This window comes from Chiloscyllium plagiosum, chromosome 31 (assembly GCF_004010195.1).
Source record: "Chiloscyllium plagiosum isolate BGI_BamShark_2017 chromosome 31, ASM401019v2, whole genome shotgun sequence".
Lineage (NCBI taxonomy): Eukaryota > Metazoa > Chordata > Chondrichthyes > Orectolobiformes > Hemiscylliidae > Chiloscyllium > Chiloscyllium plagiosum.
Genome location: NC_057740.1, coordinates 20,279,638 through 20,343,635, shown reverse-complemented (window position 1 = coordinate 20,343,635; position 63,998 = coordinate 20,279,638). Strand labels below are relative to the sequence as shown.

General features: G+C 41.7%; 1 protein-coding gene across 1 annotated transcript; it reads right to left on the bottom strand.

Annotated features, from left to right (window-relative positions):
- Positions 1 to 12,997: 12,997 nt before the first annotated feature.
- org (oogenesis-related gene) lies at positions 12,998 to 35,937 on the bottom strand. The gene is made up of 7 exons (XM_043720730.1): positions 35,777 to 35,937; positions 35,615 to 35,695; positions 24,523 to 24,745; positions 20,758 to 20,903; positions 18,314 to 18,448; positions 16,803 to 16,857; positions 12,998 to 13,071 (listed from the first exon to the last, which is right to left on the bottom strand). Exons 1-6 carry the CDS (start codon positions 35,828 to 35,830, stop codon positions 16,804 to 16,806), a joined length of 693 nt encoding a protein of 230 aa, XP_043576665.1. The 5' UTR covers positions 35,831 to 35,937; the 3' UTR covers positions 12,998 to 13,071; position 16,803.
- Between the last annotated feature and the right edge of the window lie 28,061 nt (positions 35,938 to 63,998).

Here is a 63,998-nt window from a genome sequence, read left to right as displayed (position 1 = left end):
CCCCCACCCCCGTCTGACCTATCACCCTCACCTTGACCTCTTTCCACCTATCACATTTCCGACGCCCCTCCCCCAAGTCCCTCCTCCCTACCTTTTATCTTAGCCTGCTGGACAAACTTTCCTCATTCCTGAAGAAGGACTTATGCCCGAAACGTCGATTCTCCTGTTCCCTGGATGCTGCCTGACCTGCTGCACTTTTCCAGCAACACATTTTCAGCGCTAATAATACCACTAGGTCATCAACTCCCCAACTTACATTGTGACTTACTTTTAAAAGTAGTCTGCATCTGAGTGCATCCCAAGCTTTCCAAACTTCACCTTGAATAGATGTTTCACCCATTTTATACCATTTACCAATTTTATAACCAAAAAAAAGCAAATACACCCCTCACCCCATCTCCCAACTATTTCTCCTCAGTTCTCAGTTTCAGTATGAAGTATGGACAGATACAGTAAATAGTATAAGTATCTTGAAGCAATTATTCAAACATTCCTATATTGCAAATATTACACACTTGTAATTAGACTTCAAAGTCAAATTGCTGATCTTTAGGTTTTGGTGGTCAAATTAAGCGCACCGGAAATCTTTTTGAAAATCACCATTGGTAAAATGGACATGGCAATTGCAGTAAATCACCATGTAACCTTGACCACGGTGCCAAGGAAATTTCAACCCAACACTTCCATCATATGTAGGTCTTGAACAACTAGATTTTAAATCTCTATTCACGCTTGCTAATAAATAAGTTTAGTGATTTGTAACTCACTACTAAAGTTGGAAAGGGACATAATGCCACAAAACCCAATTTGTAAAACACATTCCTGGAGACAAAAATGTACCAGAAGTGGGTAGCTTTGGAATGTCGATCATGAGCAACTGCACTGTGCCATATGGCTACAATGGGCAAGCAGGTAGAGGGATTGGTCAGGCAGCTCAGACCAATTTTGTTCAGTCCGCCTTTCTCAGAAAAAGTTAAAAATCACACAACACCAGGTTATAGTCCAACCTCTCGTAATATAACCTGGTATCATGTGAATTTTAAACTTTGTCCACACCAGTCCAACACCGGTACCTCCACATCATTTCTCAGAATAGACACAAACAGGCTTGAAGGTGACTAAATTAGGGAGAGAAATTGAATAACAGGCTCGTTCAGGTGGGGCTTCTCTCTTTCCCAAGAAATCAACTATAGCGAGCAGAAGAGTTAGACACTTAACAGCGGAAGCAAAGCAGCTGAGAAGCAACATGCCATGTGCTGGCATGCTGGGAGAGACTGTGGGAGGCCACAGCACAGAACAATGAATCACCAAAGCTCTGTAAACACAAGAGCATCTTCAATAGGGACGAGAGAAGTACGTTTGCTGCAAATCGCTCACGCAGTCTATTTCAAATCATTTTCACAGTTAACCGGTGAACTGACAGCTCAAGTCAGTATACATTATGGCACCAGTTCCCAGATTTACTAGTTTCTTTTTTTAATTTCAAAAATATACTTTATTCATAAAATATTTTGATGGTCTGTACAGTTGGTCATGCCATACATACGTAAACATTCCATTTCTTTGCATACAGAGATCAGAATTTATAATTTGTATGTGAGGTCTGTAAATTTATCAATCATATATCCACATATTTAGCTGAGGTGTCAGCAGAGCCCAAATGACTGCGTGGGCCCCCTGTTCTTCTTAGGCAGGCAGATGTTACATGGTGCTCCTTCTCCACCGCGCCTTGGCGGCAGCTGCCCCAAGCTTCAGCGCGTCCCTCAACACGTAGTCCTGGACCTTGGAATGTGCCGATCTGCAAAACTCAGTCGGGGTCAACTCCTTCAGCTGGAAGATCAACAGGTTTCGGACCACCCAGAGTGTGTCCTTCACTGGGTTGATGATCCTCCAGGCACAGTTGATGTTCGTCTCGGTGTGCATCCCGGGGAACAGGCCATAGAGCACGGAGTCCCGCATCACAGCGCTGCTCAGGACGAACCTCGACAAACACCATTGCGTTCCTCTCCAGACTTCTTCTGCATAGGCACATTCCAGAAGGAGGTGTGTGACAGTCTCATACCCCCCGCAGCTGCTTAGAGGGCAGCGTGTGGTGCAGCAGAGTCCGGGCGTGCATAAAGAATCTCACAGGCAGAACTCTTCTCACCACCAGCCAAGCCATGTCTTGGTGCTTGTTGGAAAGTTCTGGCGATGACACATTCTGCAAAATGACTTTGACAGTCTGCTCAGGGAACCGCTCGATAGGATCCGCCCTCTTCTTTTCCCAAAGGGTCTCAAGGACACTACGTGCTGACCACTTCCTGATGGACTTGTGGTCAAAGGTGTTTTTCTTCATAAACTTCTCCACGAAGGACAGGTGATACGGAACGGTCCAACTACTCGGAGCGTTCCGCGGCAGCGAGGCCAGGCCCATCCTTCGCAACACCGGGGACAGGTAGAACCTCAGTACGTAGTGACACTTGGTGTTTGCGTACCGGGGATCCACGCACAGCTTGATGCAGCCACACACAAAGGTGGCCATCAGGGTGAGGGTGGCATTGGGTGTACTTTTTCCCCTGTTGCCCAGATCTTTGTACAATGAGTCCCTTCGGACCTGGTCCATCTTTGATCTCCATATAAATTGGAAATGGCCCAGGTGACTGCAGCGGCACAGGTTCTGGGAATAGGCCAGACCTGTGCCACGTATAACAGTAATGACAGTGCCTCACACCTGATGACCAGGTTTTTACCCATGATGGAGAGCGACCGTAGCTTCCATCTGCCCAGTTTCTGCCTCACTTTGCCGATACGCTCCTCCCAAGATTTGGTGCACGCCCCAGCCCTCCCGAACCAAATACCCAGCACCTTCAGGTGGTCGGTCCTGACGGTGAAAGAGATTGAGGATTGGTCGGCCCAGCTCCCGAAGGGCACAGCCTCGCTCTTGCCTCGGTTTACCTTGGCCCCCGAAACCCACTCGAACTGGTCACAGATGCACATGAGTCTGTGCACGGACAGCGGATCTGAGCAGAAATCGAACTGGTCACAGATGCACATGAGTCTGTGCACGGACAGCGGATCTGAGCAGAAAACGGCAACATCATCCATGTACAGGGAGCCCTTAACCTGCAGGCCCCCGCTGCCAGGAATAGTCACCCCTCTCAGGCTCGCATCCTTCCTGATGGACTCAGCAAATGGCTCTATGCAGCATAGAAACAAGGCAGGAGAGAGAGGGCAGCCCTGCCTGACTCCAGATCTGACTGGGAAGCTATCTGACTCCCATCCATTGATTGAGACTGCACTGACAATGTTGCGTAGAGCAGTCTGATCTAATTGCAGATTTCCCCCCCCACAAAGCCCATTTTGGAGAGAACATCTCTCATATACGTATGTGATATCCTGTCAAAGGCTTTCTCCTGGTCCAGGCTGATGAGGCAGGTGTCCAACCCTCTGTCCTGCACGTAGGCGATCGTATCCCTGAGGAGTGCGAGACTCTCAGCGATCTTCCTGCCCAGTATAGCACAGGTTTGGTCAGGGTGAATCACCGACCCTAGAGCAGACCTGACCCAGTTGGCGATAACCTTTGACAAAATTTCATAATCTGCATTCAATAGTGAGATTGGTCTCCAATTTCTGAGTTACTCCCTCTCCACTTTCCGTTTGTCGATGAGGGTGATGACGCTTTTCCTCATGGACACACTCATGGTACCTGCCCGAAGCATACTGACATACACCTTCAGCAGGTCTTGGCCAATCAAGTCCCACAGAGCAAAATAGAGCTCGACCGGTAAGCCATCGCTTCCGGTAGTTTTATTCTTTTTGAAGGACTCGAGGGCCTTGGTCAGCTCATCCAGAGATAGCGGCTGGTCCAGCCTCTCCAGTGTTCTGTCGTCTAAGACCTCTGTGATAGAGGACAGGAACATCTGGCAGGCCGCGCTGTTGGTTGGCTTCGCGTCATACAGACTGGCATTGAAGGATTTGCTGATCCTCATGATGTCAGCCTGAGATGACGTTATCGAGCCATCTTCTTCCTTCAGGCTGCTGAACACAGAGCTCTCTTTGTGCACCTTCTGGAAGAAGGAACGTGAGCATGTCTCGTCCTGCTCCACTGAGCGGACCCTGGACTAGAAGATTACTTTGGAGGCATCCGAGGCAAAGAGCGAGGCTTGCTGGCCCTTCACCTCCTTGAGGTCCTCCGTGACATTGACCCCCATCGTCTGCAGCAGGAGCAGGTTCTGCATACTTTCCTGGAGCTTGGACAGTTCTCCCTGCCTCTCTCTCGCCTTCTGAACACCTTTGAGGATAAAGAACCTCATGATGTTCCCTTTTATTGCTTCCCACCAGTCCGCTGGGGACTCAAAGAGGGGCTTCATGGTTCTCCAACCTGCCTAGTCCCTCTTGAGCTCCTCAATATTTCACGTGGTCAACAGCTTTGTGTTTAGCTTCCACGTTCCCTTACCAGCCCGCTGCTCGTCCTGTAGGTGACAGTCAGCCAGCAGGAGGCAGTGGTCAGAGAAGAACACCGGCTTGACATCGGGGATCTGACCGAGAGCGTTCGGGATACAAACAGGTAATCTATCCTCGAGCGGATAGACCCGTCTGCCCGTAACCAGGTGTATCTACGCTGCGCTCCATCTGCAGGGGTGCTGAAGACGTTGTGCAGCTTGGCATCTTTTACCGTTTCCGTCAGGGCTTTGGACGTGGCGTCCAGTTTACAGTCCGCCCTGCCGGATCGTCCATCTGCAATGATACAGTTGAAGTCTCCGGCCAGAATGACCGGCCTGGACGTAGCCAGCAACAGTGGAAGCTGCTGCAGGACGGCCAACCGTTCACTCTTACCCACTAGGGAATACACATCAATCAGTCTCAGGGGACCATTCCTGTACATGACGTCGGTGACGAGGAGGCGCCCGTCCACCACCTCCTTAACCTCGGAGATGGTGAAGTTGCCTCCTCGTAACAGGATACGCAGGCCAGACGCGTGGCTATCGTTGCCCCCCGACCAAACTAACGGCCCATGGGCCCACAAGCTCGATCATCTCCTGTAGCTGCTGGGGTGCGGTATCCCACACTTCTGCAGAAACAGGACGGCTTTAAAGTTGGACAGGAAGGCCATCGTAGAAACACATCACGTAGCCGATTTGATGCTACGCACATTGATGCTGGCAATTCTTATCCCCATTTTAACAGTTTACAAGGTTACCAGTGTCCATTTGCTGCTGGTCTTGCCTCTCTGGGGTAGCTGTGTGCATGCTGTGGTGACGGCAAACTGCTGGACCCTCCTAGGGCTGAGGTAGCTGTCCGGCTCCACGCTGGAGCCATTTCCCCGCTCTGGTGTCTTCGGGTCGGGCCCAGGGCCCTCACAGTCCAGTTCTCTGTCTGACAGCGAGGCTGTCACAGGACCGCTGCTCCCAGTTACCTGGAGCTGTGTCGTCTTTTCCTGTTTGGGTGGTGCTGCCCTCCTTTTTCCCCGCGGCGCTCTGTCTCATCCTCTGGTGACGACCCTCCTTGTGCCCCTCCTCACCATCGGAAGAGCTGCCTGTATCCTCGTTGTGTAGGTGTTGCTTCCCCCTTTGCTGGGTGGCTTTGGGGGCCTGGTGAGGTTTCCTCTTCCTGCTTTTGACAGTAATTCAATCCTCTGCCTCCTTCGTTCCTTCCTCTTCCATTTCCTCTGTCTGTCTTGAAGGAGCTTGGATTGGCTGCTGCATCTCCCAGCTGTCTGCCGTCTGCTCCGTTACAGCCTGCTCTTCCTTCTGGGTGCAACCAGACACCGTTCCCGTGATGTTTTGTGGTACCTTGCTGGTCTTATGCAGTCCACAGCTCGTGTTGCCACCTCCGGCCATCTGTGCATAGGTGGCGGCCCCTCAACTTGGGAAGGCCTTGTACATGTGGCCCGCCTCTCCACACAGATTACAGTTCTTGGCCTCTTTACATTCCTTGGTCGGGTGGCCTTCCTGCTTGCAGCTTCGGCAGATGGTCACCTTACAATCCGCCGCCATGTGGCCTGACCTCCCGCAGGTTCGGCACACTTTCGGCTGCCCTGCGTATGTCAGGTAACCTCTGCTTCCTCTGATGGCAAAGCTGGAGGGTGAGTGGAGGATGTTCCCACTGGCATCGACCCTCAGGGTTACCCTGACCTGCCGCTTGCTGGTCCAGATACCAAAAGGATCGACCACATCGGTGTTTTCTCCCTCGACCTGGACGTATCTTCTCAGGAAGGTCAGGACATCCGCTGCTGGGACGTGGGGGTTGTACATATGGATTGTAACAACCCGACTCCTCTGCACAGGAAGCACATACAACGGGACCTCCGACAAAATGGAGAACAGAGGTTCCCCTTCCTTCTCCTTGAAGACCTTCAGGAGCTGCTCACAATAGTTTCACCCAGGTCAATCATGGTGCAGAACCAGAGAGTAAGGGGTACATGGACAGGAGTCCATCCAATATCAGAACCCACAGACCAATTCACACAGTACAAACCAAGTGATGGGGATCACCATTGTTAGAATGGGCACTCAGCAAACATCCTTTCAGGGACAGGGAATAGAAACTTATAAAAGGATCTGAGTGATGTGGACTATGGCGGGATTTATACAGAATTGGGGGAAGCAGTCCAGTGACTTCCATGTCAATGTTGGCAGCGATTCACAGCATCTTTCATGCACTGACCAATCAGCAAGGTGAGTTTCTCACTAGGCAGTAGCTTGTTAAACATCACAACTTAACTCAATGTTCAGCTTCCCAAATACAATAAACAATTCGGACGTAAAGAATTTCCAAAACAGAAGGCCAAGCAGGTACCCAGCAACTTTGGCTTGCCGCTGGCTGAGAGGAGCCTCAGCACCAACCAGCATGTCAAGCCCCGATTGATGGGCACTAGCCGCATGCACCCTCATCCATGGACTTTGCCACTCAACATTTGCTGATCTCTCATGACCATCATAGGAGAACCACTCCAATCCATTGGCAAGCTGCTGAGGAAACACAGTTTGACATTGCAGGGGACATCAGCAGCCAGCACTGAAAGGCTCCTGCAAAAACACACTGAACAGGGACTGGCACCCTACTCATGAACTGAACCAGGTTTCACCTCAGGGCTACTCTGTTTTTTCCTTAATGCTCGGTCACATAGATGCCCACAGTATCCTTGTCTTGCCTGTTAGCACAGTCCCATGGCTGGGCAGCTTGCCTTATCGGCAAAGTCTTCTTTCAGTGGAAGAACATCTTACTTGACTGCAGTGTGCTATGTCAATCTCATAACTGAACCCTGTACCAGGAGCCGACATGTCAAACACACTGCAGGTACAGCAAACAAGCAGCCATGTCTCCAAAACTGAGGGGAATAGCCCTCATTGAAGCATTCGTCAGACAACGGCTCCTGGCACAGCAAGTCAAGGGCAGCCTTAGATATCAGTCTAGGTGTTGTCCATGGTCAGGCATTTGATTGGGGTGATCTCCATCTGGGGATCAGGTCATGGTTAATCCTCTGGTTCCACTGTGGTCAGCTGGTGATGGGGTGGGGGTAGGGGGAAAGAGGGCACTAACATGGTCAGAGAGATGCACAGGCATCAGTCAGGTGCATAGACAATGCTCATCTAGGGTCACTGGTTATGTCACTCAAAGAGGGCGAGGCACACTCAAGCAACCAAGTCCATCAACAGAAGCCAAGGGGAATAAGAAGATGGGGAATGGGATTTGCTGCCACAAGGTAGAGATTCTGGTAACTATTCTTTGTGTGTGGGAGTTTCAGGGTGAGGTGGGACAATTCTGAAAGGGCTAACAGTATTTTTGAGAAGGTGATACAGTGAGGCATGGATGGGAATGGATTTGTCTCTTCAAGGGCACCCTGGCTTCAAGTTCTAGACCTTCAGAGGCTTACTGACAAGTCGAAGTAGAGACTGAAAGCCACTGCTCAAACAGTATTCACTGTCTTTCCATGGTGCCGTAAATCAAAAGCAATGGGAAAGGAAATAACAAATTCTGAGTAGGCAGGGCAAGTGCCTGACATGAGGGAAGGAGTTGCAGGACTCACCATTGAGAGGCCCTTTTTATAAAGGATAACCACCTTTTGCACAGGCCCATGCACTATACACAACACCTGGCCAGGTTAATGCATTGGCTCCCCGTGCCCCCTTCCCCAGACATCATTAACCACCTTATTCACACCTACACTCTTGGACTCAGGTAAAGTTTAAAAGAAAAGGATATTTTGGGATGAGGGACAATGGCACCTTGTTCATACATGCTGCACAGCCTCTCAACAGAGAAGCTGTAACATGTCCAAACAGGCATGTGGCATGATTTGGGAGAGTTACATTTGGACTAATTCACGACTCAAACGAGTGGGGTGCAGGAGCAGATATAAGATGTGGGACACTCCCCTGGTGGAGTGGAGAAGGTCAGTAACCTTTGTTCGACAATTGGCCATTCCTCCACAACAGTGAGACAGCACCAACTTGGGTAGCAATGTGGGAAGAGGCGAGGCGAGGTGATGCCAATAGCATGGCCTCCTCTGCTAGTCCTCCAGGAAGTGACGTTCTTTGCACCAATTCCTCCTACTGGAGATCCTAAAGGTCCCTGCTGGAGAATTCAGGAACCATCAGCCCCTTCTCTAACAATCACCTTTCCAAAAAATGGGGGCAGGGGAGAGCTTTGGAACGTCAGTGTTCATCTGGGTGCAGATAGACCTTTTAAATATAATACAAGTGCCAGGGATGGTAATCTTTCAGGATATCCAGTGAGAGGTGATTTGCTCCTGGCATGGTGTGTGGTACATTGGGACTACAGTCTGATTTGAGGGATGTCAATAGCGGCAGGTTAGATAGTTAATGAGGAGAGAGTTTGACAAAGTCATGGCAAGAAATATCCATGGACCTTGAAGAGAAACTCTCCAAAAATAAAAGTGACAACTTGCACTTAGCCAGTATTTTTAAAAGAGGACAATTTTGTTGGAAAGGTTTATGACTGTTAATTTGTAAAATATTAATTTGATTAGGAAAGTTTATTTTTGGGACAAATAATGGGGTGTTGAAAACTAACACCTTAAGAGTTTGATAGTTTTTTTTTCCATAATTTACCTGGTGTTGCAGGTACTTCTGGGCTTTTGATGGATTAGAAATAAACAAGTGGTGATCCATCAGGTTCTTTTGTTTAGCAAATAATGGTTAGTGATATGGCACCTTTGCAATCAAAGGGACTATTGTTGTTGAATGTTTATTTTGCGTTCTGTCTGGACATTTTATTTTACGGTACAGATTTTTGATGAGCCCAAGATTAATATAGATAAATGATGTTGTGGGGAGAGTATTTTCTGTGTAAAAAAAAAAATTACCTTTTGCACATTTCTTTTGCTTTCAAGTCAATACTTCGGTTTCAGAATCATTTAACACTACGCTTATTTTATTTTCGTGTTACCTAATTTCAATCATTCATTAATTTAATTTCAACATGCAAAAGGTTGCTGTATATTTCCTTACATTAACAATATCGACAATTCATTGATTTGTTTGCAAAATAATGACTTAAAAAGCTGAAATTATTCATTTGGCAATACAAAATAAGGCAAAGCCATACTAATTTTTAAAACAAAATCTAAAAAGTTAACATTAATAAAAATCTAATGCAATTGCAGTGGGGGTACAAGATTATAAATGAGTGATTTTCTACTGCTCCCTTGTGACCTGTGCAGGCATTGCAGTCAGTTAAAACTCAGTTTTTAAAGTAACATAGAATGTACAACCAAAATAGCTCCATAGTTGCATTGTTACTAATGACTCATATACAATGTTGTGCTTAAGAGACTTCGGGTGGGAGTACAATCCAATTTAAATCAATTGATTTCTCAGAAATCACAATCCCATAATGCATGCAGAAGAGGCAAAAGATGCCAAAACAGCATGATAGCAAGAACACGACCCTGCTTTATTTCAGGAACGAATCAGATTTCTGCCACGAATCAGATTTCAGCCATTAATAGTTCTTCCATTCATTTCACCCTGAAAATACTTCATGATCGGAAGTGACTTTATTTTAAACAGACCAATCCAAATACAAATGGCTTTGATCAGGTCCACGTAAGCAACAGGTAGTTCTGTTGTAATTGTATGGATTCTAGGCCAATTGGCAATATACCTTTAAGACAGTGATGGGACTTTATGACTGTGACATTCCAGAATAAAGGAATCCACCTTAATTTCAGTCATGGTGTCAGTTCAGTGGAGTCAGAATCCAGACTAAATATTTGCCTGTGATGCTCCAGTGCTCTAATGTTGCAAATAAACTAAATACTGGTCTCAACAAGATCCTGATCTTTGAGGTACGTTACATGAAGTAACATATACGCTCGCAGTCAGACCACATCGTACTGGGAGTGGCATTGACCAGAATGCAATTCAAAAAGGCCAACTATAAACTGACCCTTTTAAGAAATCAAAATCCTGTGCCCATGACATTAGATTCTCTGACATACCCATCCACATCAACCCCTCTAAACCCATTTTACCCTCATTCACTTGGTATGACCTGCCACACTAACCCTTCGACCCAGTCAGCCTTTAGGAACCACACCCCCAACGCCATCCTGGTCACTCACTTTCCAAAACAAAAACACCTGACCACACCTCCCAATCTGACCCGACACCTAGTTGGCTTGACCACTTCAGAGTTACTAGTCACCCTATCCTGACCCACTTAACTGCCATCCTACTCTTACATGTCCAAACCTAGCCACTTACCACCCTAGCCTGTCACTCACTTACACGTGAAATACTTAACCTCTCTCCTTATCAGAGGGACATTGGATCTATAAAGCCTAGAAAACAGCACTGACTGCTGTAAAATGTAGGCACACAGTTTCACTGCCAGTATTAATCCAGTGCTGTCCTGGAACATTTCCAGAACAAGTTTGAATCGGAGTGGTCAGAAACATGGAGCTCCAGGGCACAGTAATTAAAGAGAAATGGAACAGCAATCAGACTGATCGCTATTCTTCCAAAAGATTCAGCCCATAGTTTACAGAACAGTTATGCTTTTCCTAAATGAACAGCTGATGCCCTCTTCACCTTCCTCTAATGACATCTCAAATCCCAGCAGGATTGTAGATCAGTAGCTGCACCATTTCTAACATTTTCTTCATTGCATGGAATGGGACTAAGACATTAGCATCCAGGCTTTCTAACCAGAACTTGCCGGCAAGGAGCGCCTGTAAAAAAAGACCTTTTTGGTGCGAAAGACCAATTACTTACAAAACTTAAGATACACTTTTTTAAAAATAAATTTGTTCCATTTGAGAGTCTCCAGAACAAAACAAAATGCGAACATTGCTTCAGTATATTAAGCTAACCTTCGGATGTTAGATATTCATGATTGAATAAGGACACGGCTGAATGTCATTCATGAACATTGCAAATAATATAGTGCCCTGTGTGACTGATACCTCATGCTGGTGAGTAACAATAGTTTTTTTTTGACAAGCAGGAAAGCAAGGGCGAAAAGAATTCTCCAATTCTAGTTACAATTCCTGCTCTGCTAAAGCACTGCTTGACGCGCAGCTTATTCATGTACAGTGTAATGGTTTCCAAGCTTGACAACTGCAGTGAGAATTTCAATGCAAGTTTGTTTATGCCCCACTGGTTTCAGTCTGAAAGCATCAATTCCAGATGATTTTGTTTACTCCACACTGGAAGCTGAGCTAAACATCAGAGAGCCATTCAGGTGATCTTTACAACCATTTAAGTTGTCTTTTTCAAAACCATTTTAGTCCCAGGTAATAAAATCAGGTAACAAGTCAAAAATGGATCATAGTAGTAACTCAGTGTATGATTTTAGGTATGGTAATACAATTGAATGTCAAGGGGAGACAATTGGGTGCACTTATTTAAAATGATAACCCAGCACCTCAGACATGGACAAATAGTTTATACATGACTGAGGGCAATGTGTCATTACATTGCACACAATAGGTACAACAGGGAGTTTAAGGTAATAACCCTTCCAAAAAGTCAATAAAGATGTGAACTAGAATTTTTTTTTAATACTCATTAAGTATTGTTATTTGTAATGTTGCAGCTAAGTGTTTTGCCAGATATTTGTGAATCACAGCAATTAGCCATTAAAAGGAAACTGCAAGTGATACAAAGTAGTGTAATATTTTAAAACTCCCATGCCCAAGTGCAAATTGAAATTTAAAGACTAAATTAACACATAAGCAGCATTCACATGTGCAATTGTTTGGCAAGTTAGCACATCAGCAGAAATGTCTGCTATCTTCACAGTCAAACGTAACTGTTAAACATTATGTTAAAAGCTGGATCTCGCAGTGCAACAGAGAACCACGTTTACATCGATTTAGACCGCTCATTGTTAATCCTACACTAACCATCTATAATCAATTATTTCACAATCAAAACAATAGCTTATTTATAATGGTACTTTGTGCAAAAAGTGATCAAAAAATCCTCAAAGTGCTGGAGAAAAATTAAAACTTGATGTCAGGCCTATTAAAAAAGTGGTCGCCAAAAGCTCAGCAGGAAAGGTAGGTTTTAAAAAGCATCTTTAAAACAAAAAAAAGTCAGTGGAGAACTGAAAAAAATTCTAAAGGGGGATAGTCCAGAGCCTCTGACCCAAGAGCAAGGAGGCATAGCCAATAGCGAAGGAATAGAAGTTGCAGTTGCACAATAGACAGATGTACAGGCTTGTAGGGCAGAAAATGGTTAAGAGCTGGGAGGGGTTGAGGCCACGGATTTTAGAACAATTCATTTGTATTGAAACAGTTACCATCAAGTTGTTGCTGGACTAGATTTGAAGTAAGGCAACAAGCACAGAGATAACTTGAATAGAGCTGGCTGTGAGAACATCACTTTGGATGAACTGAGGTTTATGAAGGGTGCAAGGGTCGCAAAAGTGGCAAATAGGCTCTTATTCCCATAAGAATGAGTCCTATTGAAAGTAAAAAAATGGACTAAATGTATATTGAACTGAATGATTTTTATTAAATCTCAATACACAAAATTGAATGTACAAAAAGTACAGTTGATTCAAATTACAAAAGTTCACAAATATTTATGGAGAAAATTCAGTCATACTCAGCTTCTCAATCTGCAAACAAAAAAAAAACAAAATTTACCATAGGCAAAATGTTTTACAATACATTTGAGCCAGGCCTAAGACTATACTAAACTACATTAAAAGATCAGTACAAAGTTAAAAAGCACAACACCAGGTTATAGTCCAACAGGTTTAATTGGAAGTACTCTCTTTCGGAACGCAACTCTTTCATCAGGTGGTCGTGGAGTATACAATTGTAAGACACAGAATTTATAGCAAAAAAGTTTACAGTGTGATGTAACTGAAAATTATACACTGAAAGATACCTTGACTGTTTGTTATATCTCTCATCTGTTCGAATGACTGATAGTTTCACTTCTTTCATATGTAGATCACAAAACTTTTTTTTTTTAAAAAAAAGTTACATTCTCAGGTTGACTTTAAAAATTTTGGGATCTACATATGAAAGAAGTGAAACTATCAGTCATTCAAACAGATGAGACAAACAGTCAAGGTATTTCTCAACATATAATTTCAGATACATCACACTGTAAACTTTTGCTATAAATTCTGTGTCTTACAATTGTATACTCCACGACCACCTGATGAAGGAGCATCACTCTGAAAGCTAGTGTGCTTCCAATTAAACCTGTTGGACTATAACCTGGTGTTGTGATTTTTAATTTTGCCCACCCAGTCCAACACAGACATCTCCAAATCATAAAAGATCTGTGGCAGTGATAGTGTCCCTACCTCAAGACCTGTAGGCCCACCTGCTCCAGACATGTGTAATAACATTTCTGAACGTGTTGATTAAAAAGATTTTTTCAAGATAATTGTAAAACATTTGCACCAAATGACATAGGTCACTGGACTTGAAACATTAATTCTGTTGCTCCCTATACAGGTGCTGCCAGACCAGATTCAAAGGGCTCAGTTAATTCTGACTCTTCTTAGTGTTCCATGGGAAACATCTTTACATCTATCAAATAATTTCAGACAGTTCAATACTGAAGAAACAAAGTGTGCTTGTGCATACAAAGATGTCATCTTTTAAATACAAATTTAGTGGAGGCTTGGTCCACTATGCAGTTGGGTGAAAAAGCACAAGAGTTACCTTCAGTTTTGTTTACCCCTCAAATCAGCAAGATGATCTGGCAGTTATTGTACTGCAATTTCAGCAAGTGCACCATGTGCAATTTGATTGCACGTCACACAATGCAATAGTGAATACGCTTCACTTTGTACATGTCCTGAGGGTCATAGAGGGTGCCATTTGAACAAAAAAAAATGTAAGTCTCAATTACAAAAGATTCTCAGAGGATTTGATGGGGTAGATGTGAAGAAGTTCTGTCCCTTTGTGGGAGAGTTCAGGATGAGACAGCATAGTCAAAGAGTACATTTAAGACACGGGGGAGAAGTTGAGAGTAGTGAATCTGAAATTCTTTACTGGAAAGGGCTGATAATGCTGGATCATTAAAGTATATTTGAGACAGATGGATAGATTTTGAAATCAGGAAGTGAAGAGAATCAAGGATTAGGGAAATAAAAGGCAGAAAAGGGGAGTTAGGGGTTATCAGATCAACCATGATCTCATTGAACAGCAGAGGGTATAAAGGCCTACTTCGGCCCCTACATCTCAGGACCACCTCTATCAAGCTTAGATAAACTTGCAATTATAAAAAAGTTTCATGCAGAATAATTTTTCTTTCCCTCCAATAATACTGTGGAAACGAACAAACGCCAGTTAAACCCTTCATTCAATCTGATACTTAAAAGGAAATTGGAAAAAAAAATAGCATTCAAGCTCACAAAACAAAGTTGCAATTAGCCTGGTCTGTTGAAGAAATAATACAACTAGCACACAGTGGAATTGAAAATACTTTTGAAGGACAAAAAGTGTTTAACAGAACAGAAAGGAGAACATATAAAAATCTGGAGAAGTGGAAATACAGAGAAGAAAAAAAGTACCCATTTTAATATAAGGAGAACCTCAAATGTTCTATGAAGTACAGGTGTAGGTGTATTGTAAAGAAAATAGCTTAGAGCTTCCATAAAAAGTAGCACAAATCACAGGAAACGGACAATCTCATGAATATTTTGATGTGCCACTAGCGAGTAATGAAGGATATGAAAACCAGAGACCGATAGCATTAGGTTACTAGGATCAAATCAGGCTTTGAAAACAATAGTTAGACTCAAGATACAAAAGAAGGTTAAGCAGAATTTCTAGATGTTGAGCTAATAGGAAAAGAAAAACCATTTTAGCAGGTGCAAAGACAAAGGAGGTACTAAAAATTATTCAGTGATTTGTTATCATTTTAATGTTATCACTCGAGGGAGGGGTTGAAATCGATGAGGGGAAATTTTAAGAGGAAAGCAGTATACACACCATCTCATGTTTAAGAATATACAGCATTGTTAAAAATATTTAATATTTAAAAATAAATTCAGGACTGTGGTGAGAGAATAGGGAAAATAAAAACAGAGGGTAATAGGTGAAGTATTGGTTAGATAGAGAAAAAGCCATCCAATATATTTGCTGAATTGAATAAAATTCAGGCTTTAAAACGGGTTTATAACAAAATAAAAACTGCTAATCATGAAACCTTAAATACCTGATATAACAAGATCTTCTTGGAAACAATATAAAAATGGAATATGAAATGAACATTGTCGCAAGAAATGTAAAACGTGCATGCTAATCTTGTGATCCACTTATCAGGATGAAAATATTCCCAGTCTCAGCTTTCAAAAAAAAAAATTTGCTTTTTTTATTTTTCCATTAAAGTGCAGAACATTATATTCTATCAAACACATTCTTCCATACAGACCCAACTGGTCAATATATTTTTCTGCAGTTCAGCCTTCAGAGATTACTTGCCATTCTAAACTTATACTTCCAGCAAGCTTAGAAAAATTACCTCAACCCCATCTTCAATATTGATTGTACATAGCTGACGCCAAAAGTATGATCCTTGCTATATGCTGCTAGTTACAAGTTGACAATCTGTAAATATCCTGTTTGCTAACCATTAATCCATGCCATTAAAATGCCCAATTGTGTAACAGCCTGTTCTTAGTTGTTGAAAATCCAAATTATGCTACATCACTAGTACCCCATTTTCCATCCTCAAGATTTTCCCAATCATTTCCCAAATATAAAATCGACATTAACACAACTTAATCATACCAAACAGGAAATATCCTTAAGCAACTATGGTATCTAGCCTCTTATGCACCCCCTTTTCCTGGAGTGGTTCTGATCATCACTTTTAAGGATTGGAAAAATACCTGAGAACTGAAGGAATTCTGAAAGATCAAAAGCAGTGCATCTGATCGCGAGATACCACTTAGATTTGTTGCTACCCAGACAATTTATCTAGTTTTAGGACTCTGAAGCAAAATTTAGATGTAAAAATAAACAGCCAGCTAGGTACAAGAATGACATGGCTATAGGTATTGAAAGGGATTGACGGTTATAAAGGAGGATAGGATTAATGTGTGAAGCAGTGAGTTCTTTAACCCTATAAAAATGCTTGCAGTGAACAAAAAGCTGTTTAAAACCATAAGGGGACCTGATGACAAACTCCAGGTTGCAGGCATTAATTTAAATAAAAGAAAATCACTTAGCTCTTCATTTTCTATCTTAAAACAGACAGACAATCATAATTAATTAAAAGTATCAACTCTTAACACGAGAGATTATTACTTTTGACTTTTTAGGGTAAAAGATTACATGCTATTGGCAACTTATTGATGTCTAGAAGCTAAAATCTTACCTTAAGAATTGATATGCTTGTCAGAATCAATGCAAGGTGCATCATTTTCACTCCGCTATAAAATGTGGAAATAAAGTTTAAATTTAGAATACACAATGTAAGAACTTGAAATTCAGGAGCAATGATAGCTTCCCACCCCCTCCTCCCCTAACCGGTCAGTCACCATAAAATCCAAAATCAGCCCAGATTAAACTTAGATTCTTTATACTCCTAGCTAGGGCTAATGTAGTAAAACATGGCTCTTTGGTCTGAGGTATCACAATGCCACAACCACTCCCAAACCCATCTTCAACATAGTAGAACGAAGGTTTTATAAAGCTTCCAGTCTTGGATCAGTTAGGGGAAAATTTAGCTTTTGAGACAAAAATTAAACTGAAATGCAGGGCTCACTTGAAGTCACTTTTAACAATTCTGCTCTAGCAAGTATGTTTGACATTTCAACAAGGCATAGTGAAATGCTGCAGGTCAAAACTTTCTGGACAAAAAAAAACAGCCAGTATTTAAAGTCTGTACATTTTCATCAAATCTAATTGAAGGCTCCACTGCATGCTTCTCAGGCTACTGAATATCCAAACTTTATACTATGCTTAAAATTAAGTTGCAAAAACAGAACAATGGAATTTCAAAACAAAAAGTACATCGTCAAAGATCAGGTAAATGGGAAAAAAGGCATTCACCAGTCCTCAAGGAGGAAGTTGTAAGAAAATTCAGGTATTCAGCGGAGAAAATTTCACAGCATTTTTCTCAATTTTTTTTTTAGAGACAGTGAGAGAAATACAAGTCAGTATTTAAAACAAGCTCTTTGGTTTCAAAAAACCAAACAAAAAAAAAGACTAGGAAAACGAATTCTACTATAAAATCAGTAATGCTACATCACTGTTGTAATCTTTATTTCAAGATGGTGCTGGAGAGTGGTGACATGTAACACTTCACTGTACTTCCTACAAATACATGTTAAAAAGTACACACAATAAATCAAATCGACAGGTAGAAGTAGTACGTTTCAAATCCGGCAGCAAAAATATTATGCAAGTGGCTGAAGTAACACTTAAAAAGTTAGAATAAACAATTGAATTGCCATAATATTCAATGCAGTATATATTTTTAATAAATGAAACATTATTGGAATATTAAATATGTAGCCACATAAAACTTTTACTCAAACAAGTGAGAGAACATCAAAGCATTTGTACACCACTTAAGAATGTGGTGTTGTATCATAATTGACAGTTTAGGTCCCAGATTATGTATGAACATTCTGTTGAAGACAGCAGTTTCAGATAATTTTAGAAAATTTAGGATTGAGAGACAGATCAGCAGGGCTTTGGACAAGTATCAAAACAAATGGACTTCAATATTTGGAAAATGCACAGGAGTCTCAAACGTCAAAGAATGAAATGTTCAAGATTATTCAGGAAAAACTACAATTACTCCATGACATGCAAAATAAAACCACATTTCTCAACGTGGGTTATTACCAATAAACATTGTATAAAACACCCAGTTCTTACCTCGCAAAGTGGAGTCTCTTTCAGTCTCAAAAAGCCAGAGTCTCCAGTCTCCTCTACCTCCAAGTCAGTCTCTGTATCATTACATTCCCTGTGCTCCTCACTGACTTCCTCAGAGTCAGTACAGCATTTGCTGGGCTAAATGGAGTTGCAAATGTTGAATGTCAATTTGAAAATAAAATCCATTAAATGGTAGAAGACTGCAGTCTTAACTAAGGAAGACAAAATGGCATAATCATTACAATTCTAAAAGTCTTCATTAAGTAATTAAAATGGCCTTTTAAAATTTAGAAAACAACTTTACATTTAAAAAAATGCTAAAGCAGATATGCCCCATAGAAACCTACTTTGCTGTTTCCCAAACCGTGTCCCAAACTGAATTCTATAGGCTTCCTACCTGCAGTTGGCAGCTAAGTATTTCTATCCAAATAGAGAGCATATTTATTGTAGTTGACGTAGGGGTTGAGCTAAAACAGTCTGCAAAATTCCAGATTAACCCAAAACATATCTTCATTTTTATTTCTAGTAATTTTTAGTCTTTGTTTCAAATCAGACAGAAGGGTGTTTGAAGAAAGGAAGATAAAAAAAAGTATTTTTTTCTTTTAAAATGATGGTTAAAAACGTTTTCCAGCTTTTTGTTTAAAGGCAAGGTTAGTGTTGGGAAAAGGGCTTCAGGACCCTGTATCAATTTTGCGTGGACGTCACAGTTATTCCTCACTAGGCATAAATTGCAGCATGGGTGGTGTTACAAAGTGAGAATATGCAGTCATCAGAAATACATGTGAAAAAGAACGTGCAATAAACTAATAGCATTAGGCAGTGGAGTTCATTGACTAGGCTTTCAATAACACAAGATCAAGATTAGTGTCTGCATAGTTCACTGTATTTTGAGGAGGCATTCATGTAGCATGGTAAATGTCACTAAACTGGGACTAATAATCCTGAGATCCAGACTAATGTGTTCAAATCTCCATGACGGTTGGTGAAATTTGAATCAATAAATGTTAGTAAAAGCTAGGCTAATGACAACCATTGTTGATTGTTATAAATGCTCATCGGGTTCATTAACATGCCCGGCAGGAAAGGAAAGTTATCATATTTACTTCGTCTGGCCTACTACATTCACAGCAATGTGGTTTACTCTGAACTGGCCTCTGGTTCTCAGGCAATTCAAGTAGTTCCATTGCAACTAGAGATAGACAAAACAAAAAAATGCCAGTGATACCCAAATCCCAGGAGAATAACAAACCAAAAAAAAAGTTTTTACACGTAATTCAGAGTTACGAAGAAGCCCCAGCCTTCGTGAATACAAACCCTTGCTGTGCGCATAAAACCAGGGACCAAAAAAAACTCCCGACTTGTAAAATATGCATTTTCACTTGTCAGAGACAGTTACTAGTCAGCCACAGAAGTCAAATTGGTCTTTTGACAGATCAATATCCCAATGATTAGACTCTTGTATGCAGAAACACCAAATTCTGATCTTAAGAATGTGGGTTGATACTAAAAAAAAACTTGTTTAAAACAGTGGAACACAAAAACCAGATAAAATCATGAAATAATGGACCAAAATTGAAAAGGTACTGAAGCCAGATGTGCTTTTTTTAACATGATGCTAATTCCCCCTTTGAGATTCTCAAAGATCTTCATAGTCGATTTCCACATTGGTCCAAGTTAAAGTAGCTTAACTCAACAGCAATGAGAACAGAAGTACTACTAATTCAGTGTTCCTTATGGTGAGAAATGCTAACTTGCCTTTACTTTAGTAGATGGTAAGAGAGACTTCTGCAAATGCTTCTGTATGGCATTGCTATAGAGGCCGAGAACTCCAGTTACTAAGATGCCCTGGGTGTCCTAAAAGTCGTGAAGCAGTGTAACAAGCTGCACATCCTCAATCGTTGTCTCTCCACTAACTACAGAGATCAGGCAGGAATTGACCGCTCTCAAAAAGTAGGACATTTGCATCGTGGAGCCCAGCATGTAAAGAAAGCTGACAGGAGCCATATGGAGATTGAAAAAAAAGGTTTCAGATGCTCCTGAGTGTTCATTGCAGTTCACAATGTCTTTAGAAAGAAGCCCACTTACAATATTTGCTCGGTGCAGTTGAGAAAAATTGGAGCAAAATTTTCCTTTATAGCTCAAAGCTCAGCTGCTACCTCTAACAAAAAAAAATGAACTTGTTCCAGTTGATTGCTTACAAATGCCTGTCTCTGGAATCCTGGGAACAAAAGTCAGGAGCATAATGAACTAGGAGGGTGAGAGTAGTCAGAGACATGCAATTCCCAATTTGCATTTTGACTTGTGCAGGTTCCATGGAATTATACTTAAAAAGAAAACCAAAGTAAAGAGCCACACTCAGGAGAAACCAAACACAAGCAACTTGGTGACTCTTGCAGTAAATGGATAAAAATTCTACAACATTAGTTGTGACAATTCTAAATCAACACCTCATAAGTAGGATCCTCCACTGAATCATCATCTTCTGGCAGATCACAGGACAAAGATTCAAACCAGCAGAGTTCTTCATCAGCTAGATCATCTTGCTTCCTTTTGCTTCCTTTGCCATATGGTTTATTAGGCGATGATCGTAGTTCTGAAATGTGAAATCAGTATTAGTGAAAATTAGTGAAATTCAGACAAATATACTCTGCAGCTGACAGTCATTTCATAGGCAAGTCAGAGTCACAGATGTACAGTACAGAAATAGACCCTTCAGTCCAACTCATCCATGCAGACTCTAATCCCATTCGGCAGCACTTTGCCCATATTCCTCCAAACCCTTCTTATTCATGTACCCGTCCAGATGCCTTTTAAATGCTGTAACTGTCCTAGCTGCACCCACTTCCTCTGGTAGCCCATTCCACACACACCACCCTCTACGTGAAAAAGCTGCGCTAAAAGTCTCTTTTATACCTTTCTCCTCTCACTTTAAACCTACAACCTCTAGTTCTGAACTCCCCCACCCCATGGAAAAGACTGTCTATTTACCCTATGCATGCCCCTCATGATTTTATAAACCTCTATACTGTCACCCCTCAGCACCCAACGCTCCAGGGAAAACAGCCCCAGCCTATTCAGCCTCCTCCTATAGCGCAAACCTTTTCAAATTTCACAACATCCTTCAAAAGGAAGCAAAAAACTCAAATTATGCAAAATTTGGACTTAGAAGGAACACAATTTATAAATTTTTTTCTACAAAGGACCTATATAACGTAATCAGATTTCCATTTTCATGTCTTCAAATCAAGATTTGTGTTGTTACACTGAAGTAACAAAACATTTCTACAATTATGAAATGAAATCACTCAAAGCACTTTTTCAACATTTGCTTGTGCCATGGGGAAAATAAATATAGCATTTATGAAGACAGCCAAGTTGATACCTTCAGAAATAAACTGCACTAATTTTGCTAGGTGAGGCAACATTTGTAAAAGCACCTAAATGGTATTTGGGAATAGAGGATAAAAGGGAGTATGCTCAAGCTTAAAACACTATATTCCATGTAACAAGCATCTTACTGTCAAGCAGATATCTGTACTACCAAACCTGCATTCCAGGATGAAACGTAAAACCATTCCAGCATGCACACCATTTCAAATATAATGGAAGAAACAAACTTGGTTTTCCATTTTTATATATTCCAGAAGAATGGAACTCTACCCCATAATAAATAGGAAGCAAAAAAAAACTTTTAAAGGTAGCATTAATGAACAGTTCTCTCATCTTCAAACTGAGAGGCAATCTTAAAAGTTGTAAATAGCTTGCAAAAGGGGCAGCACGGTGGCTCAGTGGTTAGCACTGCTGTCTCACAGCACCAAGGACCCAGGTTCAATTCCAGCCTTGGGCGACTGCCTGTGTGGAGTTTGCACATTCTCCCAGTGTCTGCCTGGGTTTCCTCCACAGTCCAAAGATGTGCCGATCAGGTGAATTGGCCATGGTAAATTGCCCCATAGTATTAGATGCATTAGTCAGAGGGAAGGGGGTCTGGGTGGGTTGCTCTTCGGAAGGTTGGCGTGAAAGTGTTGGGCCGAAGGGCCTGTTTCCACACTGTAGGTAATCTAATCTAAAACTAATTCTCTCACTGAACCCAGAGACAGAGACACACTCGTTGCAGGCACAGCCCAAGAGAATTTAACCAGCACTATCTCCAGAAGGAGAGTCAATTCACCCAGCAGGATCTTTGAATCAGATGCAACAGGACAAAAAAAAGGTCACTGGCCATCAATTCAACCTGAGGTCAGCTGAGTCATCCAGCTACACAATCTATACATCTTTTACATTTCAATGGACTAATTCAACCAAGCTATCCTGCCCTATTCTATTCATGTTTTGATGAACTGCAAGTGTGGACATGTGGAAGTCAAATCATAAATCATTCTATGTATAATAACTTTAGTTCTTCCAACATGTTAGCTTTATTAGTGTGTTGAGTTTATGATCCCAGTGCTTATAGCGGAGTCTGTTCGAAATTAGCAAGTACATTCTTTCTAATAAAACTGTTGGAGGGGAACAGATAGAATGAAATGAATAAAGAAAGGGAGCTATTTTGCCCCCAAAGTTTGAACATCACTTTCATTTGTTCTTTTTCCCTACACCATGTGCTGTTTCAAAAATCACATCACAACAGTAACACAATTCTAGTTTGCCAACACAGTGACAAAATGGTCCCTTGACAGCAAGTTCATACTTTGGTAGCATCTGTGTGCTAGGACAAAGAATTGGCATCTCAGGAAACTTTAGCATGAGTGAGAAGCCAGAGGAAGGAAGAGCCAGTTACACAGTATTGGTTGCTGCCCGACTGGAGAACACTTATTTACCTTACTTTCTATGGGCCAAAACAAGCACTATAAAAAAAGATGCAATTTATGTACAACTTGAACACTGAAGCACCTGCTTCTCAGATGCGCTTCCTTCCAAAACTCCTGCAAAACTATTGTGCCAAATCTGTTCATGAGGACATGTGATTGTTTAGGGGGAAATGAAGGCTCAAGGGTACATTCAGAACTGAAAGTAGAAGGAGGACATTACTGGGTAAGTTTGTCAAGCAACCAATGACTGACAAATGGAAGGCATGTGATCCTGAAATGGCCAGGTGGGTAGACAAATTGCATTTAACACAAGTGAGAGGTGATGTATTTGGGGAGGTCAAACAAGACAAAGGAATACACAGTTGAGAGAACACCAAGATTCTCGGGAGTGAGTGACTTCCAGTAAATATCTAGGTAGGAAAACAGGTCAACAAAAAGTGGCTAAGGCAGCATATATGGAATCCTTTCCTTTATTAGTGGAGGTATACCCTACAAGAACAGGGAGGTTATGCTGGAATTGCATGAATTGTTTGTTAAGCCACAACTTTAGTACTGTACATGGTTTATGGTCACCTTATGCCAGAAAAGGATGTAATTGGACCAGAAAGATTGAGAGAATTGGTGTCATATCTAGGAAAACTACACATTCACAGGAACAGATAGGATAAGCTGGTATTGTCCTTGGAATGGAGGAAGTCAAAACACAGATGTGCGAAGGGCCTGGAAAAAATGGATTGGAAATGTTTATCTATCTTTAGTATTGAGGTCAGTGACTTGTGGACAAAGAATTGACAAGAGTGATTGGTGGAAAGATTAGAAGGAGAGAAGGAAAACTTCCTAACTAGAAGGTCTACATCTAGTTTCCAGCTAGCAATGTAGAAGCAGAAACTTTCAACTCCTTTTTAGGAAAAAAAGAGAGTGCCTGGAAATGCACATTCAAGTTTCAACCTGCAGAGAAACCAATTAAATGCTGGAAAATAGAATTTGGCTGCCTGGTACATCTTTCAGCCGATAAACATTCCTGATTCTATTATCATTCGTAAAATATCTGGCTATTAAACAGACCAGCTGTAGTCATAAAGGACTAACAGAAGCATTTACTATTTATTCAATATTACTGACTACTGCACATTGACTTACCAAAAACAAAACAATGCAAGCTCTTAGAATGGGAGTGCGCCACTAAGGACCAATAGGGGCTGAGATTGGCTAACATGCTTCCTAATTGTGGAAACTGAAGAATGCAACATAGCTGTCCATTTAGCCTTCTACACACAACATTTGCAAATATCCAAACAAATGGTTATAAAATCCTAATTGCATACTTGAAACAATTCCAATCACTTATAACAAGTAGCCAATTTTTGTTTCATATAAGAAGTCACTTCACATAACAATGCTTACCATCTGAAATTTCACCTTGACCTAAACTGCTGTGCACAGGGAAGCCAAGCATCTGTTGCAGTCTGTAGGGTGCTATAGCAAACACAAATCGAGCTAATCTGTTCAGGCGTTTCTTCCCTGTAACCCAGCGCCTTTCCTTCAGCGCATTAGTGTCAGCAGCTTTTATTTCCTCCACTGGCGCCGAGAAAGTGGCCCAAGTTGACAACCTCCGAATCACGATGAACTAGAGAAACAGAAACTTTTAGACGAAAAAGAAAACTCAAATAGTTTAGATGTCATCAGAACATTTGTAAAATGCCACCTCAAAAATCAGGTGTAGTAATCTGCAGCTCAGCCATTAAACGTGCAGAAATGCTTTGCGTTAAATTTATACTTTATAGGTCCATACATTGTATAATCCGATTATAGTTATAGGTGACCAATTTAGTGACAAAACCATTTTATATCTTCAGCCTGTTGTGCCAGTTAGTGAGATCATTGATGTTATGGACTAGGCCAGACCACTCAAAACATTAAGCAGGCAGCCCAGACTGTACCGTTGCTATTTGTTTTGGTAAGCATACAGTGAACATAACCTGGAGTAAATTAGCTAAGTTGACTACCAGATTTTAAAACAGATACATTTATTCAAAGTCTCGGAATGAAACACAAAGAACTGAATACAGAATACCCACAGAACTCATTTCTATCCAAACTTTATTATGCTGTTCCGAAAATACACAATAGTCCCAAATAAACAAACCCCTTAAATGCAGAAAAAAAGTGTGAAACAGAGGCTCACCGGTCAAAGGTAGAAAGGCAGAAGGATTAAATTAAAGCCCTCATCATTTAATGGGTTATGGTTTGAATTTGTGACATTGAACTCAGTCTATTAAAGTAACCATCTTATAAAGGCAGCATTCGATTGGTGGGCTGTTGGTAATTGACGAGCTTACTTCTGTTATGTCAGTTAATAGTCTAAAACGTAGGTTACCATGTAGTTCCCACCTGCAAACCGGATCGAGATGTCCTACCATGGTAGGACAGCATGCGGCTGCACTGCAGCTCATCATAAACAGAATGAATGACTACGAGACATTCAAGCAAGACTAGGCCAAAAGTGATGGGACCTTTTGGGTGCGACTTTAAGTCTTAGAGGTACAGCATAGAAACAGACCATTCAGTCCAACTCGCTCATGCCAACCAGATATCCCAACCTAATCTAGTCCCACCTGCTCGCACTTGGCCCACATCCCTCTAAACCCTTCCTATTCATGTACCCATCCAGATGCCTTTTAAAAAAGTAATTCTACCAGCCTCCACCACTTCTTCTTCTGGCAGCTCATGCCATACATTTACCACTCTGAGAAAAAGTTCCCCCTTGGGTCTCTTTTATATCTTTCCTCTCACCCTAAACCCATGCCCTCTAGTTATGGACTCTCCCACCTCAGGGAACAGTCTATTTATCCTATCCATGTTCATGATTTTATAAACCTCTATAAGGTCACTTCTCAGCCTCTGACACTTCAGGGAAAACAGCCCCAGCCAGTTCAGCCTCTCCTTAGCTCAAATTTTCCAACCCTGGCAACATCCTTGTAAATCTTTTCTGAACCCTTTCAAGTTTCACAACATCCTTCCAATAGGAAGACGACCAGAATTACACGCAGTATTCTAAAAATGGCCTAACCAATGTCCTGTACAGCCGCAACATGACCTCCCAACTCCTATACTCAATGCTCGGGCCAATAAAGGAAAGCATACCAAATGCCTTCTTCACTATCCTATCTACCTGTGCCTCTACTTTCAAGGAGCTACAGTCCTGCACTGCAAGGTCTCTTTGTTCAGGAACACTCCTCAGGACCTTACTATTAAGTGTATAAGACCTGCTCTGATTTCTCCAATCATTCATATTGGCTTCATTAGGAAGCACAGCCTGAGCCAAGTTAAGGGCACTAGAGCTGGTTCAGCTATGGAGAGGGACAGAAGATGACTGAGAAAGTGACAGTTTCAAGGATCTTGAAGTTCTGCAGCGACAAGCTGGAATCCAAAATGGTATGTTGCCTCCCTGATGCCAAGAAGAGGATAGAAAGAGAGGAGGGGGGTGGCATTTTTGATAAGGGATAGCATTACAGCTGTGCTGAGGGAGGATATTCCCAGAAATACGTCCAGGTAAGTTATTTGGGTGGAACTGAGAAATAAGAAAGGGATGATAAACCTATTGGGATTGTATTCTAGATTCCCCAACAGTCAGAGGGAAATTGAGAAACAAACTTGTAAGGAGATCTCAGTTATATGGAAGAAAAATAGGGCGGTTATGGTAGGGGAATTTAACTTTACAAACATAGACTGGGACTGCGATAGTGTTAAGGGTTTAGATGGAGAGGAATTTGTTAAGAGCATACAAGACACTATTCTGATTCAGTATGTGGATATACCTACTATAGAAGGTGCAAAACCTGACTTACCCTTGGGAAATAAGGCAGGGCAGATGACTGAGGTGTCAGTGGGGGAGCACTTTGGGGCCAGCAACCATAATTCTATTAGTTTTAAAATAGTGATGGAAAGGGATAGACCAGATCTAAAAGTTGAAGTTCTAAATTGGAGTAAGGCCAATTTTGACAGTATTAGGCATGAACTTTCAAAAGCTGATTGGAGGCAGATGTTCGCAGGTAAAGGGACAGCTGGAAAATGGGAAGCCTTCAGAAATGCGATTACTTTACATTACAGTTTGGAAACAGGCCCTTCGGCCCAACAAGTCCACACTGACTCGCCAAAGCGCAGCCCACACATACCCCTACATTTACCACTTCACCTAACACCACGGGCAATTTAGCATGGCCAATTCACCTGACCTGCACATCTTTGGACTGTGGGAGGAAACCCACACAGTCAGTTAGTCACCTGAGGCAGGAATTGAACCTGGGTCTCTGGCGCTGTGAGGCAGCCCACAAGGAGATGAGATAACGAGAATCCAGACAAAGTAAATTCCTGTTAGGGTGAAAGGAAAGGCTGGTAGGTATAGGGAATACTGGATGACTAAAGAAATTGGAGGGTTTGGTTAAGAAAAAGAAGGGAGCATATGAAAGGTATAGACAGGATAGATCAAGTGAATCCTTAGAAGTATAAAGACAGTAGGAGTATACTTAAGAGGGAAATCAGGAGGGCAAAAAGGGGACATGAGATAGCTTTGGCAAATAGAATTAAGGAGAATCCAAAGAGATTTTACAATTACATTAAGGGCAAAAGGGTAACTATGGGAGAATAGGGCCACTTAAAAATCAGCAATGTGTCCTTTGTGTGGAGCCGCAGAAAATTGGGGAGATACTAAATGAGTATTTTGCATAAGTATTTACTGTCGAAAAGGATATGGAAGATATAGACTGTAGGGAAATAGATGGTGATATCTTGCAAAATGCCGATATTACAAAGGAGGAAGTTCTGGATGTCTTGAAATGCATAAAAGGTGGATAAATCCCCAGGACCTGATCAGGTATACCCTAGAACTCTGGGAAGCGAGAGAAGTGATTGCTGGGCCCCTTGCTGAGGCATTTATATCATCAATAGTCACAGGTGAGGCGCCGGAAGACTGGAGGTTGGCTAACATGGTGCCACTGTTTAAGAAGGGCAGTAAGGAAAAGCCAGGAAACTATAGACCAGTGAGCCTGATGTCAGTGGTGGGCAAGTTGTTGGAGGGAATCCTGAGGAACAGGATTTACATGTATTTGGAAAGGCAAGGACTGATTTGGGATAGTCAACATGGTTTTGTGCATGGAAAATCATGTCTCTCAAACTTGGTTGAGTTTTTTGAAGTAGTAACAAAGAGGATTAATGAGGGCAGAGCGGTAAATGTGATCTATATGGACTTCAGTAAGGCGTTTGACAAGGTTCCCCATGGGAGACTGATTAGCAAGGTTAGATCTCGGAGTACAGGGAGAACTAGCCATTTGGATATAGAACTGGCTCAAAGGTTGAAGACAAAATGGAGGGTTGTTTTTCAGACTGGAGGCCTGTGACCAGTGGAGTGCCACAAGGATAGGTGCTGGGCCCACTACTTTTTGTCATTTACATAAATGATTTGGAATCGAACATAAGAGGCACAGTTAGTAATTTTGCAGTTGACACCAAAATTGGAAGTGTAGTGGATAGCGAAGAGGGTTACCTCAGATTACAACAGGGTCTTAATCAGATGGACCAACGGGCTGAGAAGTGGCAGATAGAGTTTAATTCAGATAAATGCAAGGTGCTGCATTTTGGGAAATCAAATCTTAGCAGGATTTACAAACTTAATGGTAAGGTCCTAGGGAGTGTTGCTGAACAAAGAGACCTTGGTGTGCAGGTTCATAGTTCCTTGTAAATCGAATTGCAGGTAGATAGGATAGTGAAGGAGGCGTTGGGTCAGAGTATTGAGTACAGGAGTTGGGAGGTCATGTTGCAACTGTACAGGACATTGGTTAGGCCACTGTTGGAATATTGTGTGCAATTCTGGTCTCCTTCCTATCGGAAAGATGTTGTGAAACTTGAAAGGGTTCAGAAAAGATTTACAAGGATGTTGCCAGGGTTGGAGGACCTGAGCTATACAGAGAGGCTGAACAGGCTGGGGCTGTTTTCCCTGGAGCGGAGGCTGAGGGGTGACCTTATAGAGGTTTACAAAATTATGAGGGGCATGGATAGGATAAATAGGCAAAGTCTTTTCCCTGGGGTTGGGGAGTCCAGAACTAGAGGGCATAAGTTTAGGGTGAGAGGGGAAAGATATAAAAGACACCTGAGGGGCAACTTTTTCCAGTGAGTGGTATGTGTATGGAATGAGCTGCCAGAGGAAGTGGTGGAGGCTGGTACAATTGCAACATTTAAGAGGCATTTGGATGGGTATATGAATAGGAAGTGTTTGGAGGGATATGGGCCAGGTGATGGCAGGTGGGACTAGATTGATTAGATTCCCTACAGTGCGGAAACAGGCCCTTTGGCCCAACCAGTCCACACCGACCCTCCAAAGAGTAACCCACCCAGGCCCATTTCCCTCTGACTAATTTAGCATGGCCAATTCACCTGACCTGCACATCTTTGGACTGTGGGAGGAAACCCACGCAGACAAGGGGAGAATGTACAAACTCTACAGAGTCAGTCGCCCGAGCTAGATTCAAACCTGGGACTGTGAGGCAGCAGTGCTAGCCATTGAGCCACCGTGCCGTCCTGATTGGGTTTGGATATGTAGTCGGCATGGACGGGTTGGACCGAAGGGTCTGTTTCCATGCTGTACATCTCCATGACTCTAAGTGAACGCAGGGCACATCATGAGGGCCAGTCAGTATTCAGCACAGGCAGAAAATGCAACAAGATTCTACAACCAGGCTTCGAAGGAGTAGGAAACAAACTGGCAAGAAGGGTCTCTAGAAGGTACACACTTCTTGATCATCCCTGTGTAATGTGCTACTGAGCATAGAAACAGAATGCTTGAGGAGATAACTTAAATGACTAGTGAAATGGTGCTTTTTAAAATTCTAAGGCCAGTTCTGTAGGAGTTAAGACTTATATTGACGTGGCATAGATAAAATTAAAATATTGCAGATGTTGGAAATCTGAAAAAGAGAAAATGTTGGAGAAATTCAGCAAGTCTGGTGGCATCTGGAGAGAAAGAAACTCACTTCTGAATTTACTATCAGTTAGGAGCTCATGTTGAAGTTATACAGCACATTGGTTAGGCCACTTTTAGAATTACTGTGTGCAAATCTGGTCTCCTTCCTACTGGAATGGTGTTGTGAAACTTGAAAGGGCTCAGAAAAGATTTACAAGGATGTTGCCAGGGTTGGAGGATTTGAGCTATAGAGAGAGACTGAACAGGCTGGGGCTGTTTTCCCTGAAGCGTCAGAGGCTGAGGAGTGACTTTATAGAGGTTTACAAAATCATGAGGGGCATGGATAGGATAAATAGCCAAGGTCTTTCCCCTGGGGATTGTGGGGTGCTAGAGGGCACAAGCTTAGGGTGAGAGGGGAAAGATATAAGAGAGACCCAAGGGGCAAACTTTTTCACAGAGGGTGCTGTGTGTATGGAATGAGCTGCCAGAGGAAGTGGAGGAGACTGGTACAATTACAGCATTTAAAAGACTTCTGGATGGGTACATGAATAGGAAGGGTTTAGAGGGATATGGGCCAAGTGCTGGCAAATAGCACTGGATTAGGCTGAGATATCTGGTCGGCATGGTAGAGTTGGACCAAAGGGTCTATTTCTGTGCTGTACATCTGACTCAAATCAACTCTGTTTCTTTCTCCACAGATGCTGCCACATCTGAGTTAGACTAAACATACTACAGGTCAAGAAACACTGACTTTCAATATCCCAATAAGCTATTTTACAGTCTCTTCACCACAGATCAAGAACCAAACCTAAAACCTTTTGGTGCATTAGGTCAGCTACTCATTCTGAATTTGGTCAAAGCACCCAATCACTTCAGAAATCTATTAAATTAACTAACCTTAAAACACATGGTGGGCGGCACGGTGGCACAGTGGTTAGCACTGCTGCCTAACAGCGCCAGAGACCCGGGTTCAATTCCCGCCTCAGGCGACTGACTGTGTGGAGTTTGCACGTTCTCCCCGTGTCTGCGTGGGTTTCCTCCGGGTGCTCCGGTTTCCTCCCACAGTCCAAAGATGTGCAGGTCAGGTGAATTGGCCATACTAAATTGCCCGTAGTGTTAGGTAAGGGGTAAATGTAGGGGTATGGGTGGGTTTCGCTTCGGCGGGTCGGTGTGGACTTGTAGGGCCGAAGGGCCGGTTTCCACACTGTAATCTAATCTAATCTAATCACATCATTCAAGCAACTTCAAGGGTTTTTTCCATTCTAATCCACATTTTTTTTTTCTTGCTGCCAATGTAGATCTAGGTTATTCACCATTCCTATTCCAAAACTGCAGAGTAAGCAAATTGTAGCACTATTCACTATATCATTTAAATATGTATATTGTAACAATGGTAATTTGGTAAATGGACAGAAGTGGTCTAACATACTATCCAACTGATCTTAAAAGCAGTCCTATGTATAGTGCCACGGTTACATTACTTTTAATAATACAAATAAATGAAATCTCAATTAGTTACTTCACAGCCAGCATCTGTGGTAACCTGGTAAATGAGATGAAGAAGAGGTATAGTTTCTAATTGTTTGCTTACAGACTATAGTTAAGATACACATGCATAAGTGGTATTCTGATGTTACTGGATGAGTAATTCTGAAGACCAGGTTAAACATTCTGGGAGAATGGATTCAAACCTCACAATGGCAGATGGCAGAATTTGAATTCTGGAATTAAAGGCTGGCCTAATGTTGTCTAACTAACCCCTGTCAATTGTTGCAAAAAAAAACTCATCTACTTTATTAAATTACCTTAAGGGAAAGGAATCTGCGATCATTACCTGGTCTGGCCTACATGACTCAATTTACAGCAACATTGTTAACTCTTAGTTAGGGATGGGCAATAAATGCTGATCTAACCAGCAATGCCATCATCCTGTGAATTAATTAAGAAAGAACTTGCAGAGAGGAATAAAACTATTTTCTTGCAAATGACAGTGACATTAGGATTTCCAATTAGAGGCTGAGAAATGAGAGCGCATTACATTAAAGCATGGAAAGGATGGTCAATTGATTTGCTAATTTTATTCAAAACATAGAAAATTGTTTGCATTGCAATTTAGCTAGAATTTGTAAATGTAGCAATAAACACACACACACACCACATAGATTTACTTCAGACAGCTTTGAGAAAACAAGACAAAGTGAAGGAGGACGACAATATTAAAAGGTGGAGGCACATAGACAAAATACTGCAGTTATTGGAGATTGAAATGAACTAAGGTGCTAAAGAAATTCTCTGCAATTACTGCCAGAACTATCGACAGAAACAGATCATGTTGAGTCCAAAAAAATCCCATCTGATTCAAATGTTAACTCCTCTTCGCTCTCCACAGAAGCTACTAGATCTGCGGAGTTTTGCCAGCACTGCTTTTACTTACAGCAAATGATAACACAGCAGCCGTGTCCTTACTCCTGGACAGAGAAGCCTAGGTTCAAGTCAAGTTTTGTGTCACAAGTAGAAAGGTGTTTAAGAATGTGTTTAGCATGCTTGTCTTCATTGCCGAGACCTCAGAATGTAGGAGATGGAATGTCATGCTGAAGTTGTACAGGACATTGGTGAGGCCTCTTCTGGATTACTGTGTCCCGTTCCGATTGCCCTGTTATAGGAAGGATATTATTAAGCTGGAAACAATTCATAAGAAGTTGACCAGAACATTGCCAGGAACGGAGGGCTTGAATTATAAGGAGGCGCTAAATCGGCTAGGATTTTTTCCACTGGAGCATAGGAAATGGAGGGGTGACCTTATAGAGGTTTATAGAATCATGGAGGGTATAGATAAGGTGAATGGCAGGTGTCTTTTCACTAGGGTGGTGGATTTCAAGACTGGGCTGAGAGCATAATTTTAAGGTGAGGAAAAATTTTTTTTAAAATAGGAATGCAACATTTTTATACAGCGTGGTTCATGTGGGGAATACTCTTCCAGAGGAAGTGGCGAATGCAGTTACAATATTTTAAAAAACATTTGGATATGTACATTAATAAGAAATGTTTGAAGGGATATGGGCCAACAGCAGGCAGCTGGGACTAGCTTAGTATTATGGTTGGAACGAACAATCTGTTTCCATGCTATATATCTCTATGACCTTGATGAAAACATCAGTGGGTAGGTAAGTACGTTTGCACATGATACAAAGATTGGTGGAGTTGTGGATAGTGTAGAAGGTTGTCAAAGGATGGAGATCAGTTGCAGACATGGACAGAAATGGCAGAGTTTAATCCAGGTAAGTATGAGGTGCACTTTGGGAGATCAAATCAGAGTCCCTCCAGTCTGGGAGCAGGCCATTTGGATCATTGAGCCTACACTGCCCCTCTGAAGAGCATCCACCCTGACCAACATACTCACATTTACCATGGCCAATTCACCTAGCCTGCACATATGGGGACACCAAGGGCAATTTAGCATGGCCAATCCACCTAGCCTGCACATCTTTGGACTGTGGGAGGAAACGTGAACATCTGAAAGAAACCCACAGAGACACGGGGGTACATGCAAACTCCACACTGAGTCGTTCAAGGCTGGAATCAAACCTGGGTCCCTGGCACTATGAGACAGCAGTGCTAACCACTGAGCCACCATACCATGCATTAAGGTAAAGTATACAGTTAATGGTAGGACCCTGAACAGCATGGATGTACAGAGGGATCTTGGGGTTCAGTTCACAGCTCCCTGAAAGTGGCCACGCAAGTAGATAGGGTGGTAAAGGCGGCATACAGCATGCTTATCATTATTGGTCAGGGAACAGAGCACAAGAGACAGGACGTCATGTTGCGGTATTATAAGTCTTTGGTTAGGCCACACTATTCTGGTCACCACACTTCAGCAAGGATGTGGAGGCTTTGAAGATGGTGCAGTAGAGAGGTTATACCAAGATACTGCCTGGATTAGAGGGTATGCGCTATAAAGAGGCTAGAAAAACTCAGGTTGTTTCTCTGGAGCGGAAGCTGAGGGGAGACCTGATAGATGTCTAAGATTATGAGATGCATAGAGTTGATAGTTAGAATCTTCTCCTCCCCCCAGAGGAGAAATGTTTAATACTGGGGGCATGCATTTAAGGCAAGAAAGGGAAGTTCAAGAGGAGATGAGAGGAACAAGTTTTTTTTTTAAAAAACAAAAGTGTGTGGTAAGAGTCTAAAACACATTGGTGGGGTAGTGGAGGAGGCAGATACATAAAGGCATTTAAGGGACTTTTAGATAAAAATTTACTATGCAAGGAATGGAGGGATATAGACCAAGGGCAGGCAGAAAGGATTAGCTTAAATTTAGCATCATGTTCAGCACAGAGAGCTGAAGGGCCCATTCCTGTGCTGTACTGTTCTACAGTCCACCTATGTTCTACGTCACACTGCAGAGTCACAGCACAGAAACAGACCTTTTGGTCCAACTTGTCCACGTCAACTAGACGTCCTAATGTGACCTAGTCCCATTTGCCAGCATTTGGCCCATATCCCTCTAAACCCGTCCTCTTCATATACTTCAAAAAACTCCGACAAATCAGTTGTGCATAATTGTCCCTTACAGCATCCATGTGGCATCCCCTTAACTAAACCACATTTGTCCATGTGACCATCAATTCTAACCCAAACATCTCTAAACAGGTAGACTAGTAAAAAGGATAGATGGAAACAAAACATATCTAGGTCTCATCTAGGTTTAAATAATTCAAAGTGTTGACCAGTAAAGAAACTGGTCAGCTGCATCAAATAAAGATTACTCCAAATTCAGTGTTAATAGGTTTGGTTCAATTAAATCAAAAAGCTTTAAGAATGCATTTTCCGTACAAAGAGAACACCCTTGACAGGAATGGGAAAAGAGGGTATTCAGTTCTATTTGCCTCACAGCGTGTGTTCCCTCCCAACCTCAAATCTCTCACTCAGTAACCAGGAGCGATTGTCCTAGCCCACCATGAGGAGGAGAGTGGTACTGATCAAAATGTTACAAAACATCTGATCAATGCAAAGAGAGTACCTCCCACGTGTCAGTGTACGATTACCAACCACAGGAAAGCATTACAGATTAAACCGAATTACCGTAATGGCATTGTTATTCGTCAAAGACCACTGGATAGTCAATTCAATACATTTTACTTTGCTAAATGACAGCCCTAAAACCTGAGACTTTATAATGCTTTCAGCTACTCCAAAATACTGTAATTTATAGTCACGACGGTATCAGTAATACGAAAGGTAATTACAAACTCTCATTTAGAATGAACAAAAAAAAAGTGAAGTAAATTGTGGGACTCCTTGCAGTATACAAAACAAAAAGGTATAGCACGCCACATCATCCCCCAGATCCATCGTGTTACAAACAAGAACAATTTAATTCCAGCCATAACCAGACTGTGAGTTCATTGCCGAGGATGGAGGTTCCACAGTGGAATAGGTAACTCCTGGACTTGTACTTAGCAGTATTAGGCCAGACCAGGACAGGACAAGACAGGACAGGACAGGACAGTAGCTGGTGCAGAGCAGACATCCACATACCAGGTATTTTAGCGGTCCAAATCCAGACATCCTACTCAAGAAGGCGAGCAAGGAACCTTTTGCAGTCGTTGAGCATTTTTCCTAAATACAAATAACCCAAATTAACAACAAAGCAAACAGATAGTATTCGATAATCTCATTAAACCACGCATATTTCCAAACCTGGACATCTTTACGTTCCTCACTACCACCAATAATATCTTCCTGTAAGACCATAGTGAACAAACAGAACCGCAACAGCCCAGTCTTTGAAGTACTATACTAAAGCGGATAGCCTGGCCGCAGCGGGTTTAAGCCAACAAGGAAACACGTGAACCGCCAAACCCACTGAAATACTCTTAAAGGGCTAGCACAAGACAGATCGCTCTCTCTGTTATAAGATGGTTGTAACAGTTTCTCTCAGTTCTAGCTCAGTTGATAGCTCTCACTCTTATACTGCTTGATGGCATACACTGGTTAGGTCAGTGATTATTGTCCCATCTGTAGTTATTCAGAAGCAACCATATTGTTGTAGGCTACACTAGGTAATGATGCAGATTCCATTCTTTAAACAACATTAGTGAACCCAATTGACACTGGTTACATGATTGTCATTAAGAAAGCTGTGTTTTTTTTATCAAGATATTTATTTAATTCAAATTTCACCATCTGCTGTAGTGGGATTTGAACCCTTGTACCCAAAACATTAGCCTGGGGTTCTGCATTACTAATCTACTGACATTACCACTACACCAACATCATTGAGTCAGGAGATGATTTGTTTGTTTGTATCCAGAAACTGCAACACAGACATTTAGATTGATGCTCCAGTGCCCACTGAGGGAGTGCTGTGCTGTCTGACAGGGATAGAATTTTGTTCTGGGGTCTACAGTGTGGCCTCCCAATGAAAGACCCATATTGTGACTTTTCAGAAGGTCCCACTGAAGCAATCAGGCAGTGACAAGGCCACCATCAGGTCTTTCTCAGTCAATAAGATCACAAGGGCCAGAATTCCAGCAAGCAAGAGCTGCCAGCCAATCATTGCACATACCGCTTAGCAAAACACCCGCTGGCAACTGGGTAAATCCCAGTGGTGGTGGGATGAAGTACTATCAATGGTTCTTAAATGCCTGTGAGGCAGGAACGCCCCATCCCACCCAGAACATAATTCTAGCAGAGGTGGCAAGGTGGCAGAATTAAGGTGCACCACCATCCCTCCATTCCTGTCTCCGAACCCATCATCGGTGAACATATGAAACATGAGCAGAAGGTGACCATTTGTCCTTATTTGATAAGATCACACATGATGTCTTTGTGTTTCTAATTCCGCATTCTCAGCAATCCCTTTATTCTCTTGCCCAGCAAGAATTTATGTACCTCTGCCTTAAAAATATTTAATAACTACCCAGCCCCCAGCTTCCTGAAGCAGAGAGTTCCAAATTTGCACAATCTTGTGAGAGAGAAAAAAACTCTTCTCAGCTCTGTCTGAAGAGTTCAGCAGATTGTGTAGCCACACATTTATTGATCTGTGGTTCCCCCCACATTATCAAGGTCTCAGCTAGAAAGGATGCAGGAGAAAACCTTAACAATGCTTCCTCTGAGGTGTCCATACCCTTGTCTTCAGAGGTCATAGATGAGGCATTTGTTGCTGCTGGACATTCCTCCCCAAATATTGAGGGATGCCAAGCAGAAACAGCAAGATAAAAAGAAAGAGAAGATGCTGTGGCCAATGGTTAGAAATGGTGTGCAATGTTTAAGAGTGGCAGCAACGTTAATGGGAGAGTTACTTTGGAATGAAAATTGCTACCTACTAGTTTCACTGGATATTGGATGGGTGTATGAATAGGAAGGGTTCAGAGGGCCAAATGGGCAAATGGGACTAGATCAGTTTGGGATGTTTGGTCGGCATGGATGATTTGGACCAAAAGGTCTGTTTCCAAGCTGTATGACGCTATGTGACTCTGTATGATATGAATGTTTCTGCACCCCTGCAGGAGCAGTTCCAATCTTCTCCTGTGAGGGGCAGAATTCTCTCTGCATCAGGGATGAAGACAGGGATGTTTGGAAACCTCGACATCTATAATGGTTCTTTTCACCCTGTTGTGGGCTGCCTTCTCCTGTAATGAACAAAAGCTGGGGATCAATGGGATTGCAATGGCTAGGATGGCTCTTCGTGTGGCTGCCTCTGGGGCAAAGGTGATGAGTCTAAGCAGGCGGCACAGAGGGCATGTGGGGTTACTGGTATGATTCTTTTACAGGGGGAAACTGAGCTGAGGAAGGTCTTGTGTGCAATAGTAAGAATTGCAGAGCATGAACTTTGGTAGGAGGTGGGTACAGAGAGAGTGAGTATTAGGTGACAGAGAGAAGCACTTACTATAGCAGAGTGGTGTGGTCAAACAACCACCAGCCCAAAATCGGACATTCTAAATTGGCTGACAGCCGGAGAGATCAGGCCCGACTGAAAACAGGCCAAATTAAATGAAAGTGAAAAAGGGTTACACCCAAACTGTCAACTTTTCCACCTCCTGATGCTGCCAGGCTTGCTGTTGTGAGTGGCCAGACCACTCAAAACATTCTTAAGCAGGCAGCCCCAGACCATAACTTTGTAATTTGTTTCGGTAAGTGTACAGTGAAAATTACCCGGAATAAGATAGCTAGGTTGACTACCAGATTTTAAAACAGACAAAAATTTATTCACAAAATTACACAATGAAACACAAAGAACAGAATAAAGAACCCCTAGAGAACTCAGCCAATTCAATTATACTTAATTGTGCTGTTCCAAATATCCACAAGAGTCCCAATAAGCAAACTCCCTTTAAAAACCAGTATACATGGAAGGCATTCTTACAGGTTGAAGTTGAAGGGCAGAAAAAGAGAGAGTTTCCATACAGCTCCCTGTTGAACTTCCAACCAATTCAAAGACTGAACTAAAACTGATCAGCTCAGCTAGCTAGAGAGCTGATCACTCCCTTCTCTTTATACAGGACATTTCTAAAACATGACCACTTTGGCCTGAATTCTCATCTGTTTACATATAAACAAAAGGTCTCTCAAAATCCTTTTCATCTCAGTACCAAACCGGACTGATAGGAGTCCAGCCCGGTTTATTGCCCCTCTGAAAAAAAAATCAAGGTCAGAGTCTCCTTGAGCCAAGGAACAACTTTTAGAAGAAGAAAGGGCCTAGCTTTGTGACACCTCCCCCCTTAAAAAAAAGGAAGCATCAATACTAAAAGATGGCTACAGTTTTAACCTTTCAAAACCCAGTTAGTAGTCTAAAGACACATAGAGGAGAAAGTGAGGACTGCAGATGCTGGAGATCAGAGCTAAAAATGTGTTGCTGGAAAAGCGCAGCAGCTCAGGCAGCATCCAAGGAACAGGAGAATCGACGTTTCGGGCATCTTCCTGAAGAAGGGCTCATGCCCAAAACGTCAATTCTCCTGCTCCTTGGATGCTGCCTGACCTGCTGCGCTTTTCCAGCAACACATTTTCAGCTAAACACACATACACTATACTAACTATAAACATGCAAACATGCACAACCAAATGCAAATTCAGGCCACGGTACACCCACCAACGAATGCCTCTGTATCTCATTCGAGTCTTAATAATGCATCGGCAATCATGTTTTCTCGTCCTGCCACATGTACAATTGTCAAACTGAATGACTGCAACAACAGGCTCCATCTAAACAGTCTGGCATTTTTGTCCTTACATTTTTCCACAAATGTCAATCGGTTGTGATCAGTGTATATGATTATCTCAGATGTATTGCTGCTAATATAAACACTGAAATGTTGTCATGCCAACACCAAGCTTAAAGTCTCTTTTTCCACTGTTGAGTATTTCTGTTGATGAACGTTCAACTTCCTGGAAAAATATCCAATGGGTCTTTCTATTCCTTTGTCATCTTCCTGCAGGAGCACCGCACTGACACCTACATCATTGGCATCGATAGCAACCTTGAAAGGCATTGTGTTATCCATTGTATTTAATACTGGGGCAGTGGTTAGCACAGTTTTTAGGCTGTCAAATGCCTTTTGACATCTTCTGTCCACTGAAACTTCTTGCCCTTTTTTAACAATTTAGTGAGTGGAGCAGCCACACCGCTAACATTCAGCACAAGCTTTCGATAAAATTCACTCAACCACAGGAACTGTAGTACTGTTTTTCTCATCAACGGTATGGGATATTCCCCAATTAGTTTCGTTTTCGCATCTCGTGGGGTCATTTGTCCATGTCCACTAACATGGCCCAGGAAGGTGACTTGGGCTTTGGCAAATTCACTTTTAGCTAGGTTTACCATCAAGCCTGCCTTCTGAAGTGGGTCAAACAAGTCTGATAAATGCTGTAAATGTTCCTTCTATGAGTGACTAAAATCACCAGGTCGTCAAGGTACACCACACAGTTGGGTAATCCGGCAATGACCTTAATAGTCAGTCTCTGAAATGTGGCTGGAGCATTTTTTATACCAAATGGCATGACTTTGAACTGATATAGTCCATTTGGCGTTATGAAAGCTGGAATTGCCTTTGCTCTCTCTGACAGAGGTACTTGCCAGTAGCCTCTGAGCAAGTCCAACTTAGAAATGTAACTGCTTGTCCCACTTTTTCAATACAGTCCTCCAATCGTATGCATCAGTTTTTGTAATGGCGTTGACTTTGCAATAGTCCACACATAACCGTTGGGTACCATCTGGCTTTGGCACAATGACTATGGGTGAGCTCCTGTCACTGTAACTCACTTCAATTATGCCATCTTGGAGCATACACTTCATCTGCTTTTGAACCTGTGCCAACTTTAGAGGGTTATGCCAATAAGGATGTTGCTAAATTGGAACAGCATCTCCTATATTTATATCATGCACAATTAGGTTAGTACTTCCCAGTTTATTTCTGCATACCTCATCATGTGATAGTAATAACTCCTTCAGGTCAGTTCGATTTTCTTGTGGAAGATAACTCAATAATTTATCCCAATTTTTGACAAATTCCTCATTGCTGATTTTGATTTGAGGAATGTCCATTTCAGAATCCTCTGAACTTGGTTCTTCCCTCTGTGCTGTAATCATTAACACATTCTCTTCTTGCTTTCCTTTTGAGCATATTCACATGACACACTCTGAGAGATTTCTTCCAGTCTGGAGTCCTTATCAAGTAGTTCACCTCACTCAATTTCTTCTCGATTTGATAAGGTCCCCTAAACCTTGCTTTTAAAGGCTCACCTGTTACTGGAAATAACACTAATACCTTATCCCCAATTACAAAATTGCAAATTCATGATTTCTTATCTGCTTCCTGTTTCATTGTATGATGCAATACTTTTACATGCTCTCTAGCCAACTCCCCAGCTCTATTTAATCGTTCTCTAAAATTTGACACATAGTCCAAATGGGTGGTCTCTGAATTCTGACTTATTAATGCCTCCTTAATCAATTTTAACAGTCCTCTTACTTCATGCCCAAAAATTAGTTCAAATGGACTGAATTTGGTCGATTTATTCGGTGCATCTCTGATCTCAAAAAGTAGAAATGGAACTCCCTTATCCCAATCATCTGGATACTCCTGACCATAAACCCTCAACATGGTCTTCAGTGTTTGATCTCTCTGGTGCTCCCTACGATTCCGGATGGTATGCAGTAGATTTGAATTGCTTTATTCCCAAGTTATCCATAACCTCCTTGAATAGTTTGGATGTGAGGTTTGATCCTTGATCTGACTGGATCTCTATTGGTAGTCCGTACCAGTAAAAATTTCAGTCATTCTTCTACAACCCTGTTAGATGTGATGTTGCATAATGGGATTGCCTCTGGAAATCTAGTCGACACATCCATTATTTATAATAAATACTTATTCCCACTTTTTGTTTGAAATAGCGAATCTATGCAATCAATCAAGACTCTTGTGAAAGGTTCCTCAAATGCTGGAATAGTATTAAAGGTGCAGATTTTATTACTGCCTGTGGTTTTCTGATTAGCTGACATGTATGACATGTCTGACAAAATTCAACTACATCTTTGTGTAATCCAGGCCAGTAAAAATGTCTTTGTATTTTAGCCTGTGTTTTTCTCACCCCTAAATGACCTAAGTGGTAGCTCATGCACTACTTGCAGAACCTCCTTTCTATACTCTACTGGCAAAACAATTTGATGAATCTCTGCCCGTTTCTCATCTGCTTGAATGTGTGACGGTCTCCAGTTCCTCATTAAAACATCATTTGTTAAGTAATAACTTTCTTTCTCAGTGAATGCCTTTTGATATAACTGTCTTAACTCATCTTTCTGCTGTAATTCAATCAGCTTAGCAGAGCTAAAATTACTTGCATGTTTACCTGTTTGCTCCTTCTCTGCTTCACTTGGCTGATCGAAGAATGTTTTGGATAACACTATATCAGCTTCCTTATCTGTGCCTTTTGATCTCTCCTGCTTCAGCTGGTGCCTCTGTGATCTTGTGATCACATAATCAGGGAAAATTCCTGGATAAACATTCTCCACATCTTGAGTTGCCTGCGTCTCCACTGGTTTTTCAACTAGAGTAGACAGCACACCTACTAGTGAGTCTGCTACATCATTTGCAAGAACAAATTGTACTCCTGGAGCTGAGAGTTTGTCCAGTACGCCTAGCACAAATGCTCATTCTTCTCTAGACTTTCTAGCCTCACTTCACATAACTGAGCACTTTTTGTCTCACCTTGAATTCCTGTTACCAGTACCTTCTCTGGCAATTGACCCTCAGGACTGCATATGTCCTCATCCTTCAGCATTACATTCTGAGAGGACCCTGTGTCGCTTAATATTGTAACCTCCTTACCTACTAGTCCTGGCCTATGTGAATAAACTTTACCCTTGCATGTATATTTTTAAAGTAGATTTGGCACTTGCACCTTAATCAAACTCAGATCATCTCGTACATTTTGAGGCAGATGTCTAACTTCCCTTGTGCTTTTTGTTGCTAGTTCAACAAAACTTCCAGACTTGTCTGGATTTCCTACATCTGGCTTTCTCCTAGTCCACCAACATTGTGATTTTATGTGGGCCACTTTATTACAATGAAAACACTGGAGCTTTTTAACTTCTTTATCCCCCTCAAGGGTTTCTTTTTTACCCTGTGCTAAGTTATCCTTATGATCTTCACTGAGGTCTACCTTTTCCTTTCCAAATGAGGATTTCTCTTTGCCCCAATTTCTATCCCTCATGGACTGAAATTGATTCTGGAAGCCAAACCAGGTTTTATGGACCAACTCATAATCATCAGCCACTTCAGCTGCTAACCTTGCTGTTTTAACTCTCTGCTCTTCCACATGAGCTTGCATTACTTCAGGCAGTGAATTTTTGAATTCCTCGCAAAGGTTATCTTCAGCCTTTATCTCCAGCCGTTTAAGCTGATTTTCCTTTTCTAAGTATCAGTTTTAGAAGTTCAAAAGCTCTCTCTTTTTCTTTCTCTACTCTCCCTTTTTCCCTCTGTTCTGCTTTTAATCGTAACTCAAACTGTCTCATTTCTGCTGCCCTTTCGTTAGTTCTCGCCTCTAACTCAATCTGCTTCATTTGTGATTGAATTCTTGCCATCTCTATCGGTTCTGATGGTTTCTCCAGCAAGTTTAAATGCTGAGTTACTGTTGTAATTATCTCTCCTTTCCTCACAGAAGCAGATAGTTCCAATTCCCGTTTCTCTGCTAATGTTTGCAACTTGGTCTCATTCACTTTTTGCAAAACTTCAAAAGTCACTGCATCCACATCTAGAAAACCTTTGGTGACTGAAAGAGCCATTACTATCCCAAACTTTGTCTACTCAACCAAACTAACACACGAAATAAAGACACTAGCACCTACCACTCGCTGGTTAAAATCCCGCAAAGAGTGGGATCCCAATCTGTTGTGGACTAGGCCAGACCACTCAAAACATTCTTAAGCAGGCAGCCCCAGACCATAGCTTTGCAATTTGTTTCAGTAAGTGTACAGTGAAAATTACCCAGAGTAAGTAGCTAGGTTGACTACCAAGTTTTAAAACAGACAAAAATTTATTCACAAAATTACACAATGAAACACAAAGAACAGAATAAAGAACTCCTACAGAACTCAATCTATCCAACTAGACTTAATTATGCTTTTCTGAATATCCACAACAGTCCAATAAGCAAACTCCCTTTAAAAACCAGTATAAATGGAAGACATGCTTACAGGTTGAAGGGCAGAAAGAGAGAGACAGAGAGTTTCCACACAGCTCCCTGTTGAATTTCCAACTAATTCAAGACTGAACTAAAACTGCTCAGCTCAGCTAGAGAACTGACCACTCCCCTCTCTTTATACAGGACATTTCTAAAACATGAACACTTTGGCCTGAAATTTCATCTGTTTACATATAAACAAAAGGCCTCTCAAAATCCTTTTCAGCACTGTACCAAACCGGACTGATTGGAGTCCGGCCCGGTTTATTGCCCCTCCGAAAATAAATTAAAGACAGTGTCTCCTTGAGCCAAGGATCAGCTTTTAGGGGAAAAAAAAGGACTAGCTTTGTGAGGCTGTGTTTTTCCAGCTTCCTGCTAAACTAAATGAAACAGCAGCCAACAGCTACTGGCTACAGATGTCAGTGGAAACCAAGATCAAAGAGATCACAAAGGTCAGGAGGAACCATTTACAACCAGCCGAGTGGTTGTGTATTGGAGAAGTTTCAATCAGACCTAGTGGCACCCTAACGTCCAGCCAGTACCTCTAGCTGTGTATGTTACACCTTCCAGGCATGGCGGCAGTGAAGAGTATTCACATGACCCCACTGGATGCTTTGAATCCATCTTGTGACCCCATTGGCCAAAGGCCTCTGAACATTCAGGAAGGTCAGGCTGAGGCAGGGGTTATAAGCACACATGTGGATGCCACCCCTTTGACCTGGCCCAGCAGCGGAGAGGGAGGGGAGATAGAGAGAGAGATAAAAATATCCGCTCTGACCTGCAAGATCCCCTTTGTGAAAGTGAGGCAGAGCTGGAAATGTGTTGCTGGAAAAGCGCAGCAGGTCAGGCAGCATCCAGGGAACAGGATAATCAACGTTTCAGGCATAAGCCCTTCCTGAAGAAGGGCTTATGCCCGAAACGTCGATTCTCCTGTTCCATGGATGCTGCCTGACCTGCTGCGCTTTTCCAGCAACACATTTCCAGCTCTGACCTCCAGCATCTGCAGACCTCACTTTCTCCTGAAAGTGAGGCAGCCCTACGTAGGAGAGGAAGGAGATTCCAACAGCTCAGCTGAAACACATGGATTACTGCAGGTAGTCTCAGACAGATAGCGCTAGATAGAGAGTAAATATTGTGGGAATTTGGGAAATGCTCAAATGGTATTTTTAATCAGGAATATTTTGCTAATAAAATCGAGTTAAACCACAAATTGAATTCTGTGTCCTTCTATCCACCTCACTGACTAATACACAAACTGGTCAAAGTGTCCAAAGCATTGGACAATAGTGGAGAAAGTCATTGACCTTCTTACTGCATAACAGGCTGTTCCTCTGCACCATGGAAATGGCACTGACCCAAATGACAGCATGATACCAATAGAGCAGTATCTGATGACACAGCTTCCTCTGCCAGTCCTTGGGAAGTATAGTAGAAAATTTCAGAAACAGACCTTCAGTATTGACCAACTTTGTTGATCACATGATATATCATGGGAAGCAATGAACTGCTTTGAAATGCAATCAGCTACAAGGGTTTACTTATCGTATTTCAGCTGACAGTTCTCACAATAATACAAAATAGCCACAAGATGGCCTACTTGTGCTTTGTTTGGATAAAGTGAGATCTTGCCAAAAATGTATATTGAAGAACTACACTTTGTTTTGCATTACTGATTTAATAACATTCCACAAGCAAAGTTTGATCATGAGTTATACAGAAAGTATGTTTGTGTTATCAAGGTGAAACATTAAATCCAAACACGGCAGCACATAAAAATAAAGAAAACAGGGGCTAATCAGGGTTGGACCATAATGCTTTATTCAGCCCTCTTTTTATCCTAGGAGTCAGAAATTAACAGGCGTTTATAATAGTTTACAAAATGCAGGCTGATAACTAATAGTGCAGACAGTCAGTTCTCTGGTACATTGCTGAAGGAGCACAGAACAGAGATAATTATTATTAATTTCCATAATGCTTTCTTTCGATATGGATAACTTAATCTCTTCCTTTACAAGGTCGGGTCAAACAGTGACACATAATTATTGTCACAATGTTAGTTATAAATTTCTCTTAGTAATAATTATTTTAGCCAAGCTAAGTTTAAAGCCTAAAAATGGCTTCCAGGGCCACAAAATTATATCTAGGTAAAAACAATGACTGCAGATGCTGGAAACCAGATTCTGCAAAGTTTTACCTGCACATCCACCAATTTCATTTATTGTATCCGTTGCTCCTGATGTGGTCTCCTCTACATTGGGGAGACTGGATGTCTCCTAGCAGAGCGCTTTAGGGAACATCTCCGGGACACCCGCACCAATCAACCACACCGTCCTGTGGCCCAACATTTTAAATCCTCCCCCCCCCAATCTATCACCTTCATCCCCTCCCCCACTCACCTATTGTACTCTATGCTACTTTCTCCTCACCCCACCCTCCTCTCATTTATCTCTCCACCCTTCAGGCACTCTGCCTTTATTCCTGATGAAGGGCTTTTGCCCGAAACGTCGATTTTACTGCTCCTCGGATGCTGCCTGAACTGCTGTCCTTTTCCAGCACCACTAATCCACAAAATTATTTCCACAGGAAGAAAGACACTTCTCTGGATCAGAAACTCCAGAGAATGGTGGTGCCGCCTTCCCCTTCAATTTGTCAAAGGCCAGTTCTCACGCTGGTACTTAATGGGCTGTTAAAGATGAGATGGGCACAAGGGATGCCAGCCTGTCAGCAGACTCAGTAGTGAATTATTCCAGAAACAGTGTGTCATAAGGTGTTGTGGAAATTGGAATGACACATACTCTAGGGGTGGGCTAGATAATTAGATCATAGAATCCTGACAGTGTGGAAAGAGGTCCTTTAGCACAACAATTCCACACTGACCCTCCGAAGAGTAACCCACCCAGACCCATTTCCTGGGACTGATACTCTACATTTCCCCCTTACTAAGGCACCTAATCTACACACTCTGAAAACTATGGGCAATTTAGCTTGGTCAATTCACCTAGCCTGCACTTCTTTAGTGCTGTGGGAGGAAACCAGAGTACCTGGGGGGGGGGGAACCCACACAGACACAGAGAGAATGGGCAGATAGTCACTCAGGGCTGGAATCGAACTTGGGTCCCTCGTACTGTGAGGTAGCAGTGCTAACCTCTAAGCTACTGTGTCACCCATGGTGTAATAAGGTGTATTTGATAAGATAATACAAGAAAAATCTGACACATCTCGGGTTAAGCCAAAAAAAATTCAGTCCTCTGTGAAGGCATTGTTTTCGAAGGAAGGATGACTCTTTCTGCATGACAGAAGCATAAACACATATCAAACCTGAATCAGGGTACCTCCTGGATTATTGGCAGGATCAACTACACTGTTAAAATGTAAGCTTCCCCCTTCTTTCTGCATTTCACTTTGAGAAAGGAGAGCTGGAGGGAAATGTACAATTCCATCAACAACCATATTCATAACCAAATTATGATTTTAAATCTTGAGTGTCTGAGAGTCAGTCACTGTGTACCCAATAACTGATTAATGAAAAGCTTGTTCTGTATGTGTGACATCTGGATTTACGTGGGAGCCTTAGGCTTGCATTGAACTAAGCGTGCCTGTACAATCCATAGGTCTCTCCAGCTCCACATGCTTCAGTGACTGGAATTAAAATATGAAGTGGGCTGAGAGGTTCCTTACAGAGAAATTGCACTTGCTGTTCATAGTTCATATAGAGAGTTGAAAGGTTTGCATGGTTCACACAATTGCACAGTATTAACTCCTGGATGCTGGATAAGCCTGTTGAATGAAAAAAACTCAGCACTCTCAAGCTACATCCTAATATGTCCATGAGAGATATGATGAACCGCAGTGCTCTTGTAAGCAATACTTCAATAACTTGATTTCTGTAGCTGCATACTGCTGATTTTCCTGTGTGACTGTCACCATCTAGGGCAACCGACAGTTACTTCTATCAGTTTATAAATGAGCAACTGAGGGTCCTGTGATGCAGTGGTAGTGTCCCTCAGTCTGGGTTCAAGTCTCATCAGCCCAGAGCTGCATCTGAACAAGTTAATTATCAATTTTTGTTTTAACAAATTGACACCTGCTCCAACATTTTGGAACCAGGATGAGTACAGTTTCACTTCCTCACCAACATTCTCGAATTGTGAGATACTGTCCTTCAAATAAGAATTGTTGTTTTTAATAATGTTCAAATTGACAATGATGCAAGATTTGAGAAATCTTGGGTCTTGATTTTAACTCTGGACAAACATGTAGGTTTGAAAGTAGTTAAAATCATACATATTTTACAATTATTGTTCTTGCACTGTAGCAACATTGGCTCACAGTGTGTTAAATGCCTGTAAGGGTGCTATATATGGAGAGGAATTGTTCCCCAGTAGGTGACAGTAGGCAATTCAAAATATTATGCTGTAGGATAGATGTGATGGAACACTGAAGTGTTTCCGAATTGCAGTAAATTAAAACACATAAAGTATTTTAAGGAAGTTCATAAAATCTTTAATTTTCCAAAAGCTTTTCTTAGCAATATCATCATTAATTTGTTGTTTTTTCACAGTAATGCAAATGATGATAATACTGCAATTTCTAAAAAATGAACCAATCCATCAGAAATTTGATGAAGTTGCTATGGACGATGAGATTGAAGGCAATATAGGAAAAATCATGACTTTGGGACCATGTTAATTGGATAATAGCAGTCTGTTTGTAAATTATATTTGTTTTCAATAAAGGAATTAATATAAACAATGCTGTGGCGTTCAGAGGAAGTTTTCCTCATATCCATAGCCATCTCATAAAATTTACAGATACTGTAAAAAAATTTCCAACTTGGGCACAATCAGAAATCTGGATCCAAATGGGGTTCAAAATTGCATCATTGTCCAACATAAAGCTACCATTTAAGTTTCCCCTCAAATTCGTTTGTATTTTATAGAAAGTAAAACTCCTCATGGATCATAGCCAGCATTTTAAAACAAATTTTAGTATTAAACATTTTCCTTGATAAGTTTATGCTTTTGATACTAAAATTGAAAATAGGTTTATCAAAAATTCAACATATTAAAATGGTGCCTAATCCTCTAATTGTGAAGAAAACTGTTTTGAATAACTAAAAATAGCTTTAAAATAAAATAAAGAACCACTGTTGCATAGTAGTTGGCTTGTTTAGTAAGTTAAAATGTATTTAAAACCTTTGATGTATGACGATTGATGTCTATGTACTGTAGAAACGTTTCACCATAAAAGTCCCCTCAAACAGTTGCAAACAATACTTTTAGTGGAGGAAACAAAAACTGAAAGAACTGCTTATGCTGGTAATCAGAAACAAAATCAGAAATTGCTGGAAAAACTCATTAGGTCTGGCAACATCTGTGGAAAGAAATCAGAGTTAACCTTTGGGGTCCAGTGGTCCTTCCTCAGAACAGCTCCTCAGAACAGCATTTAGTGGAGAATTGGAATCAATGACTAATTCAGTTTTGGGGCATAGTTACCTTTGTGCACAGGATAGCTCAAAGCAAAACTGTTTCTGAAATAAGTGTAAAAGATTGCAAAGGACTCAGTTTGCATTGCATGTACTGTGCAGAAGGGGAGAGTCAATCTTTTGTGCTGGGTTAAGCAATTTTGAGTGAATTGAACAGGAAACACTTGTGGAAACTCCAGACCACGATGCTAAATTTTCACCCTCTGTCCATCCTCTTTCATCTTGTGACCAATTCTCGAACAACCTTTCAGGGTACTTTTTTCAAAAAAAACTCTGAAAGCTGCAAAATAATTCTGAACACGATAATAAATATTAATTTTGTTTCCCCCAAACAGCGTATTTGTTGTCTCCCCTGCTTTGTGATACAAAGCCACAGGTGGATATCCAGCATGTTATGAAATCCTCTTTAAGTATTTCCATGTCTGCAGGTTTTCAAGAGTAATTGAGTCCTTCCAAACACTGATACCCCAGGGTTGAAATTTTCTTTTTCTTGAGTCTAAATGTAGATGCAGTCCCAAAAGTGGGCCAGGTCTGGAAAATGAGATTAGAATACTTAGGTAGTTGTTTTTGACCAGCATGGATGTAATGGGCTGAATGGCTTCTGTCTGTACTGTAGACCTCTATGACTCTGTGACTGTTACACATTCTCATCTCTTTTCTGGGCAGGTTTTGAAATAAGAAAAAAGTACCACTAATCCCGGAAATATACTTTGTTAGTTATACAAAAAATACATTGTTCATATGCAAAAGACCCATATTACAAAAGTTGGTGACAAGTTGTAGGAGGATAGATAGAAGAAATTGAACATAGTGGTCTGGACTTTCCACAAGGTATGGTAATGTTTTGTGCTAAGTACGATAATTATATCAAAAGTCAAGACATTGCAAGTATTACTAAGGATAGGCAATAAGTGTTGGCAAAACAGTGACACCCACGTCCTATGAGTGAATAAATTTTAAAATGCAGTAATTATTTAAAAATCTATCAGTTGTTTCACTGGCAAAGGATTATTCCGTTGTATTGTATTGTTTTGTCTTCATTAAACAGATTCTGAACTTAATAGTCATGAAATATGGAACAGCATTTACAGTCAATTCTGGTAGAATGCGGTAGATCCATTCTCGTGCAGTCCTGTCTTAAAAGAAAATCGTGTAATAGCAGCACCATTTAAACTAATGGGGCCAGAACTGTGTTATAATTAATACACGCTTTAGAACTTCATGCTTTAGAAACAGTGCCCCCAATTTGTCAATCATGTTATACAAATTTTGCGTTAACAAAGTGCATGTTGTAGCAGAATGACCTGTACTATAGGTTCAGAGCCACGTTCGCAGAAGCACACCTCTTCATGCCATTAAACCTGAAAAGATTTCCTAATTAGTCTCCTCCATGCTTGTTGTCTTAATAATGATGGCAGTGAAATCTCAAAATGGAGGCAGAGAGGTGTAGACATAACTATGACAGAGGGCCCTTGGACTGGAGGGGAAATCGTTCCGATTGAACTCTGGGGCCATAGGAGTGGATCTGGCAGCACACGCCTCCTATTTGAGGGACATTGATTTGGCAAAAGCTGCCTCCACTGAGCCTGTCCTAATTGCACAACCAGCAAAATGCATGCAAGGCAACAAAATCATTCGTAATTGGGGTCCTAGTCATGATGTTGCTCCCAGAAATCCTCTCATGATTGTACATCAGAATTGTCTTCATTCCTTAGCATTGGTGTATGTTTATTCCAACACTAAATTTTCCTTGAGACTATGTCCCTGAAATTATGCTGTCAGGATGCTCACGTTGTGGTATGGTTAGTGCAATTGAGTACGCATCAATTGTGTAGATCAGATTACCATCAGCAGACAGGTTTCGATCCCAACTTGGCTGCGGTAGATTCAGGGCGTAACTGTGGTAAACCTTTGCCATCAGCCAGCAAATAATGGCTGAAGCCCTGCATTTAGAATTGAAGAAGGAGGTGCTGCTATATTGAATGTTTATCAGATATCTATGTAATCCTCTCTTAACTTCTTAAGTGAACATCAAGACCTCTTTCAAATTCACAGGTGTCAGCTAAAGCAAGAGAGAGGAACTTCACATGAATCCATGAAGTATTAATACATAGATGGACCGTGGGGTAAGTTTGTGTCTTAACAAGTAAAAATAAATCCTTGTGTTTAATGAACAGAAATGGATCAGTCAAAGTTTCCGCCAGAATCTTGTTTACAATAAACAGTAGAATTGAGTACGTGACATCAGTCAGAGATAGAGCAGAATTCAGAAATATATCAAATGGCCTGCAGTGGCAAGGAAATTTTTACCAGATGCACCACCATCTTGGCTATTGGTATGTTTCATCTTTTATATAAAATATTTTATATCTTCAGATAGTTTGCCTCTTCAAGTTGCTTATTAGCATGCATCAAAATAACTGAGGTTAAAGACAGTTGGAAAACAATCTACTTTCTCAGATGTGATGCACCAGTGTTGGACTTAGATGTTTCTACTGATTAGCAACTTGTACATTTTGAAAGAAATCCAAATGGTTCATTGAAGTTTTAAGTCTGAATATATTTTCTTGCTTCTCTTCAGAGAGCACTTAAGATTTAGAGTGGTTTGGAGGAGATCTGAGGGAATTTGTTTTCATCCAGATGATGGTAGAAATATGGAGCATGCTGCCTGAGAAAGTGGTGGAGGCAGGTACTCTTGCAATATTTAAGAACATTCTGGAAAATGCCAGTGCATAGGCTATAGACAAGTGCAGGTAAATAGTACTGGTGTAAATTGGAGGGCCAAAAGGGCTAGTTTCTAAAATGTATGATTCTATGAAAATAATACCCACATTTAATATAGAAATGGCTGGAAAAGCTCAGCAAATCTGGAAGCATCTTTGGAGAGAAATCAGAGTTAACGTTTCGGCTCAAGTGACCCTTCCCCTTCTCCAAATATTTTTCTAGCTGCCATCAGTTCTGAGGAAGAGTCACCTAACCCGAAACATTAACTCTGATTTCTCTGTGAGCTTTTCCAGCAATTTTGATTTTTGTCTGATTTACAGCATCTGCAGTTCTTTTTGTTTTTACCCACATTAACTTTATACAACAGGCCTACCATATACTGCAAAATGTATTTACATTTTTTTTTCGTAAAGGTCGAGTGTGTTAAAATGTTCCACCACTCTTGTGCCTCTAGATGGTGCTAAATGTCTAGTTACGTACACAAAGGTTTTGGTGCTGTCCTGAAATTGGATGGTCTGTACTTAAAAGTATGGTGGTGTTCATTGTGAGATATAACATTAAGGAAACAATATGGGAAGTAAGAAAAGTTAAATTAGTAACTGGAAGTAACAAGTGCTTTGTTGTCTATATTGTTACAGACCGCTGAAGAGCATAGAGTCATTGAGTCATAGAGATGTACAGCATGGAAACAGACCCTTCGGTCCAACCCATCCATGCCAACCAGATATCCCAACCCAATCTAGTTCCACATGCCAGGACTGATCCACATCCCTCCAAACCCTTCATATTCATATACCCATCCAGATGCCTTTTAAATGTTGCAATTGTACCAGCCTCCACCACTTCCTCTTGCAGCTCATTCCATCCTAGTACCACCCTCTGCGTGAAAAAGTTGCCCCTTTGGTCTCTTTTATATCTTTCCCCTCCCACCCTAAACCTATACCCTCTAGTTCTGGACACCCCCATCCCAGGGACAAGACTTTGCCTATTTATCCTATCCATGCCCCTTATGGTTTTATAAACTCCTATAAGGTCACCCCTCAGCCTCCGATGCTCCAAGGAAAACAGCCCCAGCCTGTTCAACCTCGCCCTTTAGCTCAAATCCTCAAACCCTGGCAATATCCTTGTAAATCTTTTCTGAACCCTTTCAAGTTTCACAACATCTCTCCGACAGGAAGGAGATCAGAATTGTGCACAATATTCCAAAAGTGGCCTAACCAATGTTGTGGTTACAGCCTACAGCCGCAACATCTGTAAAATAATTTGATTAATTAATTATTATGTGCACAGAAGTTTTGAATTTATACCACTCCTTTGTTTTCATTGCTGGTTTCATAAGACTAAATGGAAAAATGCACAAAAGTCTAAAATCTGCTCCAGCACTGCCCTTATTTAGTGTTGACTGCTCCCAACCCATTTTTAGCTCCCAGCTTACAGAGCAAAGTACACCCATTCTCGGCTCTAGTCAATTACACACTTGAAGCAAGTTTAATTTTCTATTCTTTCACAGGATTTGGGTGTAACACAAGCGTTACTTGCCCATCCTTAAATGTTTCTGAGAGGATCGTGGTGAGCCACCCTCTTGATCTGCTGCTGTATGAAAGCTAATGATTTGGCAATGACACTGTAAAAAAGATTTCCTATATTCTTGATCCTCACAGAATCTACACTTGGACATGCCAGAAAGCAGAGTAAGGGGAGAGGAGGGGAGGAGAAATATATAATCTCTTATCTCATCCTTTTTGAACTACCTACATAACTATTATACCTTCTCCTGTCTTCTTTCTTAGCTCCTATCCACAGGAGTGCTTTTCCCTCCCTCTTGTTTCCGGAGTGATTGCAAAAGTGAGGGATTTGTCTTATGAGGGGAGATTGAGCAGTTTAGGCATACACTGACTGGAACTTAGAAGCCTGGGAGGAGATTTAATTGAGCTATGTAAGATACAAAAGAAGATTGACAAAGCAGATGTGGGGTAATCCAGAACAAGAGATCATAACTTGAGGATAAAGGGTAGTACATTTAAAACAGAGATGAGGAGAGATTACTTCTTTCAAAGGGTCATGAATCTGTGAAATTCAGTTCCCCTGAGTGCACTGAGATATTGATTTAAGGAGGAGACATATTTTTAATTAGTAATGAGGTAAATGATTCTGGACAGTCGGCAGGGTTGGGGAGTTGTGGCCGAGATGAGATTGGATGAAATGGAAGAGCAGCCCAAGGGGCAAATAGATGACTCTTTCTAGGAATTAGTTTTTAAGGAGTGAGCAAGGTGAGGACCCCGTGACAGGCGGTCAGCATCACGTAGAGAGGGTAGCAGTCAAAGCTGGAAAACAACATGAGGTCAGACTGGTTTGAGGGACGGGAAACAGCACGAGGTGGGAATCTGCATTGGGAACTGCCTCCTGCAGTTAGTCCTTATTTCAGAAGAGGAAGAAACTGATTGGTGAACGCTGGTAAGTGTTCATACTGTTCTAATTGTGAGAAATTGTTTCTAAAATTGTGATTGCAGGCCAGCTCAGCCAAGGCTTGGGTCCCTGGCAATCTATTGAGCCACTGTGTTGCTCTGTTTGATTCAATCTGTTGTCTCAATAAGAATTTAGGTTTGATTTTTGGAATTTGATTTTTCAGGTAGAGGCAGGTGGATTTTTATTTCAGTTCTATGATGGTACCTTTACTTTGAAAAGTTCAGAATCCAAAGTTATAATTTCCAAGAATATATATGATTCAGTTCACTGACTAATAGCATACCTATGATATTAATTGATGGAATGTTTAAATTGCTGAGTTTTATGAAAACAGACCAGAAGCCATTAGTTTAGTTTTTAGTTGAGAAGAATCAAGGGTTAAGTTCACAATTCTCTTAGCAAAAGAATCAGGAATTCAATTCAGGGCCACATATATCCTAACAGAACAGTTTTAGTTTCTAAAGTCTCCAGGCTGTGAGAGTTAGTATAAAACTGTTCAAGTGGTCAGAACTGGAAAGAGGTTTTGTCTAGTAGACTTAAAATGTAGTTCAGTCGAGCAGAAATGAAAAGGAGTCATAAAACGTTCTTAGCGCTCATGGAAGGAAAATTGGACAGAGTTGGCTAAGTGAGATATTAATACATGAATATGTTTCAGTGACTAACCACCACAGTAACTGACTCCAAAAAGTAACATTACCAAGCTTCATTATCACATTTCACTCTGTCATCTGACATGTCCAGTATTCCCATTGCTTGGGCTCAAAATTCAATTGATTCCAAATGATCAATGTGTGAGAGATTTAAGATTGCAACTTAGTGATTGGTTCAACATTTTCAGTGTGATACGATATGTACACTGTATCCAAGGTCGATCCTTGGCTCATTGAGTGTGGCCATTATAGGATGTGGATGTATTTAATTAGTCAATCCCATTTGTTTTCCAAACTTATGTTGATTCTAAATCCTTTGTAATTCTCTGTTTTAAAGACCAAGTTCTTCCAAAGTGCGACTCCAGAATGTGAAATAATGATAAAATAATAAAACAGATGCAGATACATTTTGGTAAGCTGTCAGCCTCCTTTCAGAATCACCCAATCTTCTATCCATTCTTCTTGAGTCTTATTATCCAACATTAGGAATATAATAAAAAAACAGAAAGATGATGAGAAAAGGAAAACACTAGCAATTAATATTTTAAAATTGAACAAATTTTAAAACCTCTCAGAAATTGCATTGGAATAGAACTAAGTGGAATACACATTCAGTGCATAATAAGTTGAATGAGTTCCTTCTGTATTGAAAACATCTGAAATTCTCAGCTTGTGTCCATTTCTAACCACATTGTCTAAAATATGAATAACAGATTTCATTTTAAGAAGAATCACAGAATCAGAAAATGGAATCATGCAGTACAGATGAGACTCTTCAATCCATCAAGTCCACTGACAAAAAGCTACTCGAAATCTCCACTAGCCCCACTTTCCAGCACTTGGCCCACATCCTTGAATGTTATGACATTCCAAGTTCTCACCCAAGTAATTTCTAAAGGCTGTGAGGTTTCCTGCCTCAACTACACTTTTAGACAGCGCATTTCAGATTTGTCCCACCTTCTAAGTAATAAAGAATCCAGAAAATCCCTCCTGCTTTTCACCTTACAAGTATGTCTCCCTTGTTGTTGTCCCTTCAACTAAAATGAACAGCTGCTTCCAATCAGTCTATGCCCTTCATAACCTTATACCCCTCAATCAGGACCCCTCTTAGCCCTCTCGCTCTGAAGAAAACAACACGAGCTCATCTTACCTTTCTTCATACCTAAACTGCTGCATCCCAGACAATATACTGGTGAATCTCCTTTGCACTCCCTCCAGTCTAATCACTTCATTTCTGTAATGCAGTGAGCTGAACTGCACACAGTACTCCAGTTGTGGCATAACCAAAGTTACAGTTCCAAAATAACCTCCATATTCTTATAATCTGTGCCATGACTGAGAAAGAGTGCGGTGCTGGAAAAGCACAACAGGTCAGGCAGCATCTGAGGAGCAGGAGAATTGACGTTTTGGGTTTAAGCCCTTCATCAGAAATGCTGCTTGTGGGCTGAGGGCTAAGAGATTAATGGAAGGGGTTGAGGTTGGGGGAAGGTAGCTGAGAAAGTGATAGGTGGATGAAGGTGAGGGAGAAGGTGATAGGTCAGGGGGGGAGTGATGGATGGGTCCGGAGGGCAGTGCTGAGTTGGAGGCTTGGGACTGGGATAATGTGGGGGGAGGGGAAATGAGGAAGGACGGTGTTGAGGTAGGAAGAGAAGAGTTCGATGGGACAGGCACAGGGGGCAGTCAGGTTTGTGAATCTTAGGAAGAAGGTAGAATCAGGCAGTGCGGGGTACATGGAAAATGTGGTTGAACGCTGTGGATGGGAGATCCCCAGAGGTGATGAGATTGTGGATGGTCTAGGAGATGATGGTTTGGTGTTGGGAGGTGAGGTTGTGATCAAGGGGGCAGTAGGAGGAGGTATCTGCGTGTTAGCACCTGGCTTCAGCGGTGTAGAGGTCAGTGTGCCACACTACTATTGCGCCCGCCTTTGTCTGCGGGTTTGATGGTGAGGTTGGTGTTGGAGCAGTGGGAGTGGAGGGCTGCGCATTGTGAAGGCGGGAGATTGGAATGGGTGAGTCAGTTGGACAGGTTGAGGCAGTCGAACTCATAGCGGCAGTTTGGAATGAAGAGATCAAGGGCGGATAGCAGGCCAGCACGGGGTGTCCAGGTGGATGGGGTGTGTTGGAGGTGGGAGAAGGGGTCCTCGGTGGGTGGGCGGGAGTCTTGGTTAAAAGAATAGACAGGGAGGCAGAGGTGGCGGAAGAAACATTCAAGATTGCAGCGTGTGTTGGACTCATTAATCTGGGACTGTAGAGGGATAAAGGTGAGACCTTTACTGAGGACTAAACATCTGTCCTCAGTGAAGGGGAGATCTGAGGGAATGATGAAGACATGGCAGGGATGGGAGCTAGGACCTGGAGTGGGGCTGGAGTTCACCAAATGGACCTCACCATCTGAGATATATTTCCCTCCCTACCCCTAACAGTGTTCCGAAAAGGCCATTCCCTCTGTGACTCCCTCATCAGGTCCACACCCCCTACCAGCCCACACCCTACTCCTGGCAACTTCCCCTGCCACCTCAAGATGTGTAAAGCCTGTGCCCACACCACTCCCTTCACCTTGTCCAAGGGTTTCAGAAATTTACCTGTACCTCTACCAATGTCATCTACTGCATCCATTGCACCCGGTGTGATCTTCTTTACATCGGGGGGACAGGATGTCTTCTTGTGGATCATTTCAGAGGACATCTCTGGGACACCTGCATCCACAAACCCCACCACCCCATCAAGGACATACAGGTCCTGGGCCTCCTTCACTGCTAAACCATTACCACCTGATGCCTGGAGCAGGAACGCCTCATATTCTGCCTTGGGACCCTGCAACCACACGAGATAAATGTGGATTTCAACAACTTCCTCATTTCTCCTCCCCCCATATTATTCCAGTCCCAAGCCTCCAACTCGACAATGCCTCTGGACCTGTCCATCACTGCCTCGTCTGACCTATCATCTTCTGCCTTACCTTCATCCACCTAGCACTTTCCCAGCTACCTTCCCCCAACACCAACTCCCTCCCATTTATCTCTCAGCCCCGACCCACAAGCCTCATTCCGGATAAAGGGCTTATGCCCGAAACGTTGATTCTCCTGCTCCTCAGATGCTGCCTGACCTGCTGCGCTTTTCCAGCATCACACTCTCAACTCTGATCTCCAACATCTGCAGTCCTCACTTTCTCCCACGACTGAGAAAGGTCAATGACCCTTATGCCTTTGTAACCAGCCTATTCACCTATCATATCACCTTCAGGGGTTTGTAGACAAGCACACTGAGGTCCCAATTTTCTTCTGAATTTGCCAGTGTCCTGCTGTTCATTACTCCCTTGTCTTATTCCTTCTTCTTCAAACTTGAGTGTTAGAATTCCATCTGCCACTAATCTGCCCATTTGATCAATCCGTCAATACCATCGTCTAACCCAAGACGTTTTTCCTCATTGTCTGATCAATCTTTGTGTCATCAGTAAATTTACTTATCATCACCCAAATAATCTCTTTTATATTGTTTATCAATAAGGGACCCAGCACTAAACCCTGTGGTACACCACTGGACACCAGCTTCCAGTCACGCCAACAGCCTTTTACCACCGCTCTGTCTCTACCACTACGCCAATTTTGGATTCAACTTGCCAAGTTGTCTTGGAATGTCATGTGCTTTTAACTTATTTAACAGTCTCCCTTATGAAATCTTGTCAAACGTTTTGGTAAAATCCATATAAACTATATCAATTACACTACCCTCATTTACTCACCTGGTCACCTCCTCAAAACATTCAGTCAGATTTGTTAGGCATGACCTCCCTCTGACAAAGCCATGTAAACTATCTCTGATCAAACCTTGCTTCTCCAACTGGAAATTCATTCCTTCCTTCAGAATTTTCTCAAATAGTTTCTCTCCCACTGATATGAGTCTGACTGATCAGTTATTCCTTGCTTTATCTTTACCATTCTTTTTCAAAATCACATGAACTGTCTTCCTGGCCCTTTGGCCCCAGAGGAATTAAAAGTTTGGTTCATCCCTTTTCTCCCACAGCAGCCCAGAATGCAACATATAAAAGAATTAATAGCCACCATTTGGAAAAGAGTGGTTGGATTGAACAGAGTCAGCATGGGTTCATGAAAGGGTAGTTATGCTTGACAAATCTGTTAGAATCCTGGAGGATGTAACTGGTACAGTTGATGAAGGAGATCCAGTCGATATGTTTATTTGGACTTACAGAAGGCTTTCAACAAAGTTTCCCATAAGAGATTAGTGTGCAAAATTAAAGCACATAGGATTGGGCATAGTGTATGAGATGGCTAGAAATGTGATTGGCAGAAAGGAAACAAAGAGTAGGAATAAATGGGTCTCTTTACAAGGAGCAAGTTGGGTCTAGTGGTGTACTGCAGGGATCAGTGCTAGGACCTCAGCCATTCAGAAGATATATGAATGAATTGGATACGAGAACTAAAATGTAACATATCCAGATGTGAAGTTGACACAAAGCTGGGTAGGAAAGTTAGCTGTGAGGAGAAGGCAGTGTGATTTGGTTAAGCTTAGAGAATAGGTAAATGCATGGCAGATGAACTATAATGCGGATAAATGTGAGGTTATCCACCTTGGTAACAAAAACAGGAAGGCAGATTATTATCTGAATGGCTAGAAATTGAAAGAGCTAAATGTACAACAAGATCTGGTTGTCCTCGTACATCATTTGCTGAAGATAGGTGCGCATCTGGAGCAGGCAGTTAAGAAGGCAAACTGTAAGTTGACCTTCACAGCACGAAGATTCAAATACAAGAGCAGGGATTCTTGCTGCAATTGTACAGCACCTTGGTGAGACCACATTTGGAACATTGTATGCATTTTTGGTTTTCTTACCTGAGGAAGGATGTTCTTGTTAAAAAGGGAGTGCAGCAAAGGCTTACCAGACTGATTCCAGGGATGGTGGGTCTGTGTAAGAGGAGACGAGGTTTTAGTTCAGATTATATTCATTGTGGTTCAGAAGAAAACTATAAAATTCCAACAGGACCAGACAAGCAAGATGCAGGAAGAATGTTCCTGCTGGTGGGTAAGTCCACAACCAGAGGTCACAGTGTAAGGATACAGGGTTAAATCATTTAGGACTGAGATTGGGATAAATTTGTGCACCCAGAGAGAGTGGTGAGCCTGTGGAATTCACTACAACAGAAAATATTTGAGGCCAAAACATTGTATGATTTCAGGAAGGAGTTGATATAGTGCTTGAGGTTAGAGGAATCAGAGGAAAACTGCAGGGACAAGAGACTGAGTTGGATGAACAGACATGATCATAACGACTTACGGAGTAGGCTCAAAGGGCCAAATGGCCTACTCCTGCTCCTTTTTTCTCTGTTTCTATGTATCACATCCACACCCGGGGATTTGTTCACTAAACCTGTCAAAACATCCAATACTTCCTCACTCCCTGTGCCAAACTGCTTGCGACATTCACCTGAGCACAATAGAAAGGTATTAACCAACAGGAAAATTCTGCCCAACATCTTTGAATCCCTCCACAAACTATGTTCCCAAGACATTGATTCTATTGCTGTCCCTAGTCCCTGTCCGAGGTTGAATTAGAAGCTGAATCACACTGGTGTGTTATTTGTCTGTGACTTGCCTTTCAACCATGGCCACTTCAGGGCTCCTCCAATTTTCAAATGACTCGTCCCCTATCCTAGCAATATTTGGATCCTAATGTTGTATGGGAAGATTTTCTGATTTGTTTATCTAATATTTGTTTCTTTGTCGTAGTGTTCAAACTTTCTGTCTCTACAGCTTTGATTCTCAGACTCACTTAGAAAAACAGATCCACTTACTGGCAGATAGATTTCCTGGGTCCACTCTGTCCCTAGGCCATGTTTGCAGAAGTGGGATGGATGGACCCAAGATAGTACCAGCTCTCAAACAACAGGTAGCTGACACAGCCTTTTAAATACAAACTGAGACCAATTAAGAGAGGCCAAATGAAAAATTCAGGTTCCCCCAGGGGGGGACAAGAATTTGTTGTTAGATTGTATGGTTGCGACTGGTGCTTCAGGCATGCCAAGAGGCCCTCCCTTCCTACTACAGCTGCAGCAGGCCTCTTTGTTTCCCTCACTGGAGCAAATGGCATTTTTCTTCTGGGTTTCATAACATTGCTTATTTCAAAGCATTCATCTTATGGCAATATTAGTTTTAATGACAATACATTCCCAAAGCTTATCCCTGATGGAAACTACCTGATATAGCAACTTCACCTCATGTGAAGGAATGGCCTAGAAATTCAATTGTAGCTATGCAGTTGGAAATACTGGATTCAGTGCCTGCATCGGAATGATGGGTTTAGGAGCCTTACATTTCATTCCAGTGAGCTGCAGAGAGTAGGAGGCAGCTTACGTGCTAAAACAGGGTTGAAGATGGGCGGGTTACAATGCTAGCGTCAGATAAAGCAGGTATTCCATGTCCAGGTTTCTAGCGCTAATGTGTATGCACCACATTGAAGCTAACCTGTTTAAAAAGATAACTAAAAAAAGCATCACATGCGAGATTGTTGGAATGTGGAATGCATCGTCTTGAGGCCATAAATGCAAAGACCAGCTGACACCTGCGGACAGTTTGGGCGTTCTCCTTTGATTTACAATGCTTAAGTTTAGCATCCATATAATGTCAATGCTATTTCCATGCCAGTCCTAAACTTACAATGTAAGTGTAAAGTTAGTTGCATTATTAGGAGGTACTGGGTATGATCCTCCCACATTTCATGCGTTCTTTGAGAGTAATGTGTCATTAGGTACTCGTGTAAGTGAAAGGGTGTGTCTCAGTTTCTTTCTGGTCCACATCCTTTGGCCATGTGACAACCTCTTTCATTTTATACCTTGGATTCATAAATTCAAGTTTCAGTCCAAAAATGGAGCCCTATTTAATTGGATCACGAATATCATTTTTACAACTCTTGGATTAAATAAATCGATTTCGCCTTCTGTTCTATGAGGTCAGTGTTGTCATAAATGAACCAAGAAAGAAACTAGTCATTACATGAAACTATTGTGATTTCAGCAACCAAATTAGAACTAATTAGGCTAATTAATTGAAACTAATTTGACCAAATTAAACCTCGTAGGGGTCAGTATATGACCATTAGGAAGCTCTGGGCATAATGGAAATGAGGCAGGTACAATAATGGCCACGTGATCCGTTTAGGCACCTTATAGTTAACAGGATTCAATGTTAGTTCCTCAACTTCAAAGAATGACCTCTGTCCTCTATTTTTCTTACATTCCTCAAAATTTCCATGTCTTATTTGTCTGTTGATAGCTTTGCTGTCAGCAGAGCAGACTAAGTTTCTCCTTTCCCCAGACTCATTTTCTCCTTTTAACAATTACACCGATTTCACATACCTGTACCTTCACTCCTGTACCACCATTATCACTTCCTGTGTCTTTTGCTCTGGGTACACTCACCATCTGTTCCACTCGCTCCTCCTCCCACTTTGTCAATGGCATAGAAGATATTATTTACCAGCTCCTTTCATTTCCAAAGAAGAGTCATATTGTACTTGAAATATTAACACTGTTTTTCTCTCCACAGGAGCTGTCAGACTTGCTTAGCTTCTCCAGTACTTCGATACATGTGATATGCTTAAGCGGTTTTTCACAGAATATGGGATTGTTAGACCTCACAGCCTGTCACGTCAGAACCAAAACAATAAAGATGAAAATGACTCCCTTTGATTAAAGACCAGGACCTGGCACATCAATGTCCTAGCTGACATTACAGTGACTGAACATATCACTGGAATCCACTGTGTGTTCTCAGGCTCTTTAATATTGATTAAAATTGAATGAGATAAGTATCCAAAAAGGAAAATGGAAAAGCAAAGGAAAGGTTTCAAACAAAACGGCCAAAGAACAAATGTTAACAATGGGGTGATGGGCTGAATCACTAACACTGTTTAATTTCCATGGTTCTGCAATCCTCCAAAGCAGTCCCTGTATGGGTTGTTTTTTCAGGCATTAATTCTTTTCTGTGTCTATGCACTCATTAGAAATAAACAATACAATCATGGATCAATGAGCCAAACTACATATGCATTACATTTTATTTTCCTCATTTTATGTTATCAAGAAGTAATGCAAACTACAAAGTCTACAATTATAGAGATCAAGGAAATACCTGATACTTCAACACAAAGCAAGCATATCAACTTCAGTTAATGATCATAAACCCAATTAAAAGATCCCCTGAATATAAAAGTATGGTTATCAACATGACTGTCCTAGTAAGAATCATTTTATATGAAATACAATAAAATTAATTCAGCTGGCCTGCAAACAGCTGTGATTTTCTTCCAGAAAGTAATGATGCTTCTTTCTATAATGTTGGATATCTGGTCATAGAGTCATAGAGATGTACAGCATGGAAACAGACCCTTCGGTCCAACCCGTCCATGCTGACCAGATATCCCAACCCAATCTAGTCCCACCTGCCAGTACCCGGCCCATATCCCTCCAAACCCTTGCTATTCATATACCCATCCAAATGCCTCTTAAATGTTGCAGTTGTACCAGCCTCCACCACATCCTCTGGCAGCTCACTCCATACACGTACCACCCTCTGCTTGAAACAGTTGCCCCTTAGGTCTCTTTTATATCTTTCCCCTCTCACCCTAAACCTATGCCCTCTAGTTCTGGACTCCCCAAACCCAGGGAAAAGAATTTGCCTATTTATCCTATCCATGCCCCTCATAATTTTGTATAACTCTATAAGGTCACCCCTCAGCCTCCGATGCTCCAGGGAAAACAGCCCCAGCCTGTTCAGCCTCTCCCTGTATCTCAGATCCTCTAACGCTGGCAACATCCTTGTAAATCTTTTCTGAACCCTTTCAAGTTTCACAACATCTTTCTGGTAGGAAGGAGACCAGAATTGCACGCAATATTCCAACAGTG

Excerpts from the sequence above, each read along its gene's own strand:
- org (XM_043720730.1), bottom strand. The coding sequence starts at position 35,830 with ATGGTCTTACAGGAAGATATTATTGGTGGTAGTGAGGAACGTAAAGAT. Across the intron at positions 24,746-35,614 it reads TTGGACCGCTAAAATACCTG|TTCATCGTGATTCGGAGGTT; the intron begins GTATGTGGATGT and ends CTGTTTCTCTAG. Across the intron at positions 16,858-18,313 it reads AAGAGACTCCACTTTGCGAG|CGGAGTGAAAATGATGCACC; the intron begins GTAAGAACTGGG and ends CACATTTTATAG.